General features: G+C 27.0%; 2 protein-coding genes and 1 non-coding gene across 4 annotated transcripts in view; 2 read left to right on the top strand and 1 right to left on the bottom strand.

Annotated features, from left to right (window-relative positions):
- Window positions 1–19,027: 19,027 nt before the first annotated feature.
- Window positions 19,028–33,080, top strand: LOC119670354 (guanine nucleotide-binding protein G(f) subunit alpha). The gene is made up of 6 exons (XM_038080581.1): window positions 19,028–19,228; window positions 27,752–27,961; window positions 28,035–28,203; window positions 31,110–31,207; window positions 31,391–31,766; window positions 32,495–33,080. The coding sequence occupies exons 1-6, from the start codon at window positions 19,218–19,220 to the stop codon at window positions 32,810–32,812; spliced, it is 1,182 nt and encodes a 393-aa protein (XP_037936509.1). The 5' UTR covers window positions 19,028–19,217; the 3' UTR covers window positions 32,813–33,080.
- Window positions 33,081–38,307: 5,227 nt separating this feature from the next.
- The window catches only part of LOC119668706 (elongation of very long chain fatty acids protein 6), a 42,606-nt gene continuing 8,824 nt past the window's right edge, over window positions 38,308–72,089 (top strand). The window contains exons 1-2 of one of the 2 annotated variants that reach the window (XM_038078305.1): window positions 38,308–38,447; window positions 43,204–43,501. In XM_038078305.1, coding sequence (XP_037934233.1) covers window positions 43,320–43,501 — 182 coding nt within the window. In that variant the 5' untranslated portion in view covers window positions 38,308–38,447; window positions 43,204–43,319. Of the gene's footprint in view, window positions 38,448–38,679; window positions 38,697–43,203; window positions 43,502–72,089 lie in introns of those variants that run through there. The other variant, XM_038078307.1, reaches the window with a different exon arrangement.
- On the bottom strand, window positions 67,888–68,086 carry LOC119673543. The gene has a single exon (XR_005252070.1). It is a non-coding gene; the product is annotated as a U12 minor spliceosomal RNA (small nuclear RNA).

The following is a 72,089-nucleotide window of genomic DNA, read 5'->3' on the forward strand; positions in this document are numbered from 1 at the left end:
TATTAGTCCAAAGGAACTAGAGAAATTAGTGGTCCCTGGGGATGAGTGAAATCGTTACTGACAATACATAAATTTCTTTTCTATTATTTTTGAATAAAAGAAAAGCAGAACAAATGAGAAACAAAAATATGCAACTATATATTAGAGTTATTTACTTTGGAACTAGTACATAGTCTGATCCCTGATAATGCAACGATTCACCAATTGAAAAAAAGTGCACTGTGTACACGTGTATGCACAGGATTGCGTTGGGTGTGCAGGTACTTAAGTAACGCCATCAGTCTTTTACCCCTTTTCAGCATATGTTCCTCTAAATGTCTATATCTATCGTGTAGATGCCAAGGAACCTAGGTTATTATAAAGTATATATCCTTTATTTTGTATGACTTTTTTAACATTACAATTAGTCAAATACTAATTATTCTGTTATTAGTCTGGAACCTAGGTTATTATAAAGTATATATCCTTTATTTTGTATGACTTTTTTAACATTACAATTAGTCAAATACTAATTAGTCTGTTATTTTCAAACATATACATGGATGTGTCAAAAATTATAGTACAGATTTTTTTTTTTAAATCTATAATAATAAATTTTTTTTATTAATACTTTAGAAGTGATCTGTCTTGACAAATTATCAGAACACGTTTTGGCTATTACTACTTATCTTAAAATATACATAATTTGATTAATTTTTATACTTTTATGGCAAAATAATAGATCATTTCTAGTTCAAGTTTAAAAAATAATTTTAATGAGACGGTTACGCCCTAAAAATGTACCACAATAAGTACAAAACAACATTTCGAAATGATATCTTTATGATATATTCGTGGTCTAAAAGCCACTGAATATTATAAATTTGTGGGTTAATGTCTGTCACGCTTTTTTTTTGGGTTGAAAACAAAAACGTGAAGGAAAATTTTCTCATAAAAATCGTATAGACAATGAGCAAATAAATGTTTTATTTTTTTGTTTTAAAGACAATTTTGACACCTCCCCTACTAAGAAAAGATAATGAAATTTTTCAATTAATGTTTTTATCAAAGTTTGTTGAAATGCAAAAAAGTATTAAGCCATCGTTATAAAGGCAAGATTATGGCGCGAACATAAAATATTTGCAATTAATAATAAAGTAATAATGAAATAAAATTTATTGGCATTACTTTATGGTTTTTATAAGAAAACAGTAATACTTTAAGGTTTTTATTATTGTTTTTGCTGATTTGTTATTTGGGCTTACTAATTTCAATCGATCACGAGATTTGATTGTGCCATTAACCTAATCATGCAGAAATATTTATGTTAAAAGCATGGTAAGTGATTGTGTTTAGTTGGTGGGAAAGGTAGATGAAGGAGGAAATTTAAAAGATCTCCAAGTGCTTTGGATTTAATATTAAAAAATAATTATTTTATTTACTGATTACATTTTTATAGATTGACTAATTTTTATTTAAAAATATAAAGAAAATGCTTCGAATCTTGATACTACTTTAAAGTACCAGTTCTCAATACATAAATTGTTTTGCAATAAATACTCTCAAGTTATTTGCCTATTTTAATTTTTATCATCTAAACGTCTATATATGTAATTTAGAAATATTATTAATCATTTGTGTCATTAATAGTCCTATGTTATTCAATTCTCAACTTAACTTGTCTCTACTCATGCTGTTCTTATTATAATCGATTATTGATTATCATACAACTTCACCAGTTATGAGGAATCGGAAACGATTTTTCATGTCTGAGATGAAAATTAATGTTAATTAGAATAGAGAATTAATGCTGAAAGTATAGTATACAGTAACAATGATGGTTGAATACTTGAGTACGGAAAGATTAAATTTAACTCATAGCAGGGTTCAGTATCCTTGTAAATAGAGTCAAATAATCACATAGATTATTACATTTGGGTGCAGGTTTAAGTACATATTTGAAATAGATTATTTAATATATAATAATTAGTATATAATAGTAAAGATCATAGCATTTACTGCTGAACATTATTCAATATATAATAATAACTGACTACCATGTGACTGTATCTGTATCTCAATTAAAACAACCCCGTTATTATTACACTTCGCAATAGTCTTTCTAGGGAGATGTTTGGCGACCACCTCTTGCCATGAACATAAGGAAATAGTTTTCCTATCGAATAATTGTCGATGTATTGATATAACAGAAATATGTATTGACGGATAGAACAACATATGCAGACTACAGGGAACGATATATTATTATGTTTGAATATTTCTGTTTTTGCTCTCTTACAAAAAACATTACAGATTCTGCTTGAACGTTGTAGACATATGATGAGCGATGAGAGTTTATATTCGTTAACATTTTATTTGTTGCCTTAAAAGCAGAAAGACTAGTCTGTGTACTAATAGATAGACATACAGACGGGCAAGCATTACGAAATCAAATTGTTTGGACTGCTAACCACCAAACATAATGAGTTATTTAAAAAACTTGTTATACCATTTTTAGAATATATATGTGTATAAAGGATATCAAAGAATTTTATTACAACAATCTTTCTTGTGCATGTATCATAAGCTCATACCTATAAGATTTTTTGAAGTTTCCTACTGCAAAATCATAGCATATACTGCTGAACATTATTCTATTGATGTGTTCAGTTTCCATGATAAAGACAAGCGATTTTCGTTTTATTATCCCCTCAACAGTTTCAATTAATCTAAATCGATATAAAAAGCCAAATTTGTTCAATAAATACCTCTATCTATATATCTATTTAACTTTTTAACTTATGTGGGAAATAAAAATAGGAAAAAGACACTTCTTTTTAAAAATAATTGTAGAACTCAAACCAAATTTTATTATAAAGGTCTTTCTTTACCTTTATTCATTATCAATGACACTCATTGAAATTTAGTTTTCAAGTGTATCTTGCAGTTTTTTAAGAAACTTCTCAAGATACGTGTATTTTCATCATTTATTTGAATATTATCAACCAAAATGGAAATGTTTAATTATCTACAAATCGAAGTTCATTGTGTTTGTTTTAATTGGTCGGCCTGATTAATTGAATATTTACATATATAACATGCATTGTCGATCAAAAATCAAAGAAGTACCCACCTTTGGTATAGGACCATGTACGTCCGTGAACTGCTGAAGTGTTGAATTACCGCTCTTAACTATTCGATTTGCTTGTTTAACTGCATTGTACATAGTCTGTTATTGTTGTTGGTACTTGTATGTTCAATTGTTATAGAGACTGTTTACCGTGTTATCAACTTTCTAGCGAAGCCGGTGCTTGTCATATATTGTGAAAATTTGTGTCATACTTATTTCTTATCAATCAATCGAATAATTAATTACAAATGATTTGATTATTACTTTTATTTACTTTGTTACTATTAAAGTCATATATTATAATTATGTCATCAGAAAGAATTTAATTTTCTTTATAAGGTTTACTTCTTACGATTAACTCTGAACAACATTATGTTATAATATAACTAATATGAAATAATGAAAAAGGCGATTGTGAAATAATATCAGCATTACTTATATGTATTGGCCCCCTAAAAAAGGAGCTATACACAAAAGAAGTGACATCATGTATAAAAATAATATTATGAAAAAAATACCACTCAAATTTAATAAAAAATAACAGTAGTTAATTCATTTATATATATGTTTCAAACTTTCACATATGACCTAAATTTTTTGATTTTTCAAAAGTATGATTAATTTTAATTGATAACTGAACACTCCTTATTAGCCGCAGTTTTTGTTTATATCTCTTCTATATCAAAGGGTTTGTTACAGTTCATATAACTTTTCTTTACATTTTTTTCTCTTTTCTCACCTTTTAATGTGATTCGATAAACATCTCCACAAACAGTGGTTCGGTAAACATCTCCATAAACACCGGTTCGGTAAACATCTCCATAAACCGTGGTTTGGTAAACATCTGCAGAAACGGTGGTTCAGTAAACATAAAGAATATAAGTATTTTTTAAGTCCTGGAGAGAAAGATGTTGAAAGATTAACAAATTTATTGATGTTATGTATATTGTTTCTACATTATATATTATTTCAATATCATAGATCGATAAAAGTTACTTAGTCATTTATAGTTACTTTAAAGAATTGACTAAATTTTCCTATCTCAAATGTAATAAAAACATTTGATAATTAAAGTAACTAGAAAAGGTGGTTACTTCACATTTCTAAAAGGTGGTGAAGGGAAGTAACTGGAAAGCATAATTTAACCGAGCGCTATAAATAGACGATAAAATAACTCAGAATATAAGAAAAGTATTAAGAAAACTTGTGTTTATATTGTTTGAAGAATTTATGAAAGGATTCGAGAAGTCCATATTCCTCTTGGATATCCCACTAGGTATTAAGCCTAAACACATATTTCTCCCTTGATTACTGGAATAATGTTTCCCCTTCACTGCGGAAATTTTTTTCATTCATTCCTAAGAAATACTTTTAGTGGGTGAGTTCAAGTCTCTCCATATTCCTCCCATTATACTATTTTCCTAGTGGACTATCGCTTGTAATCTAATATATTTTGTAGTAAATGATCCATTTCTCAAACAAACAAAAAAAAATATTGATTATGAAAATAATATCTATGTATGTATATGACATTATATGACTCATATTTAGGCGTTCATAAAGTGACCTGCCAACATATAGGTATCCCAGGTGACCTTGGATACCTAGACAATTCGTCTTTCTTCTTTTCCAATACGATATTGATTGGATTTCTTGTGAAACGTATAGCATAAGATAGGAACCCATAGGTAATAATGAAACTAATAATCGTAGAATACAAACCATAAAATTTTTACGGCAAGAAATTTAATTTAAGAAATCTTGTACTAAGAAGTCGTTAATAGTTTAATTGGTGGTGTGATCTGCACCCTACAATTCTGTATATAATTAATTAACCCGAATGATTTTAGGAATAAGTTTGTTTTTTCAAGATTTATCAAGATCAAGATCAAATGTATGCGAAAAGATATTTATTAACATCAGAATTTAAAAATTAGGCACTAAAAGTCCAATATTATGAGTAATAATAAAGTTCAACAGAAATAAATATATTTTCTTGTTGAATAATATTTTAATAAGACTATTTCACTTATATATTTACAATATCACGTTAAAAAAGTACCTCAAAAAGTACCCGGATTTTGTAAATAAAGCACACAAATTTAAATTTTATTCCAAATTTATTTTATCTCCTTCAAAATATGCTCCTTCGGCGAATTCTCTTTTACCGATTCAATTGACTCAATACGCTTACCACGAAGGGGCAATTTGAGTTTCGGGAACAGGAAAAAGTCGCACGGCACCAGATCTGACGAATATGGTGGCTGAGCGATGACAGTGGTGCCGTGTTTGGTGAAAAAATCGCGTACAACAAGAATTTTCCATAGTAAAAATCGCTAAATGCACTTGAGGTAGTCTCAGATTAACAGCTGCTGTAAACAAACTAATTGACAGATGGCGCTCAAATTTGTACCATATGTCAAGAATGGGTGTACCAACATAACCAACATAAATTTTGAAAAAGGTCTATTACTTATGGAGTAGTTTACAAACAACAAAATCCGGATACTTTTTGAGCAGAAGTTGTATGTGGTACTGTATATATCGAAGAAAGAATGGAATTAATACTGTTTTCGCTTATAAATTCAGTACATAAATTATTCTAAGAACTATAATAGAGCCAAACAATTTTATTTATCAGTAATGAATCAAATTCGGTCTATTACTTAAGGAGTAGTTAACAAACAACAAAATCCGAATACTTTTTGAGCAGAAGGTGTATGTGGTACTGTATATATGGAAGAAAGAATGGATTTAATACTGTTTTCGCTTATAAATTCAATATATAAATTATTCTAAGAACTATAATAGAACGAAACAATTTTATTTATCAATAATGAATCAAATTAGAAATGCAAACCTAATATATACAAGTATTAGAGTATAATAATATATAATATTTCTTTCATTAAACAATTTTTCATTCATAAACAAACATTATATACAAGGCAATATAAACTTTACAACTGTCGAGTCAAGTGCTAAAATATTGATATATAGTTTTTTTTTTAAATATTTCATTAAGTGCAATAAGGAAAAAGCATCTTAGAAAAAGTATAGCTGAAATTGCAAAAATAAATTCAAAAGGTGTGGCATCCAAATACCAACCAAGTCACATACATACGAACACATGCATGCATACATATATCGCATACATATATCGCATGCAATATCGCACAGCCATTACACAAGTATATCACGCAGTGCGAAATAATAATCTTTTCGTAAGTAGAATGAGATCGCGTGTTTCCATGAGGAATTCAAATGCTGTCGTTTTCAGATAAGAAAAAAATTCGATAATTTTGTAAATATTGTAAACATAAAAAACGTTATTTGTTTTTATTTTATAGTAAGTTGACTTAAAGCATCATAAATAATAATCCAAGTATTTATTACAAACATTAAACATTCGTATTGATATCGGTAGCGATTTGCATGAGATTTTTTAATTAATTTATGATTTGTTATTGTCAGGCCTAAGTTCAAAAAATGAAGTTCATAATTATAACATAAAGATACTAAAACTATAGTAAATTTATAAATACACTTTATTAATTATCAAAAGAATTATTTTCATAATTCCAATAAATAAATTGGTGAGTCTTATTTTTATCGGTCGAAGCCTTGCTTTTCAGACAGTATTTTAGAGTTAACCTTGAACATTTTATTTTTATTTTTTTTTACTTATCAGCGGAAGTCTATAAATAGTATCTAAATGTAGGCATCAAAGCCTGGTGGATCACATGTTACATTTATTTGCAAAGGTTTGATAGTTCAAATACTTACTAAAGCGCTATAATCTAGTATAGTCAGCAAAATCATAGTACATTTTTATTAAATTTATTTATATAAACTAAATCATTTTTTTATACTAACAACGTGTTAAATCATTATTTTTTATTCTTAGTTATTCTATTTAAGCATTTAAAAAAATTTTTTTTTAAATTCTAGCATTTGAAATAATAAATTTGTGTGAAACTATTTGCTTTTCTCAAGACGTTCCAAAAGCATGTTACACGTTGATTCACATTCTCAAATTGTTTAAACTTTTTATTTCATTTTAAAAAAATTTACTCTAACATATTTAATATATTATATTAAAATATTTATAATATTAAAATTAAAAGTATTTGCTTTTAGGTTTCCCGTACACTTCGAACGTTGACTAATATGATTGCTTTTCCAAAACCTTTCGAAAAAGCTATCTCGAGCTTTCAGCCAATAACTGTAGTAGGCTCGATATTTTTTATCTCTCTAAACCGTGTTCTATAATCAATCTCAGCGGAACGTATTTTTTTAAACAGTTTAAACACTAGTTCTCGTCGTTTCACTATCTACAGTTTTTCTCTTTGTAGGTAAAATACGCATATATAAGATAATTATCAGACCAGAACTTTCTATAGGTGCGCTATCCGAACCTTAAAGCAGATAGAAATTAACAATTAGTCTATCCTAGAGTGACAGTCTGTCAGTAGAATTGCTAGTCCCGTAAACATAAAAGAGATACAATACTCGTGTTAAATGAAAACAAGTACTTACCTTATGTCTGGCATGGAGTTCTCAATGAGATTTCAAATAAATAAATAGTTTAGCCATATAATAAGTGACACATACAAATATTCCCACCTGTCGACATCTTTCTCAAGTTCATCACATCTTTTTAGCTCTCTCATGCGATAAAGAAGACAGAACAGCTTGGTTGGGGTAATTGATGTCTACGAACTAGTAAGAACTTAGTAAATATTTTACCTAGTATCATTAAGAACTGATACTTTTAACCCAAAAGGTAAGGTAAGCACGCTATAATGTTAAGAATGTGCTATAAAAAATTTAAATATAACATTTAATCAATATTTCTTGCACAACCTACTCAATTATGAATTTATAAATTTTATCCTGCTAATGACCAGTATAGTAACTATACAGACAAGTAAATTTATAATATCATTTATTAATAGAGCAAATCAGTTGCTGTGTTCTGATAAACTAACCGCGGCCTCTTTTATACAAAATAAAAGTAATTTATTGTAATATGATATGGCTATGTCTAGATTACTACAAAACCCTACATAATATCATATCTAATAATAAATCTTAATATTATCGCCTGATGATATGCTTAATGCAATTTATCATTACATGCATTGTTAATAATAAGCCATGAACTCATCCGTTAAATGTACAAAGAGAACGAAGTTCCATATTGAAACCCAAGCAACTGGGGAAAATCGCTAGGCCGCACTTGTCTTATCACATTAAGCAATTATACCAGGTGACGGGAGCTATTCTGTTTGTAAAATATTTTTATGATAACGGTCTAGAAGCGGCATGTAGCAACACCACTTTTTAGATATATACACACTGTATTCATTTAAATTGACTGATAATAATCAAAATAATTAACATTGATTAACTGCAACGCAATTGATAACAAGGATATACGGAATGGTGAATTACTGTTAGTAGAGCATGTGAGAAAGTATATATGAACTATATATGAGAGTGAATGGGAATTTTTCACAATTAGCAACATTGCATATATGTTAGACGAGATAGAAAATTTCCATTTCAGTTATTATTTTGCAGTGAAAATAGTTTAAATAAGTTTAACATGAATTTACTAAATACATTAGAAGGAATTAGGAGGCTTGTCAACAATAACAAATTTTTCTAATAAAACAAACATGTTGTTACTAATTACATTGTACTCTATACACAATAAATATTAAACAAAGTGCAGCGTTAACCTAACGAATAATAAATTATATACATTGAAAATTATTGGAAACCATTATATCAACTACCATTTTCTAATAAATTCCTATATACGTTGAAGAAACTAGAAAGAAACATGGAACAACTAGTTACTCTTACATACCTATCTATTATTATTTTTTTTTACAGTATTATTATTATTATTATATATATATAGCTATATAACCTTCGAATTTTGCGAGGGAACAAAAATTTTTTTGTTGAAGAAGTAGTAGCGTCAAAAATCTTGCCCATGTCTAGCCAATATAGACATAGGGTTAGACTAAATAACTTAATTTCTATATGTACATAGTGAATTATAAAGTCATAATTGAATTAGAAAGTAATTATTTAACAAAATTACTGTAATCCTTTATATGATACATACATTTTGTATTTATTAGTCGCTGTCTACACTGACAAGACTTTGTCAAGATACTTATGTTTTATAAATGCAAATAAGTATTATTTTCTTTCTACACTGACAAGAATTTGTCAAGATATTTATGTTTTATATATTTATGTTTATATATATAAACATAATTTTAATTTTATTTATGTTTTATAAATGCAAATAAGTATTATTTCCTTTCTACCCTGACAAGACTTTGTCAAGATATTTATGTTTTATAAATACAAATAAAGATTATTTTCTATCTACACTGACAAGAATTTGTCAAGATATTTATGTTTTATAAATACAAATAAGTATTCTCTTCTTTCTACACTGACAAGAATTTGCCCAAATATTTATGTTCTATAAATGCAAATAAGTATTATTTCTTTCTACACTGACAAGACTTTGTCAAGATATTTATATTTTATAAAGGCAAATAAGTATTATTTTCTTTCCACACTGGCAAGAATCTGCCAAGATATTTATGTTTTATAAATGCAAATACGTATTAGTTTCTTTCTACACTAACAAGAATTTGCCAACATATTTATGTTCTATAAATGCAAATAAATATTATTTTCTTTCTACACTGACAAGACTTTGTCAAGGTATTTATGTTTTATAAATACAAATAAGTGTTATTTTCTTTCTACACTGGCAAGAATCTGCCAGGATATTTATGTTTTATAAATGCAAATAAATATTAATTTCTTTCTACACTGACAAGAATTTGTCAATATATTTATGTTTTATAAATGCAAATAAGTATTATTTTCTTTCTACACTGACAAGAATTTGCCAATATATTTATGTTTTATAAATGCGAATAAGTATTATTTTCTTTCTACACTGACAAGAATTTGCCAATATATTTATATTTTATAAATGCAAATAAATATTATTTTGTTTCTACACTAACAAGAATTTACCAAGATATTTAAATTTTATAAATGCAAATAAGTATTATTTTCTTTCTACACTGACAAGAATTTGCCAAAATATTTATGTTCTATAAATGCAAATAAGTATTATTTTAAAATTTTGACTGTGTATAAAGATTTATATGATTCAGTGAAAAAGTGAGAGTATATATATAAATCTCGCCAATATCTATTCAGTGTAGACGCACTGTTAGAGTGTATAGAGTGTTTGCAATATAACTATGTGGTATGTATTATTTTTCATATTGTTTTGATTTTTTATCTAATTGTTTTTAGAAGGTTTAAGTTTTTATCTAACATTTCAATGTTGATATTTTGTGGATATTTTCCCTATGCCCCACTTATAAGGCTTAACAAAATAATAACACCTTTGTTTAGCATTTAATTTACAATAAATTTTGTTCGGTTAGTTACAAGAAAATTTTTAATTAATACAAAATTCGCTAGTTTTGGTAAAAAAAAATTAAGTTTAAATTTTATTCAGATACACGTTTTGTTGTTTTATATTTTATATTTTATATTTATGCATAATTTTCAATGACTAATCTATAAACAGAAAATATCTAGTACCTAAACTGATAAGTAAATTAACATCTTCATTGACTGGTTTCGTTTATGGCATTAATAATTATTGAACATTCTCCAAAACGGGTAGGCAGGTTTGTTTTTTTTTTCAAATTTTTTTTAATATAATAAAATACAAAATAAAAATAACTTTTATTTTTTATAAGCAAATTGTATACAATATGTAAATATATTGTATCTATTAAAATGTACAGTTTTTAATGACTTCATTCCTCCTCCGCTTTTACGGTTGTTAGTTTCAAAGCGAACAGTTTTAATCTCGTTTCAGTTTATTCTCGATAAGAAAAAATATCGGGATCATGGCTATCTCAAATCAGAACTAAATTTTATTTTATTGTTTATAAAATGAAATTGCATCATTCTTATAACTCAAAGTTTATTTACAAAAATTATTGAACACATTTATTAATTGTCTGTCAAAAATTAATGAGAATTTAATTAAAAAGATAATAGGATTTTGACACATTAAATGTATCTACTCAATCTACTCTATGCATATTTTATGCTTTTACGGTTTGTAGTCTGCTTGTCGCTTCAGTGTCTGAGGCAGACAATGGGTACGACTATGAAGAGATAAGATTTAGTTGATTAACCGGCGATAGTTCATACTTAAATAGGGCACAAATGATTTATGATTCATAAATGGTTGGAAAATATTTAAAAATAAAGTATTTTATCAGAATCAGTTAAGATCTACATATAGGTATACTCTAATAGATGCATACTAGTTAGTCTATGGGTAGTCACTATTCATAGTTGATTACAATTTAATTATTGTTTACATTTTAAAATCTTATTTTTGCAAGGTACAGGGTGCATTATCTTATATATACTACAAGATAACAACTGTAAAGTATTCACAAAAATAAGTACATATATTATTTTTGTTTTTCTCATGTAACTAAAATTAAACAAACAATATGTCATATTATTATTATAATCGTTCTTATCTAGCATTTAATATGCATTCATTATTACCTTTGTAAATTTTTTATAGAAAAATTATAACTACTTCTCACGGTAAGATTAAAATTTTCCGTTAATGAAAAAATCTCATTCTCAAGTAATTTTCCGTTTAGTGAAAATATTGAACAAAGTTAACAACAAGTCATTGACTTTAGTAATTAATATGCAAAAATTTTATTAAAACTATTATTAACCGATAAGTTTTCTGTGTCATATTGCTCACATTTCAATGCATGTGTCAACTGTCTTGTTATTATTTTATAATTTATGTAATGTTAGTAACGACACGAGTTGAACGAAATTAACCGACTCTTCAATGAAGTATTCAATTTAAGAAGATACATTTTAAAATATGATATTGTCTATTCGTAGATAAAATCACTATGAGAATTAATCAATTCCCCTAACCACAAATTTGTCTCTAAACAATTTGTTTTGTTTACAATAACAATTATTAAAACCACAAACCAGCAGACGATGATTCCACTAGAGACCTTGTTATCCCATCATATGTCTACCATATTTAAATATATTTCTTTAAATAAAAAATATACATTTTCAGACACCGAAGTAGATAAAAATAAAAACAAAAATAAAAATATATCAAATACAGAGAAAATACCGTTAACGTATAGTCCTGTCTAATGTTGAGTCTTTTCAGAGTTAGTGCATCTGGGCACTTTTATTTTTTGATAGTTTGGGGAGTTTCTGCAGATACTCACCCATCTCACTGACTAATTTGTGTATTCCTCATTAGCATCATGATTTTTTTGTTACCTGGGTAGTTTGCTAATTCAGTGACTTTTCCAATTCCAATTTTTCCAATTTCCAATTTTTTTTTCGTATTCAAACAAATGAATTCCTCAAGGTCCTTAAAATGTTCTTTCCTTAACCCCTTTAAAAAATAAAATTCCTCAAAGTCATCAAAATAGGTGTTTATGTGCTGACCTCTCTATTTAACATAAATCTTTAACTGCTGAGCCATTTGTTCAGATTAAAAAATAAGAAATATAATATTTGTATCCTCTCCAAATAATAAGATTCCTCAAGTTCCTTAAAATAGGGGTTTATTTGTTAACCACTACTTACAACAAATAACTGTATGGAGAAAATATTTTCATCCGCTCCAAATAATAAGATTCCTTAAGGTCATCAAAATGGGGGTTTGTAAGTTGACCTTTTTATTTTACACAATGTTTTTACCGTCGAGCCATTTGTTCAGATCAGAAAACAGAAAATACCTACTGAGGGTTTATCTAAAGGAATAGCTGGAAACTATTCCTGAAATGTAATTTGTAATGGCGCTCCCAATAGAGTAAGATTTAGATCTGTTGTAGAAGCCGTATGCTCCGCAAGCAGAAGAAGACCACATTTTGAACATAAAGTGCGCTCAAAACCTCAAAGCACCTCAGCTCTCTAATAAGTTTAAGAACAAATTGTTAATTTGTATTATAACAATAAATAAAGAAAAAAAAAATATATTTAATCTCAAAACAAATATTTTTTGTTTTGAGATTATAATAAACAAATAAATTAAAAATAATATAATTATATGAACATTTGTTGTCTCATATATAAATAAATATTAAGTTATGAATACAACGTCAGAAAAATTGTATTTAAAAATATATATGTGCATAATAATATAGTTATTATATTTATGTTTATATAATATTTAATTTTTGTTTTATAGAGTTACAAATTTTATTAAGATAAATTATCTTCATTATTTTACTTGTGTACTATATTATTATTTTTAAAATTTCTTCAGTTTAGTAAATATTTTTATTGCTAATAAATTAAATAAGCCTAATTGATTTGAATAATGTAAACAAAACAATAAAAACCTAATATACATTGTATATTATTTTATTTTTAAACACATGAATACAATTTTAGTTATAATTCGATAATTTGTTTATATTTTGTATAAATGATAAAATGTATATTTATTTATTTTTCATACAATAATTATTTTTCACATACGTAAAAAAGTGACTTATATGCTGTTTATAACTCTTCGAATACGTACTTCCCCTACTCTAATGAAGTAGTGCAAAGTCGGACTCATTCATTTTTAATTTATGTTTTTTATATAAGAGTATAGTATTTTTTTGAAAAAAATATGGTAACGTTATACATGATCAGATTATCAAGAACAATTAAAGTTGCTTACGCATACTCAAATTATATGAACTGGTTTAGGAGTGGCAAGATTGTTTTAATGCGGTTGAGATACATCGATTTCGTAACACATCTGATATGAAGAATAAAATAAAATGTTAAAGTTCCCCTTAAATCTCATAAATACAATCATTTATTCAATATACAGAATCAAGCAAGTATAACATTTAGACCGGCAAACGACAATATCAGTCATTGCCGTAAGTTCAAAGATAAATTAGATGTTATAAATTATTAAATTATATTATTTACGAGTATAATTAAAGAAATTGTTAGGAACTAACTAACTATCTCTATTTTATGGAAGAAATAACAATGAATACATAAGGAATTTAAAATTCTAATAAGAAAGACTTAAAAAAGTAAAAGCAAAATGAAGGCTTATTTTGTATATGGATTTCATACTAGAGGTGTCATAATAATATGAGGGCTAAAACATGATTCAGATCTCATGGTGACAGATGGTACCCGGCCGCACATATACTTATATAGTTATCAGCATAGATGTATACATTATCGTATATATAGATTTTTATTCTCTTGTTCTTATTAAAACAAATTGATTGGTATCTATGTATATACTAAATGTAATTATAAAACTTTTCTGTCTTGCATTACATTACGTTCCGATAAAGATAAAAAAATGCTAAAGGCTATCAATTAAACAAGGATTTTATAACTTCTTAATACAAGCAAATAGCTTAATAGTTCTTCTTTTATGTATGGGCTAATTAATCAAATAAAATAATTGTTTATAGTATATTAAAACATTACTTATATTATCCCAATACTTTGACTGTTATTTAAAGTCATCTTCAGAATACCATAAAATTATATTTCTAATTATTAACGCTATTAACTGCTACTTTACCCATGATTAGTATCAGCGCATACATTGAAATTGCTGAAATCTTTCGTTATTCATCCCTAGAAGATGATTTTCGTGGCTTAGCACCTACCGAAATAAGAGAAGAACCCAAAGCAAGTAATAAATGACTCCATAGTTTTTTTCATTTTTAAATAAAAGTTTTCGTTATTCATCCCTAAAAGATTATTTTAGTGAAAGCATAGACCATAGTCATTAGACTTTGTCAGAAGAATTTCACCCCTATAGTTGTTAATATATTTATTTATACTAACAAAATATACTATATGAAATCTTGTTTAATAAGATCGTTAAAATTATTGACAATGGCTGTGTCTATCAGCAAACAAAATTATCAATAGATTTATGATAAACGAAAAGGTGTTGTCAAATGCAATTTCGATATCTTTTTAATGGACCACAACGATTCATAGCTAGTTAGTTAGTTGTGTTAAAGAGAGGAACGAGTCCGCCTCAATTAGTTCAAAAAGCCATTTTGAATCCACAAAACCTCGTAATAGTGGGTAGTAGAGAGAAGGTCAAACTAGAACTAGCCAGAGGCATTTATAAAGGCAAGAATATGGCCAATGCTAATGCTCAAGATATCGCCGACTGTGTTGAAGAACAGGACCCCAGAAACTTAAACCTAGTTCTGACCAAATTTGGACACGGTGTCCTTTCTTCGAGAGCTGGTGAGCACACAGTACAGGAGACACCTCAGGGTAGACAATTTATATCTAGAGCGGTTTTTATTCATTTACTATAACGGTTTTGCTCCTGTAAGAATGCGACCCTCTGCTTCTCCTAGGAATTAAAGGATTGAATATATGAATATAATAAATATACTAACCCAATAAACCGCAGTACCGAATTTTAAACTGTGCGGGTATTGTTTTAATACGCTACTCAAACTCCAGGTCCATAATGAACTTGCATTAGTTACAATAATCAGACCTATTTTTTTAGAAGCGATTTTTGCACTTTTGACTTTGGAAATATCAAGAACAACAACCAAACATTTAGTGTTGATTTTAATATTTCGTAATTATTTTCAATATACCTAACTATATTTAAATATATGTAAACAACACCGATTTAAATATACTCAAACCTTGCATATTATAATTCTGCTGCAATTAATTTTAATTTCTTGACATTACTTACTTTTTAAATAATTAATAGAGCAAATTTTTTAAAAAAATCTATTCCAATAAACCAAAATATTATAATATTATGGCAACTCTCTTTTTACACATGTTCCAAATTATTATGGAAACGGTGAACCACGGTGTTGCTAACGTTTTGGTAACTCAAGTACATATGCGAATAACAATTCATTTATAAATATTGGTCAAAGTAACTGAATTAATATATATATAAACTATTATCATAAACGAACGATCAATATGATTGAATGCGGAATAAGGTAATTAAGTTATTATGCTTTTTGAATTTTATTAATTTTTTATGCAAACCTCATTTTATGAGTAATAAGCAAATCGTAATTATTAAGGAAAACAAATTATTGATGTCTTTATTTAAATATATTATTAAAGAAGTTTATAACGACTATCAGAATAATCTACGCTAATCTTTAATATTATAAATTGGACAGCATAATCTTTTGCCCAATGTACACAACAAGAAATCGTAAATCTAATAGTTTAAGATTAAGTTTCTTGAAAACTACACTCCAATCACGTTATTTTCAAATTTCTAAAAAAATATTAAAAGACTTATTTGGAAGCATATCAATATTTCGTAGTTGTAATGAAAGCTTTTTATTACTTCTTACAAATCAGTGGAATTATAGCACCGCATTCAATATTGTAAGAGATTTACGAACCATTGCTAAATATTAGTGTTAAATCCCCTTGGACTATGTATAGTCGATATAAAGCCTTTAATTGTTAGAGTTTGTAATAATAGTTAGGATTTGTGATGGCAACCTGTAGGTAAGGTCATTAAAACCATGCATTTTTTTTAAGACTTCTTTTCGGATTTGTGAAAATAAACGAAAAACAACCAATTACGCATTTGCTCTGTGCTTGCCCACTTTTGGATAACAAAATACACAAGGTTCGAGAGAAGTTGCTACATGACAATTTTTGAATTGCACATTGGTAAGGATATGAGACCTGATAAACTGAATAAACTCAACAGGATGGAACTAATCTTATATATCGAGGATTCATAGAAGGGTACCTCGGTTCAAGCCTTGCAATTCATCTAAGGATATTCAATCCTATTTTCAACTTCGGTGAGGAAAATGTTACTTATTATAAATAAACTTTTGACATATTTGTTTGACTTATACTTAAATAGGAGTTGTATGCTTTATGACGTTATCATGTATTTTATCGTTCCACATCGTTCCACACACTATGAATTAAGACAATTTAATCTGTAGCTCAGTTCACTGAGGTGATAAATATTTTGCATCTTTGTTCAAGTTATACTCAAATCCCCTTTACCACATGCTCTTTTATTCCCATTATCTTAATCCGCTCTATCATTACCGCTATTGTTTATTTCAATTCTCCATCCCTTAGCAGCGTAATCTTGCTTTATGAAGATTTGTAACACAACAACGACAAATAAATATTCACTAACCTCATACCCCCCATGGATAATGCCCCTATCTATTTCCATTTCCTATTTTATAGTAAGACAACTAAAACTAATCTGGCTCTATGGTGGGTTATTATGACTATCATAATAAAATATTCATAACCCTTAACCCTACCATCACTAATAAAATTAATCATTTTCATTTTCAATCTTTTTTACCTTAATTCGCCCCATAACTAATATCAATATTAATTCCTCCTCTTCAGTCCATAATTAAACTTGTCTGGCTCTATGATGGACTATGACAACAACAACAATAAAAGCCTCATTACCTTAATTCGCCCCATCAGTAATGTCACTATTCATTCCTCTTCTTCAGCCCATAATTAGTCTTGTCTGGCTCTATGATGGACTATGACAACAACACCAATAAAATTCTCATTACCTTAATTCACCCCATCAGTAATGTCACTATTAATTTCTCTTCCTCAATGCATAACTGCAACTGGTCTGGCTCTATGATGGACTATGACAACAACAAAAAATCCCTTGTTACCTTAAATCGCTCCATTAGTAATGTCACTACCATATTAAGTCCTCTTCCTCAGCCCACAATTGGAACGTGTCTGGCTCTATAATGGACTATGACAACAATAATAAAATCCTCATTACCTTAATTCGTCCCACCAGTATGGGGACTGATCTGGCTCTATGATGGACTATGACAATAACAACAATAAAATTCTTATTACCTTAATTCGTTTCATCAGTAATGGGGACTGATCTGGCTCTATAATGTACTATGACAACAACAGTAATCCCTTATCTGTATTCATCAAAATAAATGTAATAAAATTAGAAGTAAAGTCCAAAAAATCAGTTATTACAATGCCCATTTATGTCTTGTTACCACAATTGTGTATTGTGTATACATTTTTGATTATTTAAGTAGCCTTTTCCGAATAAAATAAAATAAAAAAAACGATCTGTGTGCAAAAAGTGTAGAATATTTTTCCAGCAATCGGTTTTAATACAATTATTTATTTGCGATAAGAACAACGAACTAAAGCGACTCAAATTCTCACACAAGCGTAAGTAGTTGGTTAATGATCATTAAGTCAGCAATAACTTAGTGTGTGCACACACTCCAACAAAAAATATCGTAAAAGTACACATAATCTTATCTATTGAAGCATTTATAAATTTGATCAGAGTTTATGCGAGCGATAAATAAACGCCGCGAGTAATATAAAAGCAATTCAACGATTATAAATTGCTTTCAGTATTGCAAGAGAATCAATTGTAGATAGACGTGTTTACGGAAGAAAATAAAACCGGAAAGATACATACCAAACAAAGAGGAAAAAATACAAAAACAAAAATATTTGTATCTCAAACACAAGAAACCAACAATACAAAATTACCAAATAAAATAAAAATTAAAATAAAAATAAAATTTAACAGAAAACAACACCTACAATAAACAATTAATTAAAATTTGTTTATTTGAAAACAATAACAAAAAGAGTGCTACTCACCATAAATAGTGTAAGAAGACCTTGTTGAAATATTAAAAAAACAATAAAAAATAATCAAGAAATACTGAAAATATTTAAAATTGAAAAACAATACATTTTAATAATTCCAAAAAAAAAAAAAATAATTTTGGAGTTGATTGAACTTTAATATTTAAAAAACAAAAGTATCAAATATACTTTGGAGATAAAAAAGTGCCAAGTGTGTTACTAAGCGTGGAAAAGTATCTTTCATAAAACTTTAAGTTGAACTTTATTACAACATTTTTACATAAACATTAATAAAATTAACACTAAAATATTTACCAAAATGAAGTTAAGGTAAGTGTTATTAAATTTCAATTTTTTTTTTTAATTAATTAATTCATAAATATTATATTTGTATATCTATCACAAATTCGATTTCTATTCCTTTATACTGTTGATATTTAAAGTTATCTATAACGAATATTTTTTTACTATTTATTCTTTTTTACGAATGTAATTCCAATTTTTTTTATTTAAACTGATTTATTCATAAATATTATACAAATACTTGAATCATTTATAAATTTAATTTTATTCTTTTATAATGTTGTTACTTAAAGTTATCTACGATAAATACTTTCTTACTATTCATTCACTTTTACGAATGTAGTTTAGAATTTCCCCGTCTAAATAGACTTTGAAACTAATTGTGTAATTTTTAGTACAGATTTTTAATTACAGTTTTTAATTATTTTGTAATTGTGTCACAGATAGGAGTATCTCAAATTAATTACTTCAATTAAATAGACAAAGACGTTTAACTAATGGCGATAATAGCTGAGCTGGAACATATTAATTGTATAATTGTAACGCTTAAATTAAACTTGGAATCCATCAATTAGATTGGGTGTAGATATTTTTATTACGTTTAACATATTATTTTTTTAATTGAAGTTGAACCAATTGCTGAAGTATTAATCATTATAAAGTATTTGTATATTAAAATTAATCAACAATAATATATTGAGTTGATTAGAATAACTCGATGAGTTATAAGGCATGGACGAAACCATTATTGAGGTTTAGATATGTGAAGATCAAGCGGTAAAATAATATAAATTAAAAAAAACAATCGTATAATGATTGAAAGAATCTAAATTCGATTAAGTATAATATAAATTTAAAAAAAAAATTCATAATTCAAAGCCTCAAACAATAGGCGGTACATTATAATGGTATAAATCTTTTTTAAGTGCCGGAAGTCCTTTGGCATCATTGTGCCAAAGGACTTCCTAAATTCGATTAAGTATAATATAAATATAAAAAAAAAAGTTCGTAATATGATTAAAAGAACTTATGCACCTTAACTTATGTGTTATTACAATGTAAACCTCAGACAGTAGTCGTTATATTATGATGGTATAAATCTATTTTAAGTTTCGCTTCCCCATCAGTGTGCCAAATGACTTTTTAATATAGATAGTTGAAAACAATTGTAGAAATATTTAACGAAATTATTTTGTATACATATTTATACTTTCCATTGGTTAAACTCCGGTTAAGGAACCACTAGTCCACCGAGGACTGTTATATTGATAAGGAAGAAGAAGAATTGAAGAAGAAAATTTTTTAAACTCCTTGTTAGACAAAGTATATAGTTTAAAGATAAAATATGTAAATAATTAATATCTTCACTATTATAAAAATATCTCATTTTAACTAAATAAAAGTTATCATAATTCAGTGCTCTTGATATTCTATTTTTACCCAATATAGTTTTTTTATTTAATTTATTTTGCAATTGATTTTTTTTTGTGGTATCAACTATCAAATCTAGTTATACGTAAGCAATTTCAAAAAAAATCTAAACTCATTCAAATAAATTTATATTATCAGAAATTTTATGTATTTCCAGAGCTTTTAAATTTATTTAAAATTAAACAAAGTAAGCTTTTTTAATCAATTTGTTTAACAAGAATTGGTAATAAATTTATTAACCCGTTCATGAAATGTTTATTTTTATTATATTTAATTAACAAAACACAAAATGTTTAAAAGAAGTAGAATTGAAAAAAAAAAAATTCACAAAAATTGAAAGTAATTTTTCAAGACTAGCTACAAATATTTATACTTCGAGGGTTTGCAATACAACAGAAAATGTTAAAAAATAAAAATAAATCAAGAATAAACATGTATTGAAGATTAATTTAATTAAAAATTGCAAATCATCGCCATTTATCTTGATAGCCTCAGTAAATGACTAAGTTCTTAAATAATTGTTTTACAAGTCTTTAAGCAATTTTTTAACAATAAAGTATGTATTCCTCACTAGTTAATTATTCTTTTTAAATAAAATTCCATTAAGAATTTGTTAAATTTTCTATATATGACTAATAGGTTTCTACTTTTTAAGCTTAAAAGAAATATTTCCATATTTTGTGCCTACAACGTTTATAGTAGTTTTTGCCAAATATTTATTTAAGCCATTTTTTGCAAATATTTCTGGATATACGTGTGCCTTCAATACTCAACAATTAAATAGCAACATTTTATAAATATATATGAACTACCAACTCAACAAGTATGACTAGGCACTTTCAAATAATTTTCTACATTAATATTCATATTATGGTATATTAGAAACTTTCCTTTCATGTTTCTATTTTGGTAGATTACTTTACAGTTTCTAATAGTGGAATCATGATATTAATTATATCGTATATGTAGGATACAGTGAAACCTATGAAAATTGAACATTGTTGAAGCAATTTTTAGAAATATAGTAGTAAATTGATTTATAAATAAAATACCTTACATCTTTTATAAGTGATATAGTATAGTACTTAGTGTTATAAGTGGATCGAGCCATATTAGTTAACTACGACATAAAGAGGTTCCTTAGCCTAGCTATAAGAGTAATTGAATGCTTTTAAATTTATAACTTGTGCCTGTATTATATATTCAATATACGTAAAAAAATAAATTATATATATTAAAAATCATTATTTCTTTATCGTTAAAAATTCCTTTTTCTAGATACAACTAACAAAATTCCATCCAGCCTCCTCTTCAATATATATAACTACTAGAACACATAAATTTTTAACTCCCGACTTAATATTTAACTAAAGAATCTATTATTTCTTTGTCGTTAAAAATTCATTTTTCTAGATACAACTAACAAGATTCTAATTTAACCAGCCTCTTCTTAAATATAAACAAGTACTAGAATATCAATCTTTAACTTCCGACTTAATATTTAACTAGAAATCTAGAATTTTAAAATAGTGTCCCTTCACACATATTGAATAGCATTCTTATTTTGATGACAGTTTTGTAATAAATTCACCTCATTCAAATAAATTACATTTAATATTATATATATTTTAAAATTTTTCGAAGCCATTCTTTTGCTATAGCAATCATTCTCTCAATACTGTTCTATAATATAATCCTAAAATAACATATCATCAATTGAATCTATTCTTATTAGAGCATAGAAACGATATTCAAGGGTTCGAACAGTAATGAAGTAACAATAACAAACATTTGAATAATTCATTGAAATTTGACTGACTATATAACGATGTTTCGAGTATTACCAAGTACTCATCATCAGTCATCTTAAGAAGGTATATATAAAGAATAAAAGTCATAAAAAATTAACAGTTATAACTTTTTAAAATCTTTTATACGGTTAATATATATTAAACGTCCACAATTTCAAAGTTTTCAGGTCTACTACCTCAGTAAGGGATATTATTTAATAAAAAGTCATACAAACTACGTAAAACGGGGTTACACATTATAAATAATGTAATATATATATATTGGATCTGATTATTTTTGTTTTTCATTGTTGTTTTTGTAACTCATATAGTTCTAACAGCTTAATGAATGCTGAAACTGTAATAGAAACAAAAACTAACCTAAAAAGCTGTTTTCTCATGTAAGTGTATTGAAGACCCATGCAATCCCATAATGATTGCCTTTTATTTCATTTTACAATCTCTGTTCTAAATATAAACAATATTTGTCTTAACAAATTAAATAAAAATTATTTGAGATTAAAGTTACAATTACATTTTAAATATTTTAAATACTTTTTTTTTTTTAGAATAAATAATAATATACGTATATGCGATCACGATTCTTTCTAATGATACATTAATGACATGACATATATTAGTCATCCATGATATTTACAGCGTATATGCATCGTACATTATATATTCATTTAATGACTACATAATATTCTATAATAATAACTTTTAAATTGATTTTTATACTATTTTTAACTTATTTCATTTAATTTATGGAATTTATTTATTTTATTACAAATTATACTTTTAAATATTGAAATTAATTGCTGCTAAGACAAGTTGTCTACCCAGTAAACAGCTTATGACAGCTGGTTTAGTTATTCGTGTTCAGATAGATTTTATTAAATGCAAGTCAAGTTGTTGTTTACTAATTCATTGCAAAATATTTCAACACTTCAAATACTATCGCAGATACAACATTTTGATAACTTGATTATTAGAAATATAATTTTAAAATTTTTATATAATACATATATTTGTATATACATATGTATATATAATATATATATTTCTCTTTAAAATGCAGTAACTAAGCTGCAGGTTAGCGAATAAACTCAAAACAGCTGATAAATTAATTATTAAAATATGTAAGTAGTCGTTCACATTTAGGTTAATATATGCATATATTTACATACTAAAATATATGAATTTAATATATACCATATGTGTATGTATAAAAATTAATATTTCATTCTTTGATTAAATTTTGAATTGCTATAATTTTACCGATGCCAAAATACTGATAAAGCCAAGTTGATATAGCCATATTGAGACAGGGCCATAAAAAACTGAAAGTGATTAGAGAAATGGTCACACTTACCAGCAACGAAAATTATTCTACCCGTACATATTTATGCATGGACGTAGACAGGAAACAGGATAGGGGGGAAAAACTTCTCGGCATGAAAACTAGAAAGCGCCAAACAAACAAAACAAAACATAAAAACGTTATTTCATTGAAATAATCCATAAAACTATCTGAAACAAGCATTCCTTCGATATTAATCCATCACATCAAACGGGGGCCACTATATGTTATCTTTGCATTATGAAATATTACTTCAAATAGTTTTTTTTCAGTAAGAGGAGTGGTCTAGGAAGAGTAAGAGGACAGCTAATCACCACTCTATATACCGTTTTTGGTAATACCTTTCCATAAATATGATTGATTTCATTGTAGAATCTGAAATTCTGTAGAAATTACAGTTGTAGATCACGTCTGAAAGATTTTTATTCCATTCTTCGATACGTCTAACTAATGGATTACGTCTAAAAGACTTTTATTTCAACCTTTATATATGCACATGTATTGATCTTATTGCTAAGACCGTAGATGAGGCTACTTTTCCTCTTGTAAAGTCTTTTGTATTAACATTTAATTGTTAAGGAAACCGACAAGGCTCTCAAACTGAGTTATTTTTTAGTCTGTTTTTGATAGGTTCCACTTTACAATAATTAATTGTTGAGAACATGATAGAGTCATGGTAGTAAATATATTGCTACATAATTGGGACGTTCCGGCTTACTACAAAGTCTAGGTAGAAATTTGACACTATATAGTATCGCTAACGACCAACGAACATAATAGAGTTAAGATAGTGAATATATTGCTACATAGTTGGGGTATTCCGATTAAATACAAGGTCTATGTAGAGATTTAACACTATATAGTATCAGTAAGAACCAACTAATTTAATAGAAAACGTAATAGAGTCAAGATAGTAAATTTATTGGTAAAAAGTTGCAACAAGATCTATGTAGAGATTTCATACTATATATTATCGCTAAAAACCAACTGGTCTTGCAAGTAGACAGATTTACCTAACCTAATCTAACAATGATTTGTTAATATGCAAAAGTGAATGTAATACCATTAAAATAGTTTATCAAAAACACAAAAAATGGGCACGTACAGGTTCCTATAGTAAGTTTGACAATCTAGTAAAATTGCATCATAAATACCAGTCGTCAATCATATGTACTTTAGTAATATGTACTTTGGCAGTTATGAAAATTATGAATGACTGAGTTAATGATACAATTACGATAAAAAATAATATAATTAAAATTTTTTACGTTATTTGTTGTTGCTATTTTGATAAGTTTTATCACTAAATTTGTTATGAATTACAGTCAGAGGCGGCATTCAACTCAGTTAGTAGGTAATTATGAGAAGGCATGTACTATGATTTGTCATACTCATTTCACACAAAAACTGGAAATTGGCAAAATTAAATATTTACCATTTAGTTCTGATATTAATGTACTTAACATATAAACGTACTACTGCATTTTAATTAGTCGTGTGTCAGATAAAGTTTCCCATACCGGAAATGTATGCTAATCGCTGAAAGCTTAACACCGCTATTCTAAGCTAACCACACCCATAAACATAAGCCCTATCATAAATTTGAATAGTAAATCAGTTAAAATATCACCAAATCTATAATCGAAAATCAAGAATCGAGAATCAGTTCTATGAATTGTACGCGTGGAGCATTAATTTTTTTTGAATTTATTCACAATTTTATATAATTTTTTGTCGATATTTAATAGCGGAAACGTGATTTGCGTAGATACATCGATTTGAGTTCTCGTTATATTTAATTGTAATTTTATTGGAACAATTTACGGGTATTTACAGGTATAAAAAATCATTATTAACGTAAATTCACTGGAAATTGAAACTGTGACGCTTCACTTCACTTCATCAAGTCAATTGTCATTTAAAATCCGTACAGACAACATCAATGCATCAATGGAATATCACAAAGAAGTATTCGTATCTCAAAATGTGCTCCATTCTGGACGTAGTAGTTGCTAACTTAAAAAAAAAAAAAATTCGTCAACTCACTGAATTCAATTTTAATTATTAATTATTTTGCTATAGTCATTTTAATTCAATTTTTTTTCTCCTATTGTATTTATTTTGTTTTTTGTGAAGTATGAATTCATGTTTTATTTTTGTGTTAAATAAAGTTGTACAATTTTTTTCAATTAAGCTTGGTTAAAATAACAGTCGTCAAAGGAAAAAAGTCCCGCCAGAAAACATTGTTTACTGGTGCTTCCCTAATTCAGTTAATTTACTTTAATAGTATCTTGTATCTTCTTGGTATCTTATCATGTGTTTTTTACTTTAAAAATTATTTATATATTTTTTAATTAAATGTGAACTCTGTGCAATTTTTGGCACATTTTTTCTTTTTTATTTAAACTTTTTATGACAACTTTTTCCATATTACTCAGTCGATATAAAAGCGTGGAGAAGTGTTAAACCCTTTTAGTAAGAAATATTACATATTATTTTTTATTCATATTTGCATTTCTATTTATATTTCATTATGTATTTTACAATTCTTTTGTTTTATTTACTCAAGATACAAAAGTAAGCTGCTTTATACATAAGCGTGCCGTGTGTTTCCATGAATCATTTTTATGGAAGTTTATTAAGAATTTTAAGTAACGTGAGCTATGCGATATTTGCTTAGTATTTGTTTTATTTCCAACGAAAGAGATATTTATTAAGAATTTTAGAATTGACTTCTACAGAAATAATTACTCTAGATTTAATAGAAAATAAAATAAATGTAACATAATATTAAAACCGCAAATATGTATTTTATCTATCAAATAGAATGGATGTTGACTTGAAAAAGTATCTGACAATTCCAACTCCTTTCACTTAATCTAAACTGAAATGACTGTCACAATTAACATTACTTATGAATTACTCGTTTTATAATATTTAATTAAATTTTTATTTTTTATATAAAAATACCATTTTAAATATAAACTCTAATTAATGCTACATGCGTTACTGACTGGTACTTACCTTAATGGTAAAGGTATTTCTACTAAAATGTGTCATCATCATCATCATCAGCGTTACACCTCGCGATGAGCTTTAGCTGCATCAACCAGCTTTCACCATTCTGCTTTGCATGTTGTTTTAGACCTTCAATTTTGGCTACCCATTTTTCTGATGTCGTCGATCACCTTGTCGAGCCATCTTATACCTATCTCTGCCTACTTCTGCTGCGATCGTTGCATGGTGTGAAATGGAGTATTCGCTTTTATGGTCTATCATTCAGCATTCGCATGACGTGTCCGATCCATCTGACGCATTTGTAAACTTTACAGCATATTCATCGTTACAAAGTTATAGTAGCTCTGCGTTTGTGCGCAGATCCTTAAAAATTAATTATAATTTCCTAATTTTTCATATGAATAAAAAATTTCTAATATTCCTAATATACAATTATTATTATTATATTACTAACGTATCAGACACAGCTTTTTATTTTCGCTTAACGTACTCTTTTTTTTGTATAAATCCGTTAGGAACAGCTTACTAGCTTCATTACAGATTATAGATGGTTTATAAAACGTCAGCTTTAAAATTTAATCTTCTTATATTTTAAAGTAATTATATTTAAACTCAGCTTTCATCTATTGAAACAATTTTCGCTTAAACTTTTATTCCTTTATAAAAGGTAAATAGGTTGGAGTGGCTCTCTTATATACAGGAAAGCCCACTTGAGCTCACTTTATAGAAAAAATTTAATAAAAAATAATAATTATATATCGCTCTACTATAATAATAGAATTCTAAGGATAGGTGTTTATATCCTAAGATACATATATTAATAATAATATAAACATATTATGTTAACAAATTTTTATTTCTTGTATCCTCTTTCATAAAATGTATTCTTCTGCTTAAACTCTTTTCTGGATTTCATTAACCGATTACTCCTTCTTTTACTTCTTATAGAATGTTACGGTGTTTTCGACATTCGAAACACAACAGTCATACAGACGATATACATGCCAACCACAACCATCAAATGCAACGCCAGTTATCGGGCATGCATAAAAGTTTCCATGAAGCTGTCAAAATCCTCTTACTAGGAACAGCAGAATCAGGAAAGACTACTATAATTAAACAGATGCGTATACTTCATATTAACGAATATACCGATGAGTAAGTTTTAATAACAAATTTTTCCGGTAACTTAAACCAGAAAACTATATCTTCTGTTTATTTACAATTACAGTGAACGACGTGATAAAATACCAGAAATCTATCAAAATATACATGAGTCAATTTATCAGTTAGTACAGCAAATGGATATATTGGGTCTAGAATATCAATCATGCACGAGTAGAAAAAGTGCTGAGTATATACGTGAGATGGGCAATACGGCGCCTGAGTATATGAACGAGGTAAGTGTAAATAAATATTTCACGTGAACAAAAGTATCTACCATACAACAAGTATGGTTCAATTTTTGTTAAGTGTCTAGTAGTGAAGGGCAACGATTACGAATGCACTTGATTATTATTTTTGTTGTAATTTGTTTAATTTGCAACACTTGTACTGAAGCAAAAGTCATGTAACTTTTCGGCTGAAGTATTGCATTTAAGGTAAAAGTATAGATACTTCATATTGTTTTTACTTTAATACCAAGCAAGCTAAACAAGATATAGATAAGCGTATATTGACTTGAGTATCTTTTTATAGTGCTTAAGAACGTGTTCAACTCATTTATGTACTCGTACAGTTTAAGTTCGAGTTCACTTTTTAAAATTGCCATTGAACATTTAAGCTTTAAACAAATAGTAAAGTAGTTACTTGCATTTATTATTGTTGTAGTTGTTGTTTGTAACTGTGCGAGTGTTATGTTCCAATGAAGTTCAAGAAAATGAAAACCTAAGTAAAACAAAAGTAAAAATTTACAAATATATAAAAGATACTTATGTAGCTGTAGGTATATACATATTTAAACTTATATTAAAATTTGCACTATTTACAAACAAAATCTTTTAATCTGTTAATCTGTTAATCTGAGGTAGACAAGTTCAGTAACCAAAAGTGCATGTACCTTCTCAAAGTTGAATAACCAGAAGACCAATTATTTTAATGATGTTTATACTTATTAATTTAATTAAACATTAAACATAAAAATTATCTGTAGATCTGTTGGAATTTTTATTGTTATATTTTTTGTTGAAATCGTTAATATAATTTCTGTCGATATAAAACAAAGTACATTTTATGTAAGATACATTCACATTTTCAACCTTGCATGCGTTTCACTCACCTCCTAAACCAATTGCTATAAATTCTCGCATATCATTTCCTTGCGGTTCGTTCTTAATATGATAACAACACTTTTCAACTACGAATAACTAAAGTCAAAACAACGTATCTTATAAATATTGTATCTATGAATAATACTGCAAAATATTCGTAATCAATGAATGAATGCAATTATGGAAAGATTGTTAATTTAACGAACGAAACAATACATCATTTTCATACTTGTAGATATTTAAATGATAAAAATTTGTATTCAATTAATCGATTTACGTCACTATACACTTTAATATTATGTTAATATAAATAATGAATTATTTAAACAAATTGATTATACATAAAAAATTTGTTAATTGAAAAATTTCCGCAATAATGAGTACAATAATTGGTGCTGAAGTGATTACAACCTATAATCGAATCCAGCGAAGTTAGAATATCTGAGTTAGAACTCAAGTATTAAACATTGATCAATTGTTGAACACTTGCTTATCTTAGTTTGTATAGATAATGCATAAATGTATTAGTGTGTAATATTTATAAGTTTTAACTGATAAAAAAAACTATTGAAAGTAAACACATACAAAGAAAAGATTATAGAAGACATTTCTGGAACAAAAAGTAAAGTTACTGAGCTTATAATTGATTTTAAAATCCTGAATATACCTACCGTTGAAGAACAATATATAGGTGTACTCAAAATCATGACCAGCAAAAATTATAGAAAGTATTAGAAAATGTATGGAGGATTGGGTAAAGTGCTGATATAGTTTTATTGAGGTCTTTAAACTTTGCTTTGAAGGCAACAGAATAAATTGGCAACAAAACATCTCTCTATTAAAATAATAATTTCTATTAAGAAACATGGTTTCTTTCGTCATAATTAACTTAACATAAATAACAAATTGAATATATAATTAGTTCAGGTTGGAATCTTATTAAAGGAATTGAATCTCATATCTCAATCTGCCTCAAAATAATACTTGAAGTATTAGATCTAACGCTGATTATGGAATATACCATATTCATCGAAAAATATTTGGAGAATTAGGACTACCGCTGATATAGTTATCACTCGAATGACTTATGATCTTTTTATATTTTTTTTAATAATAATATATAAATATATAATATATATATGCTATAACCTACGATTTATGAAAGCACATGAATAATGAATTTTTTGCTTATAATATATATTGATATAAGCAGAAATTAGATAAATCCCAGTATATTAGTTCCACTTCAACTAGCCCAACCTTTCTGGTATAATGTTAAATTTAAGAAGTCTCCTTTTTCCATTCTATAGTATCACAGTTATATTTTGAAAAAAAAACCCAAGTTCAGAAACGCGATGTAGCCAGCTAGTATACTATAGTAGTATAGTAGAATTTTTTATTTAAGTTAGAAAGATTTAGCCCCTTTAATATTTTCGGTACTCAATAATAAGTATTATGTATTAAATATTTAAATTATATTGAATTTTAATATCTATCACAATTTTATGAAAGTTCTTTAGTAAGTCCACTACTGCTCACATAGATAATATATGTATTTCAAATAAAAAATTAGAAACAGATACTGGTGTTTATATTCTTAAGATACAAATTAATTGCAGCATTATCATATTAATTACCCTCTGTCATGAGTATTAAAATCCAAACAATATCTCGGCAAAATATATAATAAAATCACTCTCAAAAACCATGCAACCAATACAATTATCGTTTTATTTTGAAATTATTTACTGCATTTAATCAATAATATTTTATTGAAGTTAAGGTTTTCAAAATACTGTGTGACCTTAGCACTGAGTCATACCGTCTTGCAGCCGTCCGTACTCTACGGATATTGCTAGTAAAAAAACGATAAGATTATTAAAACAATTTAATTAAAATAATATGCTATTGTAGTTGTAGACCGTAAATCCCGCCCATTTGTAAAAATATTGACCATTCATTAAAAAACACACAACTCATTGTTTCTAAGACCAAATAAATAATATTTTAATTTATTTGTTATTATTTAATTCTAGGAATATTGCGATCATATAACTACACTCTGGAACGATGTTGGTATACGTACTTGTTTCGATAGATCGAATGAATATCCGTTGCTAGACAGCACTAAATAGTGAGTATAAATAAATTTTCTAAATATAATTTCAACAGTTTTATTAGTTAATAAATTAAGAAAATAATTTACAATAATTTGATAAGTTTTGGAAAATATTGGCTAATATATAAACAATTCAAAAATTCCTAATTTTATCAAATTTTATTAATGTTTTGGTTTTTATTATTTTTTTTCTTGCAGTTTTCTTGATCATTTTGAAAGAATATCTGACTATGATTATATACCCACAACTGAAGACATACTACATAGTCGTAAAATCACCACCGGCATACATCAAATATCGTTTAATGTTAAGATACCAAAATCACTCGGCGGTGGTGAACAGGAATTCCGTATGTTCGATGTGGGCGGACAACGTGATCAACGCAATAAATGGATACAAGTATTCGAAGGTATACAAGCTGTACTGTTTTTAATCTCCTGTGGCGATTTTGATCAGACCTTACGTGAGGATCCTAAACAAAATCGTTTACAAGAAGCTTTGAATCTATTCCGTGGAGTTTGGCAAAATCGTTTTCTTGCTTCCGCTGGACTTATTGTCTTTCTGAATAAACAGGTAAATAATATGAAAATATGAAGTAATTAAAAAAAAGCAAACACATTAATAAGAAAATGTACAATAATATATATACTGCGAATAGTCTGATAAAAGGACACTTTCACGAAAGAGTATTATTATACCAATGTGATGTTGGTAGTCCCCGGATTTCAGTTTTCACACAAACTACTTTTTTAACCATACCGGGAACAGAAGACAGTTTTCCCTATAATTAAATAAAATTTAAATAAGTATATGAAAAGTTTGTTTTTGCAATTCATAATCGTTTCCAAATTATTTTTATTTCCAATTGTAGTTTCTTTTGCATAATTGACTTAAAAAAAACAAAATTAAATGAACATCATTATAATATTATACATTTGAGATATAGTTTAAACATGCTAAGCACTAACTTTCTAGACAATGTTAGTGAGTTGCAAGACCTATCCTTGAAAAGCATTGGATTTTATTAAATGTCCAATATAGTTTTACACCCTCCTACATTTATACCGTAATACAAATGGCCAAGAGGCCTGAATGGATCCCCAGGATAATCAATCAATTAAACAAATTTAATCTACAATATTACACTATACTTTCTAAAGATAATATAAAATTCCCACTGAATAAAATGATTTTTTAAAATTAGAAAACATATCTACTGCCTTTTTAATCTGTTAAGAATTAAGATCATAGTAAACATAATCATGAGAGCTCTATTAATTACAATATTCTTACTATTTCAGGATATAATGGAACGAAAAATATTATCTGGAAAGCATATAGTGGATTATTTCCCTGAATTCGAAGATTTCTGCAAGCAACCACAAGCTGAAAGTTGTTTTGACGAATGTGACTGGACAAAAAAATTCATACAACAAAAACTCATCGATATAACGCAAGAACCGATCAAGCGTACCTCACGCAATCGCATAGACTATACCCAACGTGAATGTTATTATCACTTCACTGTTGCCACAGACACGAGTTGCATACGTAAAGTTTTCAACGATGTCCATCAAATGATATTGCATGAGAATATGGCTTCTGTGGGACTTATGTGATGTCACATATACATTATTACTGCATTACAACCGTAGTTAAGATATTTTAAATTCATTGCAAATAGAAGTTCTATTTCTATAAATGCAAATCATCGATTCTGACTACTCACTTATAATTAGTATGCATAAATCTGAAAATGTTTGCATTTTCGCATTATCGGTTGAAAGTTTTATCTGTGATGTTCATTCTAATAATATTTATAATGTATTAATTTTAAGCTCTTTTTTATAGTTTTAGTACATGAATTTTTACTAATACAAGTATCTTCATAATATTAAATTCTCACACAACATTTCGATCTAATGCTAATAATTAGAAATAATAATTTAAAATTAATATTAGTTAATTATTTTTTATATTAAAAAAGAAACTAACAAAATTAAATAATTAATAAATTTAAAATAAATTGAAATTATACATATTTTTTTTAAAAGACAGTAAGAATAGAAAAATTGAACTTTAGAATCAATTGCTAGCTGATGTCGCTAAGAACTTTGATCTGTGTATGACTACCTAATAATCAGCTCAATCCGTTTCGTGCGATATCAAGCAAATCGTTTTTTATTTGGTTTTGAAGTTACATTGGAAAGCACGTAATTAATGAATTCTAAAGTACACTTTCATTAGCTAGACAAATTGAGTTATTTAATCAAACAATGGCAACTTCTCAAAAGCTTTTACCACTTGAATAGGATGTATTATTTCCAGATCTAACACCTTCAGATTATCATATGTTTGAAGTGGTGTCGCCAGAATTGTGCCAAATGGGGTCACACTAGAAAAAAATTGTGTGAATGTGTACAGTATATGTTCTGTACACGATATTGTAAAAGAGGGATCTGTGCCCTAATTCCTCACTTCGTAGGCGCTACAGCATATTTCTATACCTCCAACATTTTTTAGACGACAAAACATTAACTTCAAATACGGACTTCAACAGTTACTTTGTTAGAACAAATCAGAAATTTTGGGAGCATGGAGTCATACTTATGTCCCAGAAATTGAACAAACAATTTTAGACAAAATTGAAAAATAAATAATTCTATCAAAAATTTATACATTCTAGAAAAATTTATACATTTTATATTTACCGAAAGAAAATACTATGTTTTAAACAAACCAATATTTTAAATTGTCCATGATTTTGAAAAAACCATTAATTAAGTTTTTATTACATATGTAATATTATCAGAGATATAGTATATACCAAGCGCAATTCGTTTTTGACTTCACAAAATTATGGCCCCTGGTTCGCTTTCTTTCTTTTGACTTACTTCAAGAATGGTTTGATTTTGTTAAGTTTCTGTAGTGTTTCACTGATGGTAATTGGGGTATTCTTTGCGTTAATCCATGTGGTACCCAAACATCGGGCGTGCTCTTTTTCTACTATTCCAAACTATCATGTGATTTATGTGTCAGTGTTGATTCGCCAGTTGCAACATTTCATCAACTTTTTTAGTGACAGTGACAAAAAACTATACTATACTCATTACTATATCATTCATCAGAATAGTATATATCATACATCGGAATTAATAATATAAAATATAAGTTAACTTGAAATGTTTTAATGGTACTCTACTTTACCATTGCATAGTCTAAATCATCCTAAAAGTATGCAACTCATAAACGCAAAATAAAATATTGTGGAACCCAATTCCATAACTTCCATAATCAAAACCAAAAAGCAATTCAAACATATTTTAACATATTCAATAATTTTTTATTTAACTGAATTTCACAATAGATTCAGATGAAATATATTTCATATATTATACATTCTTTCAAAACTAAATAAGTTTGCAGAAGATCAGAGCTGTCCAAAAACATCCTACGGGTCGCATCCGGCCCTATGCATCCGGCTCCATGCATCCGGCCCTATGCATCCGTCTATCCTATGTTACTACATTACCAAATTGTCCTATAGTATTTGTATATTGTATTATTCATTTATTATTATTATTTATAATTATTTATTATTACTATTTATATATATTTAAAGCTCCTTGGTGTGTGTTTTCCTAAACTAACGGCTTCAGTCGATGATGGGCATTACTAATCTCTGTGGAAGGGCGTTTATACAACGATGCATTTTATAAAATATAAATGTAGGTCCTTCACTGACTGATAATTCACTTAAACACGCACTACGCCTGCCAACGACTAATATTAATAATATTAATATTGATAGAATTGTAAAAGATAAATTAATGAAGAATTAATTATACTAAATTTAACATTATCGCCATATATTAATTTTTCTCCAATTAAATCATGAACTTATGTATTTGTTTCAGCGGCCCTCCAATGTATACAGTAAATTATATTGTCCTGCAATAGATTCTGGTCTAGACAGATCTGTAATAGATAACTAACTATCACTCTTTTAAGAAAAGATCTATCGTAATAATTCGATTTCAATTTTTCAAGCCTAAAATCTATAACACATATCTAGGCCATACCAATGCTAGCGTAAAGACAATATGTTAAACAAGCTCATTCCCAATAGTCAAGAACAATTACAGGTGCCGTTTCTATATAAATGTTCAAGTAAATATACTTATATATTTAACTATAGGCGTTTATACTTCTATGGCATATCTAACTCAAAACAGCATAATCGGTTGAACAACGCCGAAAAATATACGACCTTTGATTTTCGGCAGCTCTAATGATTTTTGACTTTGATCTATTGAAGTGGCTACATTTTTCCGTTTTGAATTGGGCTAGTTTTAAATGAAACTTATCTACTCTAAATTTATTTCTTATCCTAAACAATCCCTCTTCTTACTCTACCCTTGCCTAAACAAATTTTTACCCATGTATTCATATGTACATATAATTCGTTTCATAACTCCTGCTTTATGTACAGATTAACATCAGTGACTTTTTGCTTAAGATATGATCAAATCGCAAACAAAAGCCCGATCGGTAACGAGTGATCCATTTCATGGCATAAAGCACAACATAGTTCGATGGTGGATATACATAGATGGCAGTTCGTCAAGTGAAACTTATTTAGGTTTTAAAAAAAGTGAAAACACGGTCACTGAGCCTACTTTAGATATATCAGATAGACAATTGATAGCAGAAATGCTCAAACAATATCATAGCATTGTGGTAAATATCCTTATCTTCAACTCTATCTACGAGATATGGGATTGCACCACTATTTGATTTGCTCGCTGGCCTATAAGATAGTGCACAGCTAACATGCTATATTAAAAATAATTCTATAGTAGACAACGAAGACCAATCAATCGCATCATTCCGTTCCTATTATTGGCCGAATGCCAATCGAAAAGAAGAGTACAACAACAATGATGGTGTATAATATTCGTATCATTCTAAATTTATATATAAATTGGCAAAAAACTAAGTAACCATAAAACCAAGAAGACCACAGGAGGCTTAAGTCAATATTTGCTCTCCAGTTTAATTTAAAATCTAGATTTCAGGTACCTAACAAGGCGAGTTGGCAAAATTTGCACCAATTTAGTTTCAGAAGAGGAAATATTTTTTTTTGATTTGTGCATGAGTTAAATTCTGCTTGAATAAACCCTCAACCGACTACGTTTACTATATTCAAAAAAATTCAGGTAGTAGATTATTCCTTCTGTAAGAATTTAACAACCAGAAAAGGCGAATATAACATTATTAGCGCAAGGTAATGAATTACAAGCTACTCAATTAAAATTCATAAAACGTAATGAATCAAGTTAATATATTTTAAGAAAAGTAAGTCGAAAATCTCATATAACATAGACAACTTTATACATAACAATATTATTATTGTTAATTATAATACAAATCTTTTCAACTGAAATAAAAATCTTATACACAAAATTGTAATATAATTCTACCTAAGATTCACGCCGGTAAATACAAAAATGACAAACTGGAAATTCTTTGCCGATAACAGCTGACAATATTCAGCCAACTTGTTTCTGTTTATTACAATGCTGCCAGATCGATAATTTTTGCAATTTACTTTATTTCTGTTTTTGTCAAATGGTCGCTTGAAGGCTAAAGTACAATATACTTTGTAAGAAATTATTATTAAATAAAATATCTGAAGCAGGTATTAATCACAAACAATGTAATGTACTTCATAAGCATTCACAGAATAAGTAACAACAAAACTATACAATTTAAAATTCCATTTATTTTATATATATTATATGTATGTGTATAGAAAAAGAAAAATTATTTTATAAATATCTTTAAACTACAAACATATAATGCCTCATATTTCCAAACATTTATTGTTTCATTATGAGAAAAATGTTATGCATAATTATAGGAATATATAAAAACCAAAAATAAAAATAAATTTATATTAAAATAAAACCACTTTTATTGAACTTTGTTTTTGATTTTTTTACCAAAAACCTAGTTCCTACATTGCAATGTCAATAAAAATGAACTCATTGAAAACCAATGTCTACTCGTATACATAAAACTTTGCTGAATATTAGTTATATAAATTTTAGTTTGGGATTTGCTTCCTGCTTGCATCAAAATATATAAATATATACATATATGTGTGTGTAAAAGACTTTGTTTTCGAGATGGAAGTTTTCTGTTATTTTTTTTCGCTGATACATCACGCTGATACGTCATCTTACTTAAACTAATGATAACGAAACGCTCAAAAGCTTCAGTTAATCTAATATATTTACCTTATCATCTACTAACGTCAAAAAAAATCATATCCTGAAAAAACACAAACCGATTAGTAATGTTAACGTTTAGTAGTTATCATTGTTTAGTGGTTATATAGTGGTTATACGGATATATATCTCAATTTTCTTAAAACTATGTTTTTCTAAAATCCCTATTTATGAGATAAAAATATATTTGTTATTAAAGCAAAATATTATATGTTTTGCTTATTTTTTATTTTGTGTAATTTGTATTAAATTTCAGTCTGCCATTAATAAACATTTCATATATGGCCACACTAGTAGAAACTGAGGTGAGTTAATGATTTCGTATAAACGAAACTAACAATTTTTAGGCAGAGTACTTTTTTTATTTATTTGCAATTTATATATAATAATATTTGTCAAAATTTCCATGACACAATTTATTTATATTTTTTATAAAACGGACAGAGATAAGCCCTCCAGCCACAAAAGAGTAAAAGTGCTCAATAGCACTAATCCAAATCACAACAACAGCAACATTTATAAAACGGTATTTTTCTTTTTCTAACACAAAATTTTGATGATAGCAGAAAAACCATAGACTACTACATTATTTTAAATTATAAAGGTATTATAAAGGTTTTAGCAGCACAAATTAGAAATACGTGAATACACGTGCATATTTTAATTTTGTAGGAAATTTTTAAAGTTTCGTACTAATCTTGCACATCTGGCAACTTTATTACTCAAATAAAAAATTTCCCTACACTCTCTGCCATTGGAAATCAGCGATACTTCTTTGGAAAGCATTCCATATGTCTAAAATGCTCCCGTTGAAAAATAAATAATAAAAAGCGTACTGCAAAAACCGAGCACTGACAGAAACTGTAGTGACGCCGGCTGACTGAGTGGAACGGTTCGATTTCATTTTTATTTTGTAAAGACGCGTTACCGTTAAAGAAATCTCATTTATTTGAATTAAAATGTAAATATAAATAAACGGGTACACTTTCTTTATGTTAATTGTGTGATATGTGTGTGTTTTGTGTATATCAATATATACTAAAAAAAATCCTTAGTTTATAGTAAAAAATTCTGACAAGGATAACTGTTGTAGTTTTGCTAATTTTTTTTTTTGTGATTCTCATTCATATGTGTAAATAATTTTATCGATTACGTTTAAAATGAGAGAAAATAAGATGGGCACAATATATGTTTTCCGAAAAGAAATTAAGTAATTTTTTTGTAATAAGCAATTTATAAAATCGCAACTTGTAAACTAATTAATAATTATAACAAAAAAATATATAAAAATATGTTGTTGAAGAAACCAAAAACAAAAAAGAAATTTTGACAGAAAAATTTCTCCAAAACGTGATCAAATGTGTGTGCTTTCCTCTTTGCCTTCTTGCGGTTGCCCTCCACCACTAGCGTTTCAGCAGTTAGCATGCTAAAATTGTACAACAAAAATTATTACCGAATAAAACCGGATATTATAGTTAAATACAAAAGACTGTAAAGCTCACCGAAATTAATGTATGAAAATAAAAATTATTCAAATATTGATGATACAAGACAAACAGTCAAAAATATAATATGAGCAGCACAAACGTGTTAGAAAAGCGACAGTTTGTTGACTAAACGTTTGGTTTGACGAATGGGCGGCGATGTGTGTGAATGCACAAAATAAAAACAAAAATATGCAACAATAACAACAACAACAACCTTTTCTCATCAAATTTCCAATTGGATTTTTTATTTTGGCTATTTGTTCGCATTGCATGTATATAACAGATTTATTCAATTAAATGCATGCAATTGCAAGGGAATTTTTAAATAATTTTAATATAAAAAAAATAAATAAATAATATATACAAATTAATGCCAAAATAAAAAATAATAATGGAAAATAATTTATAAATGGGGCTCAACATATTTGACAAATTATCAAATGTTCTTTAACGTCAAATTTTATTCTATTGCCTATTGTATTCATTCATTTGTGATTGTTGCTATAATTTCCCGGCTAGCTATGTTCAGTGAGATAGGCCAGTTGCCTTGCAGACAAAATACTGCATAGAAAAACCAATGCATACAACAACTACACGTTAAAATTTTTTTTTTAAATCTGGTGTGAAAGAATATTGAAAAATCATTCATAAATTTTTTTTTTGTACAATTCTAGCAACAATTTATATTTACGTTGCGTTACGATATAAACAGAGTACTTTTTGTTATTATTATTATATTTTTAAAAAATATTACAGTAAACATAAACATGAAAAGTTAGCGGTGTTTATTTATATTGTGGAAGGAGACGCAAAATGAGTTAATTACCAAGGTCATTTCACATCACTGCCTTATCGATTAAACAATAAACATTGCTTGACAAATCATACTCTGACTTCAATTGCTATTTTTTTTACGTTAAATTGTAGTCAAAACTATATAGTTCACAATTATATTTAATAATGTAATTTAGTTACAAAACTTAAGCCAAAACAATATATATATGGTATATATAAATGAAATGGAAAACAATAATAAACTTGATAGATAGTAATTTATATTCATACTAGCAAGGTGTGGAGAAAAGGTAGGACAGTAGTAAAGTTGATCCTTTGCTACAATTTTGACAAAAAAATTGAAAACGCATTAATAGTACATAATCTTTTTAGTAGAAATAATGAATGAAGACCCTTCCAGTAATGTATAAAATTAATTTGGTAAATGAGCAATAAATTTGCAGTACCGACTAAGTATTTCGGAGTATTTTTCTTCTTAACCTACCCATCCATTACTGGTTGTTAGCGGTCATATATATAAATATATATATATACAAGTATTTAAGTATTACCGCTATTAATTAATTGATTAAAAATGTCCTTAATATAATCTCTGTGAAATGTATCAAATAACTCACTAATGCACTTACCATAAACATCGAACCAGGATTGTTCCAAAGTAAAAAATTTCCTACAAAGTATTTATAGTCGATATTTATTTATAGACCCATGAATTTATGTTAAACAAAGTAACATTCGTAGTATTATTTCCAAAAGTTGTACTTAATTTCACTTCTTGATCAGAAACTATAACTAAAGGCTCAGTTAGAAATACGCAGGTTTGGTTGGTTGTGCATTTCGCTTTGAATAATTTCTTACGTTACTTACCGTCTAACTGATCCTTAACTCTTCTATCATTATTCTTTCCACATTTATTTTTAAAACTTTCTCTATTGCTTTTAGTATTACATTCTCGAAAGTTCTATTGATATTACAGAGTCAATAATTTTTTAGCGTGATCACCTTTGCAAAACATAGCGATGCTCTTAACACACATATCAGTACAATGCACCATATTGAAATTCAAAATAATCCCGCAACTACCAAATGAAGCTATACATTTGAATACAGTTTCCTCATTGTGAAAGAGCGAGGACTTTTTAACAACTCTTCTGTTCATTGGGGCATATAACTCGATTAGAAAATGCAACTTTAAATCGAATGACAATAATGAATGTAGTTATTCTATCCGCATAACTTGGAGTTTTAACCACAGCCACACAGGTCAGAACAGTCAAAGCTGTAGACTCTAAACCTCGTGGTACCAGATTTACACCTTCGGTCCGGTACAGCAAGTGAAACTCATTTATTATTTAAACAGTATCATGTGGTGCCTACCGGATTTTAGTCACCTCTTATGACAAGCATGCCTTACCTCGTGAATATTCTAACCCCTTTCCCGTGAGGGTAATATTGCAATAATACCTAAACAAAAATATCAGATTTGTATAATTTTAATTAATTTTATATCATAATGCAGAAAGGGAAGATTTATTTCTTAATATCCCTTTAATTCCAAGCATGATTACTAAATAAATTATGGGTTAGAACTATAACATTTAGAAACTCAGCGGAATTGAAAGGGCCTCTTTTAACATTTTCTAGAAAAATATGTGCTGGTAACTCTGAGGACATCTCCATATAAGCTACTAAAACTTGCAAAACTATCGGTGCTTTCATTGCTTTCAGTATTCATGTGAACTTATATGAGAATGATCTCTGAGATTTCTGCCATACATATACTCTTATTAGATTTGATCGAATTGTGAAACATTAGAGTGCTTTAATTGCGGGTTGTCTGTGAATGGTACCACTTGATTTATTCTTTTATCTCACTATGTATAGTTTACATCTATGCTGTCCTCATTGTTCAGACCTCACTTTGAAAAACTATAGGTTTTTTGAAAATAGATTATTTTATATCTGCAAATCGAAAAAAAGTTATTGCATTTAAGCAGCAGTTCATCTTTGAGCAATGTATAAAAATTGAGAGATCATATTTCGCTTAAAACTTTAATTATTTTCCAGTTATATCTTAATGAAACTATTATAGTATTATAGTTTGATTGATAGTATTTGATCGTTCAAAACTATTAATGTGTAAGTCGAATTAATTTCATAAAATCTTTAAAAAAGGTTTTTTCTGTGTTGCATATTCTTTACAAAATCCTATTTTAATAAATAGTCCTGTCTCGATGTCAAACATCGATAAATAAGTATATTGTACCAGTATTGTAGTCTTAAGAGTAATTTTTCTATTGTTACGAAAGATTTTGTTGTTTCTGAAGGGAAACAGATTAGTATATAGTACAGTGAGTCTTAAATTTATTTTTAAGTCATGTGCTTCTATTAATAATTTGAACGAATTGACTATGATATACTTTTTAATAAGTTTTAACTTCAGATTATAGGAGTATTTAGATTAGTATTACTCCATTTAAAGATATTCTATTAGAAGGTGTATGTATTAATACTTCTATAATCTTATAACTGTAAAATTTTTTTATTAGCATTACAGTCCTTGGTCGACCAGTACTTCCAGTAAAATGCATTGATGATGCTTTTTATTTTTACTTCGACCTGATGCAAGGACTCTCCAATTCCGTACACCGTCTACTTGATCATTGATCATTGATGCTTTTATACTGTTTTGTTTAGTTTGAGGTATTTGAGGTTTAGTTTGACGCATTCATCTTTTATTAATGTATGTAAAATACATTAATATGAATTAATCTTTATATTAATCTATATTAATACAAAGTAAATCATGAGTATATTGTTAAGGGGATTATACTGGTTTTTAATTTATTTTTTTAATAATTTCTCAGAGTTTATGAAGTATGAAGATATTGTTCACCTAACATTAAAATATTTCAAGTTAAATAAAAAAGAAAAAATAATTCTTTTAAATTTAGAATATTATATTATAACAATTAACGATTTAAGTACAAAATATTGTGGATTGGAAAAAGATATAAAATCTTGCTGTAGCTCCAAAACAATGATTAATGCTTCTCAAAAGCTTAATAGTCACTGCTTTTGTGACTTTCTTAAGACTGAATATGAAATTATAATCAAAAAATCATATGTATTCAGATGACGTATTCGTCTAAATTAAATCATTAAAAAGAACTGAATTATTTTTATTATACATGTATGTATATTTGTTTTAATGAAATATTGAGTCATAAAGTTTTCACAAGATCCGATAAGACTATCGCGAATTTATTCACTTCTTTTATTTAATTTAAATTTGTTTTGACTTTTTCTTTTCATATGCTTAAACTGTTTGAATGGATTTTTTTTATATATATTATATTACTAAGCCATTTAAGAAATTCTAAAAAATAAAAAATTTATATAAAAAATGTTTAAATGTTTTCTCTGCAATTACAGTTAATTCCCGTATTAAATACTGTTCAGTCAAAATTATTACCGCAAAGATACAACAACTAAAATCAGCTGGCGTCGAATTCTTGCATACAGAAATAATTTTTTATATATAAATAAAAATGATAAATATGGATATAAGTGTTACCCCAAACTATTCCTACATTTTCGATTTCGAAAATGATTTTATACATCAACGCACACGAAAGTGGATGGTAGAAAACTGGACATGGGTGTTCTACTATTGTGGCATTTATATGCTAGTGATATTTGGTGGACAGCATTTTATGCAAAATAGGCCGAGGTAAGTGAAGCAAAAGTTTTATCTATAAATATATTTATATACCTCACATTGTATTTTATTCCATAATTATATGTCTATAAGTCTATATATATTTGCCTAAAGTAGTTAGCAACGTTTCAAGTTCAATCCCACTATTAAGTTAGTGAGAAGATACATTTTGAACTGAACTGAACTGAACTCGTATATTGCTTTGTTTTTGTTATGATATCATTTGTTTGTAGGTGTTTATATGTAATAAATACATCTATATTAGAATATTAATGTTGCCATTGAATAATATTGATTAATACTATTATTGTAAACTATTTGAATACACGTGCTTATTATTCCAAATATAAATAAATTAAGCACACAAGTCATATGGTAAAATCTCACAGATAAATTACAACCGGTTTTGATATTTATTATCTCGTAACAAATTTCTTGAAGAAATCGATTTTATTTAAATAAAAAGTTGCTATAAAAATACTATTAAACTGTTTAAATGTCATTATTTTTAAAAACGAAAAGTATTGTATAAAAATCACATGATATATAGATACACACTAAAGAATTTCTTCCCAAATACATATAAATCAGATGATAATTCCTTGATCTAAGGAATTATCTAACAAAAAACCCAACGTTTTCTTAAAAAACATTCAGTCTTAAACACCTCAATATCTAAAAAACGAATTCAGAAGGTATTAATCTTTGTTAATTTCTATATAAGAATAGTATTTCTTATACTAATTTTACACTACACGAGTTAATGTTTATTCATACCTGAATTTTCTGAAGTTGTAGCTGTTGTATATGTGTTTTTTATTTTCAATGTCTCTTTGAACATTCCAGCGCAGGAACGGTACATAAAGCCTATTATGGTTTTATGCAAAAATTGATATTTTTTATAAAGAAAATAAATTCTATTTCCAAGGCAATTCATATACAGTGCAACAGTTCTAATGTATGACTTCCTTAAATCATGTTAAGGAGTTTTTTATTAAAAATTATAATTCTAAGAATTTTGGAATTTAAAATACTTATTAAATCGAGCCCTTAAAATTAAATATAAAAGTGATTTTTCTACATAACTATATCTGCGACATCGTTATTTGATACATTTAAATATATAAATATAATTTTAATATATAAATTTAAAAATAGGTAGTATTATAGATATTAATAAAATAAAAAATAGATAATAGTATAAATATAAATAGATTTAAGTATACAGATATAATATTCATATGGGTGGATATATTTTGAACAAAGTATTTATATACTAACGTTATCGCAGACATATATTATTTATATACATATATATAAATATATTTTAACGAAAATATAACATTTGAGTTAATTTTTTTTTATTTATTTATTTTATTAATAAATTTTATTTGTTTTTATTAATTAATTTTATTTATTTGTTGTTATTAATAAATTTTATTTATTTTTTTTATTCATTTATTATAAATTTGTCACTATTTTATATACTGATACTGATTTAGATACTGATTATCATACTGCTTAATTAGGTACTTTTGTACATATATATACATATACATGTTATTGTAGCATTATTATTCTATTAAATTATATATATATATATATATGTATATATATATATATTATATATATGATATATATATATATATATATATATATATATATATATATATTCCTGGAATAATATCTGCCGGGAATCAAATAATACAATCCGTTATAAAAGGATGGTAGAGGCCCTATGCTTCACTGAGAAATGAGGATAAGAGATATATATATGTATATATATATATATATAAATTGATCAAAAAAATAAATAAAATTTATTAATAAAAAAAATTATACTCAAATATTATATATTTTTTTTTAATAATATTCAATATCTTAGATTCAAACACCGATCGGAACAATATTAAATTTTATTGAAAAACAAATACAACATTCGAGTATAATTTTTTTAAATGCATATATGTAGCTACTTTTTACGTATCCAACATTTTACGCGTATGTCAAAGTTTACATAAGTAAATGCTCACATCTATACATAACATCTTAATTATGTCAATTTTTATATATAAAATATTTGAAAAAGTTCAAACTTTTTATTTTGAATTTTATAAAATTTGCATTTTTGCACAATTTTTAACTAAAAAAAAAAAATTTTATTTTATTTGAAAATCTTATTGATTTCATATACAAACATGACAATATGCTTGAATAACATATCGGCAAAAGTATCTAACACTTTGACAGTGAAAAGTATCAATTTTGTAACTGATACTTAGTAGTGTAAACTGAAGTGGACCTTGAATTATATCTAAAATAGTTCACAAGATTTTTATGCCATAAGATACGTTGAAAAGAAAAAGCTTATCGTTTATCTATGTTTATGTCAGCATAAATTTGTATCTGTTTGTATCTCTTGTTAGTGGTTCAAGATATGTGTGGGTATCTTTAGTGTTATTAAATATTGTTATGTAATATCTTAAACTTTGATTTACATACTGTGACACATGAATAATCTTAAATCAAACAAATTTTGTATATAATAAACATTTTTTCGCTAATTCTTTTAGTTAGCTGTCGTTTAGCATTCTCTTTAATATTTCAACAGAAAAATATATGTATCTTTTTTATACACACATTTATAATACATACATTAAAAGAAAAGCATATTAAATTACAAAAATTAGTACAATTTGCTTAACCTTATTTTTATATTGTATGTTTGACTAGAGAATGAAGCACATCTTCACAATTGTAACTACAAACAATACAAACAATACAAACAAACAAAAGCAAAGATTCACTCACTCGCATTCATAACTAAATTCATGCATAAAACTAACCACAAACTATTTCATTAAGAAGCTGTAGATTGTGTGGGAGTAGTTTCCTACAACAGAACAAAACAATGGCTAATGTATAAATAATGCTCTACAAAAACGCAAGTATCTACAAAAGTATCTGAAGCACTCTTTCTCTGCTTTTTCAACTTGTCTTGTCTACTTGTACATGTGCTTCTCATTCATTTATTTAACAAATTTTGCCGGTTCTTTTTACGCGCAATCACACTAGGCAAACAAAAATTAAATAAAATATAATTATTAAAGCAACAAAAGAACAAAAAAAAAAACAAATTAAATAGAATAGAATAAATAAACAATATCTTCACATACTTTTTTTGGTATAAATAATTTTGGTGCTTCTCGAAGTTTGCATGTTACGTCATACCGCCAACAAATACGCCTGACCAGTATTTTTACTTGGGTTTTTGTTTTATGTGACAGAACACACCCTGCTCGACACCACCATTACTAAGTACCTCTGGCTTACTTACTTGTACGTTACCACCCCTTTTTGTTTAACAAACTCAACATTTTGCAATATTTTTAGGTTACGCCGGCAATTCTAGATACTAGCAAAAAGTATCTCGCCCGCCATCTGACACCAGATTTTTTTTTGTTTTGCGGCAGGCAATACCACCAGAATTTTTGCCGAAGCCGCATGCTACAATGTTTGTTCTGCACTTTTTTTCCTTGTTTTTATTGATTTGTCTGTCTGTTTGTTGTTTTGTATGTCATGTGAATAATATATTGCCTAGGATAAGTGATTACGCTACTTTCATTTATATAATGGCAATTATAGATACAATAATATACACACAATAACATCATTCAATATACATATACTACTAAAACGCGTATTGTATACCGAAGAATGTTCTATTATGGTATATACTAACGCTGATGATATAATATTGTGTTACTCATATTCTTGTAATAAGAGATTAAAGCTACATTGTTATAGAAATGCTGTGTAAGGCTATTCATTCATCTAGTAAAAATTAAGAATTCTTAATCTGATATGAATAAGATAAATCAAATATGAGCATCTGCAAGCAATAATTTTTAAGTGGGCGTCAAAGAAATCACACAATTTATATATACACAATGAACTGACTATTAACTAATTAATACAAGAATTCCTTAATTGTTAAGATTAATGAAAATTGTGAGACTCCCTTAACATCTAAACTTAAAATAGTGATTGTCGTAGTATACTGACTATATCCACACGCACTGCTAAATTTCATAGCCGTTGTAGAAATTAAGAAACATTATGTGGCTTAAACAAAGCAATAGGATGCCATATTGTTCCTCCCTAAGAGACTCCACAGCGCTATGAGAATCGAATTTAATAGTCTCAAAGTTTTCGAACATTATAATGTTCAAACAGTATATTCGAGTATACTTGAGTTCGACTAATAAGATCAAATATTTCAATATTCTACTTTGTGGTCCACAACGTTATAAGTCGCATTAGAATGAGTTGTAGAAAGTGGATCAATTTTTTGGAACTGAAATAGTATTGAGTACAAATAAAATAATAGAAGTGCTCCTCCTTTATGGACCGCACAGTATTATGAAACCGTTAGAATAATATCCAGTAGTTTTTCAAAGTATTCCAACATTACGATATTCAGTATATTCGATTTCAAATATTATATACTTTTATATACTTTTGTTTTCTCCATTCTTAACACCTGTCATTATCAGTCATTATCATCAACATCAACTCATAATATAAATACATCAACAACTAGAAGAATTAGGCAGTAACTACAATAAAGTTTACTTCTACTAACACTACTACTACCACTACTATTCATATCAGTCATCAGTGATGTATGTTTTTTGATACTTAACGAAAATTACTCGTCTTTTCGGAGGGAGAAGAGAACTTATGTCAACATAGGTCAGTATATAATTAGTGCGATCAGTCAGTGATATACTTCATTATACTGTACGTCTAGAACTGTACAGATAATATTCTTGATAAATTCTTTACAAAAAATAACAACTGTTCTGACCCAACAGAATAGGTTCTGTTCTGAGAGTTACTTATTACATATATACCCATCTGCTTATACTATGTTTTCAAACCTTATGATATTCCCCGTCTGTTTGTAATAACTATACCTCAATGAATGTTTAGTGTATTCGGAATTTGAACGATGTGAGTAGAAGATATGGTCTTTAAGAAACAATCTACAACTACGAAAAAATCTACAGCAGTTAGATCTCAATTTCACCTGGTCCAAACTACATAATTAGCGTACCAACACTACGATGTCGGTATTTGAGAGTTAACACTAAAATTAAGTAAAGTAAACTTAAAATTAAGTAAACTAAGAATAAGTACCTGGACCACTAGTTCATTCGTCCTATAATGACATTTATTATTAACCCATTAAGTACCAGGCAATTTTGGACTTGAAATATTACGGTGAAATTTTTATAGCAAATAGTAAAATAAAACAAGTTTAAGGAAATGAGAAATTTTTAATATTTATTTAAAAAATTAATCTCACTTTGTTTTTATCTAAAATATATAAAATATTCTTTGAATATTAAGGAATATTGAAAACTAGCCGTGTGGTGTACCACTCGATGGTCCGAAATGGGTTAATGTAGCTCTGAAAAGGAAGAGAAATCTTTATTTCAACTTCTTTATCAATGTTCATCTTTGACTAAAAGTAGATAAAAAATCTTTGGGCTACCTCTTTTTACTGATCTGACAAAATTATCAGTTACTTGACTAAGTTTATTGGACCCATTGGTTCACTTCCACTAGATTGGAGTAGTCGTGCTTTTTAGTATTATATGTATGCTGATCACAGCGGCCTCTTTAGGGGTTCTTCTGATCTGCGTATGAAGGAGATTTATCCGTGGTACCATAACGGGCCATTATTTGCGATCAAGTGAACTTTTGTCTACAACGCAGTAATGACTTCAACATAACCTAACCTATATATGTATAAATCTTTATAAATCAGATATACTGTTAAATATTTTATGGATAAATAGTTTACATATAGTTTAGAGTATATAAATGATAATTTTTTTTCTATATATATTAGAACTAATCAATTTTTTTCACAAATAGACAATAGTCAATACATTAGTTAATAAACAAATTAACTAAAGAGTTTTATTACTTCATTTCGCTCTGTCAAAAGCAAAAGCAGAAGACTGGGAGAAGAAGAAGGAATAGTTTTATAGGTCTAATAACATTATTTAATATTTCATTTGGTTCAGTTTCAGTTATATGAAACAACAGCTCTTGACCGTATGTATAAGTGATGACTAATTACAAACAAAAGTTTCATATCTTAATTGTGATGTAAATTTTATAATTTATTTCAAATTGAAACAATTTTCTGTCTTTATTTTTTTGTTACTTTTTATTTTGGTTAATATTGTTCTAAAATGCAATCTGTTGCGTTTTACTGAATCAAAATATGAGATCATCACACAATAAATATAGAAATTGACAAAGAAGCCGCATTTGCTTATAAGTGTAGGTTAATATTTTTTCGCAAATGAATTTGCAACTTCAGGCCTTTAATAGGGAAAATCAACTTCGATTATAAAAACATCGCATGAGGAGGTAGAGTATCAAGTAAATTTACTTTGGCGTGACCCTTGAATACACAACATATGCATTGCAAATAGACACTAACTAAGTATTTTAAATTAGAATTTAGCAAAACGTAATAATATTACATAATCTCTGATTTTAATGAAAGGTTTAGATGCAAATCAATAGCAATTAATTAATTAATTTTTATAAAGTTTTTTGTTGGATTTTTGCTTAAGAGTTTAAAGTGCGAAAAATGTCAAGATTTTAATTTACATTAATTATTATTTCAAAAGAACTTCAAAATACTTATTATATTAAGATTATTAATGAAATACTTTCAATTTATAAATAATTCTCAATATTATCTAATAATATATCTTAATATTGTATATTTTCTCAGTCAGAATTAAACGGTTGTCTTACAAGCCCTGCATATTTAGTAGATAAATTTACTTACATACATTTTATTTTAATTTTAATACACGTATCTGTATCCGAAGACACTTTACGCATAAATTTATATTATAACAAAAATAAACATTTAGCGAAAATTATTAGAAATTTTATAAATAAAAATGTTTTTTTAAGGAAATTACACATTGGCTTTAAATAATTGCTTGGCTTTAAATAAAATTGCTTGGCTTTAAATAATAAGTAAAAATCGTGTTAAAGTTACGTGACAATTGTCTAAATTTGCTAATTTTTTAACGTCATTAAAGTGGAAAATTTACACAAAAAAGTGCGTTCATATAAGTAAAAATATACACACAATCACTGACAGAAAGTTATATACAATAAAGATATGAACCATACTAAAGTTTATGTTAATAGATACTTCTAGAAAATAAATTTGTCATGTATGTCATTATTTTAAATACACCTACATAATTGGTATGTACTCTTATACCAGAACTCTGTTTCCATATATGTCATTTCTTAAATCTAAATTAATATAATTTGAGTTGTGTTTTAAAAACATGCTAATTTTGTCACTTGAGGTTAACACTCGTCGAATACGTGTGTAAAGTTTTAATATCTATGGTATTTATTTTATATTTTGTTGGAATCAATAAATATATCCATTTTTATAACTAATTGTTTACATAATAATTAATTACTTTATTTTATTATAACTTTTTCTAAATGATTTGATTTGATTTGAATTATAAAATATTCTTCTACTATTTTTAAAATGATTATTTTTGTTTTTTGGTACATTTTTGATTATTTTTATTTGTTTATAAGTTAATAATATCATATTTATTTTTATTATATATTTTAAATAAAATTTAAAAATATATTCAAGCTTGCACTTAACTAATAGTATGTTTCTACTGCTTATAGTATGTTTCCATTGGCTTCGTTAAACCAGTTCACTTACTTGACATTGCTAAGTAAATTTCATTAACCATACAAAAAGCTTGCGTGCTTTTCAACTTACTTAAAAATATAGTAAGCAAATTTAGACCAAAAATGAATGTAACATTGCAAATAATCGAAATGATCGCAATTCGATATTTTTAACATATGAAACAAAATATAAACATAAACAAAAAATCAACAAATCACATATATAAATGGTATATGTGTTTATATATCAAATATATATTTAATAATACTGCTACTTTTTTGTTTTAGAGTAGTTTATAATTTTTTTATGAGTCATTGCACGTTCTTTTCTATATGCAACAACTGTTGCATTCATATGGTGAACAATATCAGAAACATTATGTATTAAATTCTTTGCATTATCGGCGTTTTCCTTGCTGAATTATTTTCTTCTAACAATTCAAAATTTAATATCATCTGCTTACAATTGAAATGTTAACAAAGAGAAGCTCCACAACTAGAACTTTTTTAAATATCTAAGCTTTTTCACATGCCTCAAGTAAGTTGTGCCAATGTAAACGAAAGTAACATACTTGAGTAAGATTTAAAATAGATTTAAAACATATATATATATATAATATATATATATATATATATATATATATATATATAACAGTAGCTCTCTTAAAATTTTCAAAAAAACTTTCTGACATATAAAAGTTCTTCTCCACGCAATAAGTAACTTATGTCAATGGGAATGACAAAATCTTAAACTTACTTAAGTAACTTACTAAGTAAGCAGTGCTACTTGATCACGACGAGTTTCGAATAATGGCGGTCTAAGCACACAAATTTCATTAACCAACGGAGTAAAGTAGGAGTATGCGCAATATAACTACTATTGCATATTATAGTTTTTGACGTTGAATTGAAAATTGGCCTTCGTTTTAACTACTATCATGAAAAAGTAATATCTCTTTTAGCGATGTTTTGCACCTGCAATAAACTCTATTGGTTAGAATTACGTTTAGTATTTATAGACTCCATAAACATCATTATAAAATATTAACATATTATCATACGTACATTTCACTTAAAAATTTTGTTAGATTTAATATTTATACTAAGAAATTTACATTAAAAAACCGTCTCTTTTTAGAAGAGAAGACGGATGATTTGTTCGTAACAAATCGGTATAAGATATAAAAATTGTGCATTTTACAGAAGAAATATTTTCAATACTCCTTTGATACCACAATTAACATTAAATTCTCAAAATTATTATTTTTAATTTTTTTTTTTAAAAATTAGTAGAATATGTTATCCACACCGTCGTCTATTTCAAGATAAGAAATATTTTATTCAAAATGAGTACCGCGGTACTTTTTCTACATGATAATTTTAAAAAATATTTAAAAATACTCTTTAATGGAGAGTCGAAAGGACAAGAATATGGAATAGTATTTATGTATTTATACGTAACAACTTTGCTGAATACACGAAATGCTGAATATAACGAAATCTCTTAAAAGATTTTTTATTAACCCTTTAAAAACTCAATTTTCAAATTTTAATCTGAAATGAGGTTTAATGATTTAAACTCGGTTTTAGGTTAAAAACCGTTGAAAAATTAAAAAAAGAAAGTAGACTGTTTTTATCTCATAGTGCAACTAATTAAAATAAATAATTAAATTAATTTTATTGGTGCAAATTGACTTAGTTACAATACAATTATTATAGTTAAGTATTTATTTGTGTATGTTGTAAAGTAACCTTTGTTACCTTTATTAGACTAATTAAACTATAATTGAATATTTAGTTGCAATTATATATTATATTAAGTCAGACTCTATGTAAAACATGTGCTAATATAAGTGCAAATATAAATGTTTTATTTATATGGTATTTACTATTTAAAATTTTTTTAAAATAAAAAAGGTTAATTTCCGTGACGTTCAGTTCGTCTCAAATAAATTTTAATATTTTTTGCGCCCGTGTCACACTTTAATTATAATTTTATTTGTTTTATTACAATCAAAGGTTAGATACACTAATATTCACTCACTACGTGAATATTCTCTGCTACACTGTAATTAAAATAAATATTTGCAAATATTTTTCTGAGATGAACAAACAAGTGTAAAGTAAAAATAATATTTATATGTAATGAAATTTATTTGACTATATATAAAAAAGTACTATATTATTCACAAGTTTATTTATTCAATACTTTAACATGTGTGAAAATTCTTACGAATTGGTACGTCGTAGAGTCTTGTTTTGCCTAAGTCCACTTCCGTTTCGATTATTAAGAACTAAGAAACACGTAATTTTATTATTATTTTAAACTAAATTGATTTTTAACGTTTCTTTTTTGACGAAAGAAAATTCTAAATTAAAATTAAATTCTGAATATAAACTATTACTTTTAATAAAGAGGTTTTCGAACAGTAGTGAATTGGCAACAACAAAAACTTTATTTTATTATTTTTAATTAATTTAATTTTTGGCGAAACTTTATTATTTTAGTAAGATTTTTTATTTTAACTATATAGCATTAACATTATATATAAATAAGATTGAGGATTCCTTACAATATCTGAATAATTTTATTTAAATTTTTTTTTTATAAAAAAGTTTTGCGAGCAGTAGTGAACTACAACAACAAAATTATAAATTTTATATTATTTTAATTAATTGAATCTTTGGCTGACCATACAGCTGTTTCAAGTATTGCCAAATATCCATCATCAGTGGTCTTGGAAATAATTCTTGTATTTAATTATTCCTAAATTATTTTTTGAGACTGCAAGTACCAGAAATCGAACTCGTGTCCTGCCAAATTTGAAACTTGGAGTCAGCGCACCTTAACCAACTGACCAAATGACTTTTTATGTTTGCACATTTTTCTAGAGTTTTGTTAATTTGCTGTGAAAGTTTTATTAACAAATTCACTTACTGTGTTTATGTTAGAATGAAATCATAAACCAACTATAGAATAATTGAATTAATTAATTATATTTTTATTTTTAATTGTTAAATTTCAATACTATTCTGTTTGTAGAGGCATTGTTTGTTGCATGATTTGTTCTTTCTTATGTATAAAACTTAATCTAGGAACGTAATACTGAGAAAATCATGCTAATGTTACTCCATTTTTTTTTTTATATCAATATAAAAATATTTTTATTATAATGGCTTATTCTTGTTTTTAATATTTTTATATTATTAAAGTCCTAAATAAATAAACTTAGCCAATCTTAAAATCTTATAGTTGTTTGGCATTTGGCATATAATATTATTTAACTACATTTTTAATAATAATTGTTATATAAATGTATAAATACTGTTTTTTTTCTATTATAATGGCATATTCTTTTTTTTTAAATTTTTAATATTGTTAATATTATTAAAGTCCTAAATAAATAAACTTAGCCAATCTTAAAATCTTATAATTGTTTGCATTTGGTGTATAATATAATTTAACTGCATTTTTAATAAAAATTTTTTTCTTCATTTTATACTTTCTACTTGATATTTAATTACTTCTAATGTTTTATCTTTCCATCAACATAAATAACCAACAAAGCATATATTTTTGTTCTGTGGTTTACATTTCTTTCCGTACGAGTATATTTTTTTAATATAAATGTTTTCAATTACAACAATACTTTGGACTTATAAAAATTCCTACAAATAACATTAATCATAGTTTAATCATATTTTTAGATAACACCAATTTTTTTGTAGTTCACTCTATATATCGTATAAATATATTTTTTCTTTTTTGCAATTTAAACTGTAAATAGTTTTTATCGCTGTTGATATTAAATATTCCATATTCGTCTACCATGTGTATAAAAATTTCATATTGGATCACCTGTGAGTCATAAGCATTTCGGTAAATTGTTTAATTAAATTTATGTAGAAGGTAAAATTAGAATTTTTTCGCTTTTGTGTTAACTAGTTTTTCAATTATATAATCATTAAGAATATATATGTACGTATATACGAGTATATCGTTAGCAGTGTTGATATAGTAATCTTCATTAGTTTCGTCATGTCATTAGTAAACACGCTCATCAATAATTTTTGAACGACTCTAAAATGAATAAATTTATTAACATTAAAAACATTTAAAATTATTTTCTACAGAAAATATTTATTTTTATTGCACTACCGCAGCTGATTTTTCATTGCTGCTATTATTGCTACTATTTAATAGCTCACTTATTAGGAAAATTATTACTTACATTCTAGTACATTACTGTACTAAAACTGTGTATAAGCTAAAGTAAGGATATAAGTTAATGAGTTCACACTAATTATGGAAGTTATTACTTACATTCTATCTTTTAGGAACTTAAAAAATATCTTCTATCTTTTAAGAACTTAAAAAATATCTTCTATCTTTTAAGAACTTAAAAAACACATTCTATCTTTTAATGTGTGCTATCATAGTCATATGATGACTTTTGATGAAAAATCGTTGAAAAAAATTATATTAACATATAAATAAATTATATAATATATATTAAACTAAGTAATAATAATAGTTTACTATTATTACTTTACTATTATTATTCGTAATTGATTACTAAAACATATCCTATATATTCCTCTACATAAATATTGCCGACGTTTCCAAGGTTTTTAAACTTTTTCCTTAGGGTGGAGTATTATTACAACTATAGTCATATAAATAAAAATTAAAACTGATTTACAAGCTTTTATGTTATAAACCTTTTTAAAAACCAAAAACAATATATTCCAGAGTTCAATTATGCATTTTATAATTCTCCACAGTATCTCACAATGCAAACACCAATATATAATCTTAATCTTTTTATATAGCTTTCAAAAAATAATGTATCTATCTAAAAAAATATTCTTTTGAAATTAGCGGTAGTGCTAATAGCAACTTCTTTCCTTTCAAATCTACCATAATTTTTTATTAGATAATTAGTTGGGGATCAACTTGTAGTTCACAGGCCCCGGTTTTTATAAATTTAAATGGCTAGTACAGTTCTCTGACCGTGGACTCATTGCTTTTAATTCCAATAAAGCCAAGTAAACTACTTACCTGTTTATACTTGACGGTACAACATATCATAGGCAGCTGATTTGGATTATAGAAGATAATTTTGAAATTATCTGCGTTTTGATTGCTGATTTGATTTTATTTACTGAAGCACAGATCTCAATGGCATGGGCCATATAACAAACGCGAGCTTCTAATACTGAGACCAAGAATTTGTGTGGTTACTATCACTAACCACCGATATAAAACCCGTTTTTTTTATAAAAGTTTACAAATTTATAATAACATTTTTCTTTAAGTTATTATAAAATTTACGGTATCTATTAGGTAAATATTCATTTTTATTTAATTGATAACCCTTTTCACACTGAACAAATGGTTAGTTGCATGATTTTCTCACATATCCTGACATTAATGTCATGAAATTATCATTAATTTTTATTTCCATAAAAAAATATAACATGTTGTATTCTATACTTCTACAGTTTTTAACAATTAAATAAAACGAACATATTAAATTAAATATCAATGTAAAAAAATCTATAACTAAAATTACTTGTTTTTTCAGTTTTATATTAATTGTCTGAGAATTTAAATATTTCCCACACATTGACATATCAAGGATTTCATAAGGTTGGAATTAATTAAAAAATTATAAAGGAAAACAAAAATGTAACCCTTTGAAAAACCTTTGGTTCTAACAGTAAAGTTCCATAAATTTCTAAATAAATGTCAAATTCTATAACTTAAGATCCATTATTATGTTTTTAATATCATTACTTAGTAGTAGTTTTTAATATTTTTACGAGGTCCTGTGGTCATGGTAGATCTATTATATTAACAACCAAACTTAACCCATTTAGAATTTTCTTATAACATATAGGGATAATAGTTATTGGCCTAGTGACAGAGAGATGGGGTGGACCAGTGTTTTCTTAACCAATTTTTCCCATCTGATTTGATCCGAAGTCAATTCTTCTAATCGCTCACGCATAGCTTCATTAAATCTTCTTCAGTATCATCTAGCCACCTGTTTCTAAGACTGCCTCTTTTTTGGGATGCAATTACCTTTCTTACAAGTGCTTGTTTTGCTGATCAGTCGTTGTGATTTTTTGTATGGTATTATACACTGCTTATCGATTGAAGAGAGATACTATTTTTCTAATAATTCAAGGTTGTTACTAATAAAAGACCTAGACCTAGACCTAGACGTATTGGGCCAAAATCTTTATAAGTGCTATCCATGCCTAGGATAGTAGTTGGCCTAGTGACATTTTTCTGGTACAAATCAAAACGTTAGTGTTTAAGTAGAGCCGTCACTCTATTCACTCACAACTCAGCGGTTTTTCCCATTCTTAATAATATGTTAATATCAATATTATATTTTGTTACATAAATATGTACATGTATTATTTTTTATATTTTTTATTTTTTTTGTTTGAAACATCCCTAATTGGATATGAATAGTACAATCTTAACTATGTGTTAATTTATATCTATTGTTGAAGTGTACTTAAGAGACATTAAGTGAGACGTGTGCGGGTTTAGTGAACCAATATTCAGCTCCCATAAATATAATTATAATGTATTATATATTAATATTAAAATATTACATATCCTATGTTCTGTTTATTGTGACCTTGATATACTTTCATTGTAATTAAAAAAAAGAAATCAATATTTAAAATTTCACGTGTAGAAGTTCTTTATGATTGTTTAATTATAATGATCTCTACATATACTACAAAAAAGTAATAATTTTTTATTAAATTGAGAAATGTACTGAGCTCGTTTTGAATATTTAATTTAATAATATTATTATATCCATTAGAGAAGCGGTAGAAAAAAGGTCATAAATGTAGCTAATGTTGCATGCACTATTGTATCTTTAATTCGGTTGCGTGCATGTAATGTGAGTTGACAACGCAGTTTTTCCATTTAATTCCACCAGCAAATGATTTTGATGTGATACTCTCTGAAAATAAACTATACTATATATAATATATATTTAAACGAAAATGTATATGCACAATTTGCAAGTAATTCCAGTAAAAGTTGGTCATTGCAAAAAAATAAAACAAACAGAAAGCACAATATAAATGAATAAATCGTAACCACATTTAACGACACGTAAACATGCAACAATTAGGTCGTTCACATTGTATCAACTTTTTGGATATTTTTGTTTTACGGGTAATATTAAAAAACTGGTTATTATTACACATTTCACGAAAATGGGGTAAAAGTTTTATTAAGATATTTTCTGATATTTTCGTTTCGAAAAGGTTCTAAATCAAAGGTGAATCGGTATTAAATTACAGCGGATTTGCTATACATGTATATTAATTGTATTATAATCGCTTAATATGGACTCGAAATTATATCTATACATAAATTAATTTATACAGCTATGAAAATGTAAATACACAATTAAATTTGTTTATATTTCACATCAAATAGTATTGTAATCCATGTCTCGATATAAGCTAATCCTAAAGCTGTTTCCTTAAAACATTCATCTAAGATGAACCTCCCACCAATGCCGTATGTAAAACAACTGCAAGTCGGTTGTTATAATCAAAGCCTTATTATAATGTACTATCATTATCTATTAATTGATCTATTAATAACTATCACTTATAAAATCAGTAAAATAAAAAATATATACCATATATAATATTTTTATAACAACTTCAGCAAAAAAAAACCAAGCTAATTATCTATAAATTAAAATTAAAAAAAATTAAAAAAAAATAAAAAAAAATTGATAGAAATATTAAAATATTATCTCACTTTATATAAGTTGCCTTATAAATATTAATAACGATGTAAATCCCTACACTTCACTGACTTCATTTATTTAAATTATATTAATTAGAAAAAAAAACTGTAAGGGCCAGTTAACAGTACCAATGTTCTATGACAATAAAAAGTGTAGATTGTTAACAAATAAATGTATCTAGGAGTACTACTTATATCAGACAAAACTTTCTCAAAATATATCAGTGTGAGATAAAATTTTATGATGAAATCAAATGAATGCTTCCTTATAAACAAAATGTGATTACCACCTTGGAATATACATACATAGTTGAGTTGAATCTTTATTTTATATAGTTCGAAGAAGTAATTATTCTATATAAATATTTTATAAAACGAATATTTAAACTCTTCAAATATAACCAAAAGCTTGTCATACCTTAACGCTTAATCCACAACTCCAATATATTATGAAAACTCGCTTAAATATAAAAATACTCTCATCAATTTAGTACACAAATAGTATACATCTATTTATATCATAAATAGAAATACAGTAAATTAATAGAGTAAATAATTAAAGCAAATTAATTTTGTCAGTATAACTTTGGAAAACAATATACGATAATCATTGTAGCGAAGTAAAATAGCTTTATTAGTGAAAAAAATCCTACTTAATATAACAAAAACTAAAAGTAGTAAATACCACTATTATAGATGGCTACATTACCTATAAAGTAAAACAATGCATATAAATAACAGAGTATCTTCTATGGTTCTATGTTTTGTCGAAAACTGGCTGCAAGTCAAGAATTCAAACATCTACTCACTGTATAATCTTCACATATAAGAGACTGCAGCAGTATGGGTAAATGGCAAGTAGTCAAAAAACTTGGAAATAAATTCGAATAGCAAGAATTTGATATATTTTTCACATATCCCAGATTAATATATTAAATATATGTTTTTTATCATAGTATATTCGTCTGATGTATTTAACATCCTGTTGACATGGTATCAGAAGTCATTCCAGATTAATATATTAAATATATGTTTTTTATCATAGTATATTCATCTGATGTATTTAACATCCTGTTGACATGGTATCAGAAGTCAACACATATAGATCGACGAACACGCCTTTTTAATATGCATTGGGCAATTATGAAGAATGTTAGTAAGAGTTTGCTCCAGGTAGCCTCAGAAAAGAAATATTTCATTGTTCCGTTGGCTCTTGGTTGGTTAGTTCCAGTGACAGGCCATCAGATAACTTCCATGTACCTCAATTAGCGATTTTTCGCCCATTTGCTAGCACATTCCTCATAAGAAACCTTTATATAGAAAAGTATAGCTTAAATCCATCCCGTCCGTTTAGATAATTTAATAGATCTTTCGTCTTTACCGATGAACAGCCTGATAAACTATCAAAGAAATAACTTTCTAAAAACCTGTTTCTTCTGGACGCCAAAGCCGGGCATTCGAATTTTGCTTTTAATATGTGCAACTTTTTTAAATCACATTATATTTTTTGTGAGTAGTGAATTTAATCTTCCAAACTTGGATCAATTAGCGTATTATAATCAACTACTGGTACAAGTTATCAATTGATATATTCATCAAGTGTAAAAGCAAGACTCGAATAGAATTAAATCTGGAGACATAAGCGATCTTCGACTCACCATGTTTCCCTTTAACACACCATGTGGTGTGTTGGCAAATTCAATTATTTAAAAAAATTATTACTTGCATTTTGAGATATCTTTTGTGAAAAAAATATAAAAGACAACATTTTTTAAAATATTTTAAAAATATTAAAATATTTATATATAAAATAAAGATTACATATTGTTTGCAACATTATCAAAGTTAACAATTTCTGATAAAGATATAATATACCAAAACAAAACAAAAATAATAATATAATAAATTCGATACAAAATTAAAAGCAAAATAAACACAATAACAAAACGAAATGAAAAAAAATATTGTAAAAGATATTTTAAAAAAAAGAAAGAAAGATAAATAATCTTAAATAAAAGTGAAACTTTTCGGTTTAATTTCTTTTTGGGCCAAAGGTTTTGGGCCTAACCAGCAAAACAAGTGAATCGTCGGTCATACTTTTTTGCAGCTTCACTTTTTGAACAATCTTTAGCGAGTTGTGATATGGCATTGCTTTATTTTGGTATTGACTAATGTAATTAACTTAATTATTTAAAATATTTTCCTTATACACTTGAATTTTATAAAAAACGAAATTAAATGAAATGTATGCCATTTCAATATTAACTTAAAAACTGAAAGTACATACGTACATACGTACATACGAGGCATTAATAAAGGCGCGCGTGCGCATAGCGATTTTGCGCCTAACCAAATTAACGTCACTGTTAACCATTTAATTTATTTTAATTTAGTTTTTTCTTTTTCGTTATGGTCAGCAGTTGCCGTCTTATTTGCTAAGCATGTTCACACATACTTAAAGTTTAGGATTTACTTCACTTCAGCTACACCTTAGCTATTTCGAATCCATTCAACACAAATATTTTGTTGACTACAAGCTTTTGTCCGCGTGTACTTGGCACTTCACGTCTGAATTCATTTCTCTGGGCCTAAATTGATTCACCAGTACTCATATTGCTTACGTGGAGTGGCACGTGAAGCTGTGAATGTGAAGTTATCAATTGATACATTCATCAGGTGTGGATCTTGTATTAAATTACTGGTTTCTGGGTTTGTATGTAAGTGGTACCTAAGTTGACATGTATGGGTCATTGTTGCACATTTCACTCAACATTCCAAATAAAAATTGTTGTGGTCTTACCTACCTTATTGTTGCATGACTTTGGTTACAAAATCTAAAAGTGCAGCAGTTTTAATTTAATTTAAAAAAAAAATCATGTTAAAATCTTTAATTTAATTAAACTCTTATCAAATTACAAATATTTTATTGTGATGCCTTCATCGAAAATATAAACCAGAACAAACATACTTAATAAATTTGTTGACCACTTTATTAAATATTATTCACAATCACAATTGAGCCTAAAGGTAATACTTTACACTGAAAATCTTCCAAAGAGAGTTTAACAGTGCAATACAGTAAATGAATAACAAATTAGTCCATAGCCATTGGCTGGGTGTGGAGGAAAATGAATTAATCGTTGATATTGAAAAAGTAGCCCCAACTTTTAATAGGATCTAACATGCTAGGTACTTAAAACTGAAAATTATATAGTCAGACCACTTGATTGGTACATAGCAATTGACTGGGTGTATAAGAGCATGGAGGAAAATGAATTAGTTGTCGATATTGAAAAATTGGCCCTAACCTTCAATACGACGTTATAAGTAAGGTGCTTGGAACTGAGAACCATAAAGTCAGACCACTAGATTGGTACATAGCAATTGATTGGGTGCATAAGAGTATGGACGAAAATAAAATAGTTGTCGATATTGAAAAACTGGCCCTAACCTTCAATAGGACTTAACAAGTAAGTCCTGAACTATATAGTCAGACCACTAGATTGGTACATAGCAATTGACTGGGTGCATAAGAGTATGGACGAAATTTGGCTCCAACCTTCAATAGAACCTAACAAGCTAGGTACTTAGAACTGAAAACTATATAGTCACACAATTAGAGTGGTACATAGTGATTGGCTAGGTTTAAAAATTACATCGTTTCTAATATTACTAAAATTGATCCAACCTTCAATAGTGCAAAAAAATAGGTACTTACAACTCAGCACGATGTAGTCAAGCAACTAGACAAATATAGATATGTTGACAAAGTCGAAAAACAGATAGCATGAATCAAAAAATGTTCAGAGTTATGTACAGACACATGTTTTGTTGAAAATATACTAAATCTATGTTATGGTTTGATCTGAAGAACAGCAGCATGCTGGTAAGTGTATTAACCGATCATTATTTCGTTGCAAATCTGCGCATTAACTAAATTTTACCAGAAGTGATAAATGGTGATAGGAACCAGACGTTAAACTCTCTAACACATTAACCGTTTCTGCTTATCCCTGGTATTGAAGTGACAAATCTGTTAAAATTGTATAATGACAGCCACATCTTAAGTAAAATGTATAATCATTAACTGCCGTTTTTGGTGCTGTTAACTGGCATATTCTTTTCGTACCTAATGTTTTGGTTTTTGCTTATTTTGATATATATATATATTAAAACTAAATTAATCATCAACTGTTTGCGTGAGTGGAGTTAGTCTTTAAAACATAATTAATGTGACGTCAATTTGGTAGCGCAATTTATTTGGACTGCGGTATTCTTAATGTATGGTTCATTTATATAAGTAAATTATGCTAAAGATATCTTTTAATTTATTACTTTAAAAATAAGTCCAAAATTTTGTAAATCAATTTATATGAAATTTATTATTCTTGTTATAGTAAGTAATTTAATATTTATATTATATAATGGAATGGTACTAATAGTACTAATATTTATGATAAATGGTTAATAGGTAAATCCAAAGCTATTAACGGCAGATGGCTAAAACGACTGTTATAAATTTCTTTGTAATACAACAAATTTAATATAAAATGAAGCTAAACTACTACTACTACTCCAAAATTTCAATATTAAATATATTCGTTAAAAACAGGTATTGAAAATAAGTTATTTCAAAAATTTAAAAAAAAAAAGCAGCAACAAAATATTGTCTACACTCATATTTAAGTATAGTATAGTTATTATTCTAACAACTTTTATCCTTAATACTCGTATTGTGTATATTATGTTCATCAAAAATAACTCTTACATTCTGCTCTTTAACTAAACTTTTTAATACATTTTGTATGAAATTACAAAAACAATTACTTTATATGAAAAATGCATTTTATATTTTCGTTTTTAAAAATATTCGGCAGAAAAGTGTGAATTATATTTTGTTTTCAAAAATAAGAGTTGTTCTTGATTTTTATATATATAAGAAAAAAATAACAATTATTTGTGCGTTTTCAAATAAAAAGCAGAGTTTTAAGAATTATTTCTGTGTGAAAAAATAAAAGGCATATAATAATAATTATTTTTGTTGAATATAATATAAAGCAAATTTAATTATAATTTTTTAAGTTTTATTTAAAAATGCGAATGATAAGAGTTATATTTATTTTTTAAATAATAAGAGTTGTTCTTGATTTCTATATTTATAAGACAAAAATATCATTTATTTGTGCATTCTCAAATAAAAAGCAGAGTTTCAAAAGTTATTTCTGTGTGAAAAATTAAAAGGTATATAATAATAATTATTTTTGTTGAATATAATATAAAGCAAATTTAATTATTATTTTTTGAGTTTTATTTTAAAATGCGAATGATAAGAGTTATAAGATGATATTTATTTTTTTTATGATAACTGTTAAGGTCTCTGGTTAAAAAGTATTTATTTCTTTAGCTTGAACGTAGAAGTTGGTGATTGTTAGTAATCTTAATGTTTATAGATTGAAGACCATAAGTTAGCTTTACGAGAAATTATTATTTTGAAATATATTATAGATTAAATAAGATTTTTAGTAAGAAAAAAAATTTTTTTTTGATCTTAAATTATTCGTTTTAACAAAATTTTTACAATTCGAAGTAATTGTTTATAGTTTTCTTTATTAACATCACTGTTAAGTGGGATCACTGTGAAGTGAGATCACTGTTAACAACATTTTATTTACTTATGTTATTTGTTTGTTTTCAACATAGGCTTTCATTGTTTTCTTCTCTCATTTTGTAATGTTTCGCATATTTATATTGTAACGCAACGCGATTTATTGAGGTTTTTTCTTTTTTCACAGATACTATATTAAAAAATTTCTACCTATTATTTAATTTTATTTTCAATGTTGCAAAACGCGGTTAAATGAATAGAGCGCGACAGGTGCGCGGCTTACTTTTTGCCGCGTTCGCATTTTCTCTTTTCTTCGCTTGATTATGAACGCTGTTTTGCAAAATATTTTAGTGATAAACACTTTTTGCTAAGACTTTTGTGATTCAGCAAGATCTTTTCAATATTACTTAAGTAGTTTTTGTTATTAAACAAGATACTTGCAAATAATACGTAATAACATCAAGGAATTTTCAATTTCAAAATTAGAGTATCTAACCAATAAGGTTAAGAAATAATTCTACATATTAATGAATATTTATTTTCATTGAATTAAAAGCTTTAAAGGAATAATAATTTTCTATGTTGAATTAATTAATTTATGCAAAAATGAAACAACACCATTTAATTGAGATTATGAAATCGCAAATTCGCGTTCCAAAAACACCAAAACTTCAAAACAACAGTTTGAGTTCAAGTTCAGTTCAGTTGCAAATTATTCAAGTATTTCGAAAGTATAAATCAATTTATATTGTGTCTTAATATTAAATTCAAAATAAAAAAAAAAATAATTTACGAAAATGACAATGTTTGCATAATCGTTGCCTATGCACTTGCCAAATAATTCCTTAAATTATATGTAATTTTGCAAAAATGAATAATTAATGTATAGTTTCAATTGAACCTGCAAGTCCACAAACCATAAAACAGATATTGTTTACTTTGATTGCAACATCGATTTTACTTTACGTAACGCATTTTTAGTCTTACGGAACTTAGATTTGATATTTTTGTAGGATTAATAGCTAATGCCCATGTTGCAGCACAAATCATTTAATTCATTTTCCTGTCAAGCACTGCTTTATACCATTTTTTCCTAACAAAATGTTCCTATCCTCTAAGATATATCTTCCAAGATTTACTATTTTGTCTAAATAATAAGACCGATTAAGTTGTCCGGACAAGTAACCTACCAACAACCTTAGCACTGTTATTTTTTCATTGCTATAATTTGTTAAGTAAGTAGTTATATATAACACTATCGAATACATAGGCAAATAGAAAATTGAACGTCTTAAACAACCCTCTTTTCATTTTTCTCTTAAATTAAGAAAACTATATAGACATATATCTATCTATTCATTGTTAATATATTATGACATAATTGAATAGTAAACAAAATAACCATCCATAAAGCATTTTATATAAAAGTCCGCTGGCATATTCAGCTTACATAGATGCCTTGACACAGGGACATCTCGAACAACTGTAGAGCAGACGAGCTTGCCAAAGCAGGTACTCTGAGATCTTGAGATTAAATTTTTTAGATATTGGCATCTCACTTGGTCTTGCGAGCAATCAAACAAAAGCATTTAAAACATAGAACATAAACAAAGTTGGGCAGATGAAGCCTTCTCTCAGAACTCAAGATCGACAAGAAACGTACCTTTTAACTGCTTTAACTAAAGTATAACCTACTGAGCACTACGGTATCCGTGTTGACAAAATCCTGCATATTAGGAAGACATGCAATGAGACTAGGTCTACCTTATAATGACTTTTGTCGTGGTTGTGGCTCTGCGTATTTTAGATGAGGTGAAAACTACACTCCACCTCATCTATCAGTATCCATCATTAGCTAGAAAACATTTAAATTTCAAGCTGTCCCTTTTTCGACCTGGTAGAAATATCATTCTGCAAAATGAAAGACTTGACGAAGCTTATAGGTTTGCCAGGTTGGTTAACTTTCATCTGAATGGGGTGTTGCTGGTACGCTGATCTCAGTCTGATCTAATCAACAGACTTAATCTAATATTAGTGTAGAATACGTAGTTAATAACGATACTGTAAACATTTTTTTATAATTATTATATATAGCCGGGATGATCTAACCTTACCTATATATCATTGAACTATTCACATTAGCCTTCTTCAATATATATAAATACTATTTTATATCTATTAACATATAATTAAATAGTTCAAAAATCAATGTTTTTTATATGAAATAGTAATTCAAGCTAAACCAGAATTAATTAAATTGTTAAAAAATGATAAACCTCAGTTACTAGTTACTCTTTTTGTATTTAGTTTAAAAATTTAAGTAAATCTAATTCTTGAAATCCTGAACAAAACTAAGGAACAACCAAATTTAGTCCACCCCGAGAAAGAAATAAAATAAGATTCGAAATTTCAGTGAAATTTATATAAGAAATACTTATATACAATAAGAAAAACTTTTAACAATTCAACACATGTCATGTTAAAATGTTATTTATAAAATAAAATAAAAATTTTAGATTTTCCTAAAGATATTGACATAAACCAACGAAATGGTAAATACTCGTATACAAAAATGCTATATATATATTCAAAAATTGTATATAATAATTCTTAAATTTAAATTTTTTCAAATTTTTCAAATTTATTAAGAATAAGTATGATATGATGAATAACAGTTCTTTATTTGAAAATTCACAGGAACCCTTTAAACAGTAAATACCTTAATTAACTACTTTATTAACCATAATTAAGTAAAATAGATAAAAATGTTTACAATGAATTGTAAAATTTTGCAATATTTTTTTCTCACAATTTATGAGATAAAAAACTTATGCAACTTTAAAAACTCCTACACAAACTGCATCAATCTTAATGCCAAAACTGAAAAACATCTTTTTAAAAAAAAAAATAAAAAATCACTAACCTTTGTCTCACAACAATTTTATGTGGACACGTAACTGTGTATTTACGCTATCCATTGTACCGCGCAAAGAAAGCAAACCTGTTGCTGAAGAAAGTATGTTATTATGTCGTATAAGCGCTCATAAATCACACTCCAATAAATAAAAATTTGCAATAATTAATTTTTACGTAACACAACTCTTGCAATACTCTCGTATCATTCACATCTTGTTATTACCAAAAATACTTAAACATAAAAAAAATATTTTTATACTTTTATTATAAACTATCTTCTTCTTCTTTGAATGTATCACTTTTAGGGCAGATCGCTTTCACCCAAACTCCACAGCTCAAAAGTAGTGAGCTCACGAGTTCAAAGGGACGACCTTTACCCTTACAAAAATTATCGCTTCACGAGAATCCAGTAATTCAGAATTACCTTCTTCCCGCTGCCTTGAAGCAAACTTCCATGCGATTAGCACGGACGAAGTTTTCCTTACTCATTAGTTTCAGGCACGAGTTCTATCGAGCAACTTCAAGTATATTAATATAAAATTAAAAGTAAACTCCATGAGAATTATCTGAAGCGATGTGTGTTAAATTTTATTGTGCACAAGCTTAAAATTAAAAGCTTTTGTGCAATAGTGGGGGAAAGCTTTTGTGTTGCAAGTAGAAAGCTTTTAAAAGCTTTAGCGTGTAATAAATAAAAAATAGTATTTTAGATGCTATTGATACTGGGTAATAATTGTGCAACAATTAAAATGATGATAATTGCAATTTTTATGCAATGAAGTTAATTATAAATAATTTAAAATTAAATATGATCACTAATAAGAATTAGAATAAGAATATAAAACAAAATTAGTTTTTTAATGGCCAGAATATTAAAGTGATACAATCACATGAAGATATATAGTAATTATTTATAATTTTAAGCAATTATTTTATATTTTATTTTTTTTTTGCAAAAACATTTACTTTCAATTAAAGTGTTAATTAGAAAGTAATTACTAGTGTTTCAAATGATGTGCTTTACTTTTAATAATAATAGTAATTAATGTCTATGTAGCAGGTGTAATTAAATGTTTTCGGTCTGATATATGGGAACATATTATTTTAGAAAAGATTTAACTTTACCATGATTTATTTTTTATCCCTTAAGTACCAATCATTACTTTTTAGTAACAGTAGTAAAGTCTATATAACAGATGTATATATAGAATATAGAAGGTGTAATTAAATGTTTTCGGTCTGATATATGGGAACATATTATTTTAGAAAAGATTTAACTTTACCATGATTTATTTTTTATCTCTTAAGTACCAATCATTACTTTTTAGTAACAGTAGTAATGTCTATATAACAGACGTATATATAGAATAATAAAATAATATATATGCAAAATATAGCATAATATATATATAAAATATAGAACAATGTATATATAATATGTAGAATAATATATATATAATATATGGAATAATATATATATGATGTATAAAATAATATATAGGCATGTTACTTTCTGAAAGATTCAACTTTATTATTATTTCTCTTTAACGACCCAATTGTTACTTTTTAATAATAGTAGTAAATTTATATATAAGGATAATAAGCATTATATAGGATAATACACGAATACACAATTTTCGGAAAAATTCAGATTTGTTATTTAGGTAATTAGCTCTTTGAAACATTAACGACCTATCGTTACTTTTTGATAATAATAGTAATGTCTATATAACAGGTCTTATATAGTAATAAGATAATACACAAGCATACTATTTTGGGAAAGATAAAGCATACCTAAATAGACAATGTTCTTAAGTTAATGGAATGTACAATTTTAGAGATATTAAGAGTTTTTTTTAACTCATTTTTTAAACAGTTTTTGTTTTTCATTTTTATTTTGGGTGTAATTACATTCGACATATTTATCTCGTTAAATATTTAACATGAGGTACATATATACCTACATATATCAGCATATAAACGAAATTTTTTGTTTCTTAGACCAAACAATCGCCTAGTGAAGTTAAGGTAGTTTAGTACGTAACATTCTGTATATTTTAATTCAATCATTAATTAATAAATTTCAAGCAAAAGTGATTTTAACAATTTTATATATACGAATTTTATTGCTTATAATAACAGTGATAAGACAAATCACAAATATGTTAATAAATAATTTATTAGTAATTACGTAACTTGTTTTTTGTATAATAAAAATAATAAAAAATTTTATTAAACAAATCTACTGATTGTTATACTAATTATAACCGTAGTGATGCTGTTATCAATAGCTATTATCTTTTAATATACAGCTCAGAAGGTTGATTAATTAATACTTAGAAATAGGTTTATTTTCAATAAGATGACATTAATTATATTTTGTATTCTAACTAAATATAGGCATTTTAGAATTATCATTTACAAACTTTAATAAATCAATAGGTCAATAAAGGAGTACACAGAAACATCCAACAATATTTTTACGATTTTAAAATAATTTTTCAAATGTTTATTAGGATATAATATCTGCTAGATAAAGAGATATAGCATATATTTCCAAGTCTGAGTTCTGTAAGTTTTGTATTATTCAAAAAATATAATACTGACTATATTACACTACTACACAATGTACCTCATTTCAATATTTCTGAAATTAAATTTTGGAGAAAAGTCGTATTAAAATAATTTTCTTTTTGATAATATCTCTTAGGATCTATGTAATCCTAAATGTAAACAAAAAATATTTTTTAAAAAATATTTATTATTTTAATGAGATAACCTCACATTTTTTTAATAGAGATATTAATTAAATTTTAAAGATATAATTTTGTATACCTAGTGTTCGAAATGTATAAGTAAGCAAATTCGTAACACTGTACTATACTATCATATGCGTATAGATCTGTTAGCCATCGTCTTCATATCATTTTGACCGACCTGCAAACAACGTAAACTTCGCCAATATCAAGTAAATCATGGTATGGCTCTTAAAAAGTTGCCTCAAAAAAGTGATATTAGAGGATATATGGATATTTCATTTGACTCCATGCATAACATCGAAAGTGTTCAATTTAATTTAAAAAAAAACGTCGAGAACAGATTACGAAAGTTCTTCTAGCTATTTCGGATCCTACCTTTATAAAACGCATAACTGGCAATGGGTCTACGAATTCGACGTGTAAACGAGTCAGCAATCTATAGAATAAACTTTAAAAATCAAATCAAACACTAAAACTTGCGTCGAATTTTACGAATTTTTTTTATTATCGTGCTGTGATTCTCACTGTATTCCTTACAGTGGAACAAACGGTGAATTAGCAAAACTATTTGGGGTCTTGAGGCATTTGATGCACCATTTGAATGCACCATTCTACAAATACATTACTGTGCCTGAATTTTCAGGAAAAAAATCAATGAAGCTTGTTGATCAAGCATCGTACTGATCTGACACCTTAAATTTATCGCCTGGCTAATTAGATTTTGACTAGACATAGTAAGCAATAATTGTTACCATGTCTTTACTGTTGTTCTTGAGTTATATATATATATAGCATATATTTCTAGTGTATATATATATATACATTGAAAAGAAGGGATCGTGCACTGCGACCTAAAAGATCTATTATGCCCATATACATACATAGTATGCTATAATTTTTAATATTTCGGAATTTAAATTTTCTGAACCCCCAGAACTAACGTTTTTCTGCATTTTATCTCAAATAGTATATAGTATACATGTTTTTTAACATTTATGAAAATAGTTCCGGTAGGTAGATTATTGCAAATATTACCAACAATTAGCATCGTCGGGTGTTGACCCTGCTTAAAAGTTAAGTGATAAGAATTATTTTACTTGCTAATAAATAATGCAAAATATATTGTCTAAAACACAAAAATATGTTTACTTTGGTATAAGCAAATATGTATTTAAATTGTTATTTTCATTTGGCGTAATGAGATTTGAAGGGTTAAATGAAAAACAAACAATCTTTCGATTGTTTTAAAATTCTAAGTGAATTGCATCGACGTAAATGAAATGCACAATGTTTCAAACAAAATTAATAGTGTTGTAAATTTAAAATTTTTTGTGATTAGTAACTAAAATTTTATGTGAGTCACCTTCGCAACACTATGAAAAAAATGCAGGTGGTAGATAGGTAGGTTGATTTCTACAAATGGTCAAACAAAATGTCGACAACAATAAAAAAATGTTATCAAGAAATATGTTGGCGCGCTCACAAAAAGTACTATACTTGCATATCTATCTATAATAGTAAAAATAGTATATGGAACACCTGATATCACATGTGTTCCATAAACGTTAGATAGCAGCGAGTATTTATACATACGTTAGATACGTATGTATATCATTTATATTTTTATCAACAAAACTCAATAAAAATTAAAATTTAGAAAACTAAACTCTGATCCCACCTGCGTACTACTAGGATAGAGGCGCGCGTACTATCACCTTATCAGTTCGGGAACATAAGCTAGTTTCTGCG

Source organism: Teleopsis dalmanni, chromosome 1, assembly GCF_002237135.1.
Source record: "Teleopsis dalmanni isolate 2A chromosome 1, ASM223713v2, whole genome shotgun sequence".
Lineage (NCBI taxonomy): Eukaryota > Metazoa > Arthropoda > Insecta > Diptera > Diopsidae > Teleopsis > Teleopsis dalmanni.

Coding starts and splice junctions, on each gene's coding strand:
- LOC119670354 (XM_038080581.1), top strand. Junction 27,962..28,034: donor ATTAACGAATATACCGATGA/GTAAGTTTTAAT, acceptor TTACAATTACAG/TGAACGACGTGATAAAATAC. Junction 28,204..31,109: donor CGCCTGAGTATATGAACGAG/GTAAGTGTAAAT, acceptor ATTTAATTCTAG/GAATATTGCGATCATATAAC.